Source organism: Dendrobates tinctorius, unplaced genomic scaffold (assembly GCF_039654945.1).
Source record: "Dendrobates tinctorius isolate UK_male_01 unplaced genomic scaffold, ASM3965494v1 ptg000003l, whole genome shotgun sequence".
Classification (NCBI taxonomy): Eukaryota; Metazoa; Chordata; class Amphibia; order Anura; family Dendrobatidae; genus Dendrobates; species Dendrobates tinctorius.
In genome coordinates this window covers 27,423,833-27,494,291 of record NW_027361671.1, presented here as the reverse complement: position 1 = coordinate 27,494,291, position 70,459 = coordinate 27,423,833, and the positions used below count along the sequence as shown (strand labels likewise).

Below are 70,459 nucleotides of genomic sequence, written 5' to 3'. Positions count from 1 at the left end.
TACAGCCTGCAATGACCCCGCTACCTCCTCACCACTACCGGAGATATCATCTCAACCAACACCGGAACTGCTGCAACCCACCAACCTACTGTCTCCTTCCCCACCATCCTGTAGCATGTAAGACCGAAAGGGCAGGGTCCTCTCTCCCCTCTGTATCAGTCTGTCATTGTTAGTTTGTTAATGTAAGTGATATCTGTAATTTGCATGTTACCCCTTCTCATGTACAGCACCATGGATTCAATGGTGCTATATAAATAAATAATAATAATAATATTAGCAAATACCTCCAATTAGAAACATAGTATAGTTCTTCCAATTCTCTATGTTGCTTACCCCATGTGCAGGGCATTGCATTTGCTTAGGTATCCATGGTTACGACCATTCATATATTGACAGTTAGCTGTTAGTGGTCACAACCATAGATACCTACGGTAAACTACTGCAATGCCCTGCACATAGGGTAAGCAACATGGCAAATCAGAAGAACTATACTACATTTCTTGTTAGAGGTTTTTGATAATATTATTTTTACACCTACTACATTTTGGATTTTGGAGATGAGAATACCCCTCTAAGTACTGCGCACATTGGTTCTATGATATTCTATGACATTGTGTTGTGAGTTCATTTTCCCCTTCATTACTGAGGCCCGAGGAACTCCCTCTTCTGGTAAAGAAAGGTAGTGAGCCTGATTATCAAACACCTGAGGCTGATGATGATGACTGGCTGAGTGGAGTTACTGACTGGATATAAGGCTGCCGACGCCCTTCTGCCCTGCGGGTGATTTCTCTGTGGGATCCTTGGAGACCAGTCTGAATTCCTGCTCCTCTAAAGCTAAGTTTGCTGCTCGGCCTTTTGCATTGGTGCTTTGACTTTGTTTTGCTGTGTTTTTCTGGATTTCTGCCATTCCCTGCTGGGGTGTGCTGAATTCCTTTAGCTCTGTCTTCTGAAAATACCTGAGTGCTGATTTAGTTTTTGAAGCCTAGCTGCTTCAGGGCCTTTTTCATATCAGCTTGTTGGCTTATGTCTTTGATAGGGTTTTGGCAGATTGCAGACAGCAGCCTTCCTGTCCTTTCCTATCTAGGTAGTTTTGGGCCCCATCTTTGCTCAGTCTATCTTTCTGTCTGTGTTAGTGTTTTCATCTTGCTTCACCGTCATTATATGTTGGGGGCTGCCTATTGCTTTGGGGTCTGCTCTGGGGCAGTTTAGATTTCCCCTTTCTTTCTTTAGGCCTATTTAATTCTCCGGCTGTGATCGAGGGGTCTAGGGCATCGTAGGAACCCCCCACGGCTACTGCTAGTTGTGTTGATAGGTTCAGGGGTCTGCAATCTGATAGTTGCCAACTTCTCTGGTTTTCTGGACTTAGCTTGTATTTCTGCTTTTGCCTCCTACGGTGACTCATTCATAACACATTTGTTCTATGTTATGTCGCCGCATCAGAGTTGAAAAGTTCAAATATCTTTATGCAAGTATCTGTAACCGCTACCGGACTGCCCATAGAGTTTAACAGTCTGGATGGTCCGACTCCTACTCGGCATTGATGTTCTAGAATGTTACTGTATAGGAGTGCAGAAGCGGATATCTGGTGGTCAGAGATAGCCAAAGTCATCAAAGAGAAGGCACAGATGCTGAAGAATCATTGTGTATGGAGTAATGGGAAGCACAGATGTGCATCCTCCTCCATACACATCGGTCAAGGAGGCTGGATTTCTTCACACATTTAGCTACGACAGTCTACCCAAACTAGTCAAATTTTTCATTTGTATGTGCTACACCAACACAATGCAATCCTGAATGTGATGGATTTTTGAATGTGTACCTAACTGATAAATGATATTTTTCTCTACATGATTTTCAGGGAGAGATTGATTTATGTCTCTGTTTTTTTTTATCACAAATGGCTAAGAGGGGTCATTTTTGGCCTTTGTTTTCATTTAAAGAACATGCAAAGTCTGATAGTGCACTTTTTTATTACAGTAAATGGACTGTTGATTACTACTAGTTATCATCCGTTTCTGCGGTGAGGTCAGTTTCACATTACTAAAGGGCCTGTTACACTAAGCGATATCGCTAGCAATATCACTATAACGTCACTGGTTTTGTGATGCAGCAGCGATATTGCTAGCGATATCGCTATGTCTGATACTTACCTCCGACCGCTCCCTCGCTGATTATTGCTGATCACGCGAGAACGTCCTGGACCATTTCTTGTCGTCAGCTTCCTGCTGTGGAGCCGAGCGACACGTGGACGTGGGCGGGAGGACGTCAGGATCGCCTCGTCTGACAGGTAAATAGCGACCCCCCCGACCCCTGCGATGTCGCTGGTGAGATCTGCCTGTGTGGCAGCTCACTAGCGACCACATAGCGATGCACCAGCGATCCTGACCGCGTCATATCGCTGGTCGGGATCGCTGGTGCATTGCTAAGTGTGACAGTACCTTAAGGCAGTGTTTTGCATTAAAGAGCTTGTAAGGGATTGCTATACACATTTTTCAGGGTAATTGGATGCTCTGCAGTATGGCAATTTATAGCAATTCGAGTTGCTGCAAATCACATTTTTGTGGAAAAATTCGACAACTTGGTGAATTTGAATTTCAAAAGATTTGATCATCTTTAATATACACTATTTGTGCAAAGAGAGTATAAATGACATGTATCAGTCACAACTGTACCTTCTACAGTTTTGTATAAGGGCTCATGCACAAGGCTGTATTTTTGGTCCAAGTGCAATCCGACAAAACATTAGATCGAATTAGAAGCAATGTTCATCTGTAGACCCCTGCACATGTCAGATATTGGACCAAGAAAAAAAATCTCTACATGCCACAGTTTGATTTTTAAACTGCACTCGGACATGCTAGTCAATGAGTATGTGGAAACCATTAGACAGAACTAGGATGACATCTGAGTGCAGTCCGATTATCACCGGCTTACAGACTGGAGAAGATGGAGACATTTTTTCCTCCATCTTCCCTTCATTGGAGAGAATTGAATCACACTAAAATCACACTCTGACCAAGTTCTAGTCAGAGTTTGATCAGCTTAATCAACTCGATTCTTTCAGATGAGAGAATATATGATCATTTTCGCTTGCCCTTTGGATGATTACGTGCATTTACACAGCACGATTATCACAATGTATGTTCCTGGAAACTCATTTTCCAGTTATTGTTCAGTGTAAACAGGCTACAGATCATCTGATGAACAAGCAAAATGCTAGTTCGTCAGGTGAAATGACTTTTAAGCTTAAAGGGGTGGTCCACTACTAGGACAACGCCCTCTTGATGTAAATGTTTGGCCCCGAGAAAATAAAAAGCCTCCCATTCCGCCGCCATTTCAGCGGTGTCGGCACTTGTCCCGGGGCTCCCGTGCGGTTGCTGTGAAACATTTACCTGGCGCCCAGTCAGCTCTCGTGTCACTGTCGAATTGAACATGAAGAGGAATTCCGGGCTGCAGCTGATCACGGACTCCCTCTTCATGTTCAATTCAACAGAAGGCGGAGAGAGTGACACCAGAGCTGATTGGTAGCTGGCCTCACTTGTCACAACAACAGCACCGGAGCCCTGGAGATAACGAGTGCCTTCATCACGGGAACGGCAAAGGCATGGGAGGTGAATATAAGCTTTTTTATTTTATCGGGGCCAAGTGTGGGGCATGACAAAGGGGAAAAAAATCTAGAGTAGCAGGCACCACCAAATATAAATGGGATTACCTAATAAATTGATTTTTATTTAATATGTAACAAGCCAAAACGAAGATTAAAAACAATTAAAAAGCCCATGGCTATAATACCAAACCAAGCAACCCGAAATGGGGTTGTATTTATCCCCTGTTAACCAAAAATATTTTAAAACATAGAGAAAGTATTAAATTACCATTCAAAAAAGTCACACTATTTATACATAGAACTAATATTATCTGTCAAAATATAAGGTTATGTAGAGCCCACCCAACGGCAGAAAGATGTTAAATGCTCCCAGCACAATACATATAAATGATGTGAAAAAAGATGATTCAGAACAATTACCGGTAATTCTATATATCTTCCCTACAAGCAACTATTTGCTATAATCTTGGAAATCACCATTTCTAATCATCATTCATTACCTAAAATATGAGTAATTTAAAACAATTCTGGCATAATGGAAATTACGCTCAATAAGAAATCTTTATTTTTACAGCTATAATCAAAAGACTAAAATTTATTCTCAATTTTCCATTTAATCAGAAACGCACTTTATCAAATTTCCGATCTAGAATAATTTATGACGTTTTGAGAAAAGGAAAAAACTTTTTACCCGTGTTAATGCATTGAGACCAGTTTTTTTTTCTTTTTGACCTTTGTATTTTAACCCCTCCTTCTCGACAGGGCAATTTTCCGTCTTTGCATTTTTACTTTTTCATATTCTTTTTCTTCCAATAACCATAACTTTTTTATTTTTCTAGTAATATAGCCATATGAGGGCTTGATTTTTTTACAGGATGAGTTGTACTTTTGAATGACACCATTCATTTTATTATGTGATGAACTGCAAAGTGAGGAAAAAAATGTGCTGCGAATTTGTGGCAAAGTGCACACGATATTTTTTTTTTAAATTTATCAAGTTCACTATATGGTATAAAAAATACCTTGCATTATGACTATCCTAATGTGAGTATGATTACGGAGATATCAAACATACACTTTTTTTTATGTAAGTGACAAAAAAAATTGGAAATTTGTTAAAAAAAATTTGACTTGTGTCGCCATTTTCTGAGACCCACAATGTTTTCAATTTTTCATCAAAGGGGCTATATGAGGGCTATTGCTTTGCTCCCTGAGCTAATGTTTGCATTGATATCATTTTGGGGTAGGTACAATGTTTTGATCACCTCTTATTGAATTTCATTGCAATATTGCATTATCTGAAAATCTATAATTCTGGCGTTTAGATTTTGTTTCTCATTACACCGTTTACCGATTGAGTTATTAATTTTATATTTTGATGGACTGAACTTTAGCTGATGTCATGATACCACATGTGTATGTTTTTATTTTATTTTCTATTTCTTTATTTTAAAACTTTTATTTTTTTTATATTATTAAAAACATATTTTTAGTTTTCACTGTATTTGTTAGTCTTCTTCTGGGGACCTGAACCTGTGATCATTTTATCGCTTGTACTGTACACTGCGCCGTGTGGACACTCGACCAGAAGCTGGGGTTCATAGGAGAACCATCATGAAAGGGACAGTGAACTTCAGCAGTCTTCCGCCTGTAATGGCGACCCATCAGCGTCCTGTTAATGGAATGGCGTGCTGTAAATGCTACTGTCAGAAATTGAAAACAGCATTTAACAGGTTAACAGTCGTGGCTGTTAGTGTTAGATGATGGCTGAATATCACAGCCATCATCTGCCGTGAAAGATGCAGGCTCACGAAAAGTCAGGGGGCCGGTATGTGATGTATCTATAAGTCATATGTTGGTAAGGGGTTAAGGTCCATTTATACTTGGAGATTATCAGGAACAAGCATTCGTAGGATTGCCCTTTTCAAAATATCGCAGACCTTACAGGCTGCCAATCACCTGATGAATGAGAAAGACACATGTTTCTCGAGTGAAATGATCTTTTCTGCTGCCCAAAAGCAGGGCTAGTTTTAGAAAAAGTGGGGCCCTGGAAAAAAATATCAAAGTGGGGCCCCAAATTCTGCACTCACATTATCATATTAACAGTACGTCCACTAACCCATAGCTTATCTAATAAGACACGTGGATGATACCTGGCGATCATACGTACCACCAGATCTGTCAGGGCAGATGACATGAGCTGATGGCTTCACATCTAAACATAATGATAAGAGAAGAAATTTTGCCACTCATTAAGCTGCATTAAAAACTTCTTTTACAAGTGCATATCATGGGAGAAATTCATGGAGTACAACTGGGTGCTCTTTATTTGATTTTTTTGTGCAGCTTGGTGGGTGTCGTAATTTCTTCTCTCTTATTACTATGTGTAGCTCGTGATGTCATCAGCTCGTGTCACCGCCCGATGCAACAATGTGTAGTGGTGGATAAGCACTTTACGTTTAAGTCAAGTTTTTCACCTAAAGGGGTTATACTGTGAATCCACATGATAGAAGATAACGTATTGATCAGTGGGGGTCCAATCGCTTGGCCCTGCACCTATCCCAGAATAGGACACTTTTATTCTTGTAAATAGAATGAAGCAGCAGTGTGCATATGCAACTTGGGCTCCATTCATCTCCTATGGGACTGCAGACCACTGTGATCGGCTTTTTCTGGCAGCCTCACAGAGATTGAATGGATCGGCAATCAAGCATTCCCCATTCTGACTATTGGTGCGGGTCCCAGACGTCGGACAACCACCGATCAGTAAATTATCACCTGTCTTGAGCAGGTATTCTTGATTTTGTTATTTTGATCACTTTACGTTTGTGCTTTTTCTTTAATTATTTAATTATTTTTATTTTTTACATTTATTGCATTAGGTGTTAAGATTGCTGCCTATAGTGTTTTTTTTGTGTGTGTGACTGGTGTGGGTGTAGTATAAGTGTTAGAGCAGACTTTTCCTGGTTGGCAAAACAGCTGCTGTATTGTGTCCTGATAGGCGGTGCTGTGTAAGGAGTAGAGATGAGCTAACCTTTCAAGGTTCGGTTCGGACTGGCAAACTTCCCGATGTTTGCCAAACAGTATCAAACCCCATTGAATTCAATGGGAGGCAAAACTAAATGCCTAGTCAACACCTTCAGGGAGGCCCAAAAGCTGGCAAAATAGCTTAAATTATAGATGCCAGGAAAAGTGGCATCAATTTGACCCAGAGTTCAAATTGTATAATTGCACAACATGGATGCATGTAACAGGGTTTGGACCAGCATTTCTACCTTACACATTGATTAGTAACAGGTGGATGAGTGCAAGGTGTAGGCCTGGTGCTCTGAGACCCCTGACAAATTCAGGCAACACATATGATGGACCCAACTTGGAGTTCAAATATTTCCAAAAGAGTCAGACACTAGGAAAAGTGGCATCAATTGACCCACAGTAGAAATGTTATAATGACACAGCAGTCAGCCATGGGCCATGCATGAGACAGGGTCTGGGCCAGGATTCACAGCTTTGAATTTACGTTCAAATTAAAAGGTGAGTGAGAGACTTGTGTAGTCCTGCTGAGCTTGGAGCCCTGATACCTCATGCAACAGTTCAAGCTGCTTTTCTACTCAGCCACACTCTGATGGCACACATATCATCTTCGTAGGCTACTATTGTTAAAAACATTTAAGGATAGTAACACCTGTAGTTGACTGAAAGTAAATGCAGGCCTGCTAGTCTGGGGGCCCTACTGCTACAGACAACACACATGAAGGAGAACTAACTTGGAGTCCAAACAAATCTAAAAATAAAATATTCTTCAGATCTTGTATTAGTCTATGCCTGATGAAAAGACCTGAGTAGTCTACAAAGCTTGCTATTTATTACCATCTTTTCAGTTAGCCATTAAAAGGTATCAAACACTGAGGACTGTCAAATCTAAATATTTTTCTATCTACTGGCTAGCACGGTACAAAGATATATATCTTTTCTGTATTACATGTACACTGACACTATATACAGAGCTCCTGTGTATAATGTCACTGGTGATCCCTGTATTACCTGCACACTATATACAGAGCTCCTGCGTATAAAATAACTGGCGATCACTATTATGTGTACACTGACACTATGTACAGAGTTCCTGTGTATAATGTCACTTATGGTAAAATTAGTATTGTGGGATTTTTATTAATGATCAGTATTTTAGTATTGGGTCAATATGTGGTGGTAAAATGGGTTGTCTGGTCCTGGTCTGGAAGTATTTGTCCCTTGTATGTAGTATTATTCGGTCACTATGTGGTGGTACGATGATCTACGATGATCCTAGACACCTCGACACAGCCGGAGAACTAAATAAGCCTAAAGCAAGAAAGGAGAAATCTAAACTGCCCCAGAGCAGACCCCAAAGGAATAGATAGCCCCCAAACATATATTGTCGGTGAGACAAGATGAAAACACAGACGCAGGTAGGAAAATAGACTGAGCAAACGATGGGGCCCTCACCAACTAGACAGGACAGGAAAGGAAAGACTCTGTCTGCAATCACGCAAAAAACCCTGCAAAAAATGCCCAACACGTCTGATAGAAAAATACTGAAGTCACTAGACTTCACCCACTATATCAGCACTCTGGTATATTCTGAAAGCAGAGCAAAAAGAGGCCAATCTAATAAGGGACAAAAACCAACAGGCACAAGCAGTAACATAAGGATAGAAATTCAGCACAGCCCCAGCCGGGGCTGACTGATCACACAAAACTGAAATAGACAAAACCAGATAAAATGTGAACAATAGCGAAAGAACACTTAGCTGAGCATGCAGGGACTGAGCTGGAAACTAAAACCTCAGGAGGCAGGAAAAATCACCAGTCAGAAACTCCAGATCTCCAGTCATCCTCCTCATTATCAGGTGACAGGCCTCTGTTAATTAGATCAGCTCCACTACCTCCAGTAACCACCAGAGGGTGCCCGGAAAGAGAACTCGCGACCCCTCTGTCAATATAACTAGCTCCACTACCTTCACTAGTAACCAGAGGTAGGCCAGAAAGCGAATTCACAACAGTACCCCCCCTTGAGTAGGGGTCACCGAACCCTCATCCACGCCACCAGGCTGATCAGGATGGGCCCGGTGAAAAGCACGAACCAATCTATCAGCATGAATGTCAGAAGCAGAGACCCAAGAATTATCCTCCTGGCCACAACCCTTCCATTTGACCAAGTACTGGAGTCTCCGTCTAGCCAAACGAGAATCCAATATTTTCTCTACCTCATATTCCACATTGCCTTTAACCAATACAGGGTCAGGAGGCGCCGCCATAGAAACTACTGGCTCCACAAACCTCTTCAACAGAGATTTATGAAACACGTTATGGATCTTAAACGTAACTGGAAGAGCCAATCGAAAAGTAACAGGATTAAGAATCTCCAAAATTTTATAAGGTCCAATGAATCTTGGCTTGAACTTTGGAAACGCAACCTTCATAGGAATACTCTTTGACGGCAACCAAACCATATCACCCACTTTAAACCGGGGACCAATGGTCCTATGCTGGTTCATAGAATCATAGAATCGTAGAGTTGGAAGGGACCTCCTGGGCCATCTGGTCCAACCCCCTGCTCAAAGCAGGATTCGCTAAATCATCCCAGTCAGATGTCTGTCCAGCCTCTGTTTGAAGACTTCCATTGAAGGAGAACTCACCACTTCTCGTGGCTTTTTCCTGAGAGAGGGACAACTTATCCACCACTTGGTCCCAAATCTGTTGCATTCTCCCTACCACAGTGTCCACACTTGGGCAGGACGAAGATTCCACTTGCCCTGAAGAAAATCGAGGATGAAAACCAAAGTTACAGAAAAAGGGCGACCTCAAAGTGGCAGAACTAGCTCTATTGTTTAGAGCGAATTCGGCCAAGGGCAAAAATGAGACCCAGTCATCCTGATCAGCAGATATAAAACATCTCAAATAGGACTCCAAATTCTGGTTTGTTCTCTCAGTCTGCCCATTGGTCTCAGGATGGAATGCAGAGGAGAAAGATAACTGAATTCCCAGTTTGGAACAAAAAGCTCTCCAAAATCTGGAAACAAACTGGACTCCTCTGTCTGACACAATGTTCTCAGGAATCCCATGCAACCGAACCACCTGTTGTAAAAACAAGGGCACCAACTCGGAAGAAGATGGCAACTTTGGGAGTGGTACAAGTTGGATCATCTTAGAAAATCTATCACAAATCACCCAGATAACAGTCATTCTCAGAGAGACTGGAAGATCAGATATAAAATTCATTGAGATATGGGTCCTTGGCCTCTTGGGCACCGGCAGGGGCATTAACAACCCACCAGAACGAGAACAGGGTTTAGACCGAGAACAAGACCCACAGGACTGCACAAAATTCCTGACATCACGAGATAAGGCAGGCCACCAAAAAGACCGACTCACCAAATCTCTGGTACCAAAAATACCTGGATGATCAGCCAACGCGGAGCAATGAATTTCAGACATTACTCTCTTCCTCCACTGGTCAGGAACATACAATTTTCCCATAGGGCAACGTTCAGGTTTGTCCTCCTGAAATTCCTCCAGGGCACGTCTCAAATCGGGTGAGATGGCGGAAAGAACTACTACCTCATTTAGAATGGTAGTAGGCTCGGTCACAATAAGAGAATCTGCAAAGAAACTCCTAGAAAGGGCGTCCGCCTTAACATTCTTAGTGTCCGGAAGAAAAGAGACCACAAAATTAAAACGCATAAAAAACAAGGCCCACCTAGCCTGTCTAGGATTCAAGCGTTTGGCTGATTCAAGATAAATCAAATTCTTGTGGTCGGTGAGGACCACAACTTGAGGTCTAGCTCCCTCCAACCAATGTCTCCACTCTTCAAATGCCCATTTCCTGGCCAACAATTCCCGATTCCCCACGTCATAGTTACGTTCAGATGGGGAGAATTTTCGAGAAAAGAAGGCACAGGGATTCATTTTAGAAGTCACCGGATCTTTTTGGGACAAATGGCTCCTGCACCAATCTCATAAGCATCTACCTCCACCTGAAATGGGAGTGAGACATCAGGTTGCCGTAGAACCGGAGCAGAAGTGAATCTCCGCTTAAGCTCCTGAAATGCCGAGACTGCCTCTGGAGACCAATTCACCACATCAGCGCCCTTTTTGGTCAGATCAGTCAGTGGTTTGACAATAACAGAAAAATTACTTATAAATTTACGATAGAAATTAGCAAGACCCAAAAACTTCTGGAGGGCCTTCAAAGAAGTGGGCTGAACCCAATCATAAATGGCCTGTACCTTGGCCGGGTCCATTTCAATAGCCGACGGGGACAAAATAAATCCCAAAAATGAAATCCTCTGTACACCAAAGAGGCACTTCGATCCCTTAACACAGTGGTCCCCTACCTCTTTTGCACCAGGGACCGGCTTCAAGCAAGACCATTCTTCCATGGCTCGGCAGGGCGAGGATGGAGGTGTGACAGGTGCGGGGATTTGGTCATAAGGGGGCGGGGCTATGGACGCGGTTGTAGTTTAGCAGTGCATACTTATCATTTAATTATAACATTTATAATGTGACTCAACTCACCATAGGTTTTGAATGAGTGGGAGCACCTTGCTTGTTTCTCTGTTTCAGTGGGAGCAGTGGGCTACTTCTACTGATGACCGTCACTGCTAATGATGATTGGAACCTACAAGGAAATGGAGCATTGAGCACTTAAGAAAAATTGTACTGGAGTTCTGTACATGCTGATTATTTTCTAATCATCAGAAAATGTATGTGTGGTTCCCCCCGTCCTGTCCAGCTCTGTGTGGCTCCCTCTGTTGTATGCATGGCTCCCCTGTCCCATCCTTGTATACATGGCTCCGCTCCCACCCTCCCATCCTGTATACATGGCTCTAATCCCACTCTCCCATCCTGTATACATGGCTCTGCTTCCTCTCTCCCATCCTGTATGCATGGCTCTGCTCCCACTCTCCCATCCTGTATACATGGCTCTGCTCCCACCCTCCCATCTTTTATGTATGGCTCCCCTGTCCCATCCTGTATGCATGGCTCCGCTCCCACCCTCCCTCCCTTGTATATATGGCTCCGTTCCTACTCTCCCTTGTATTTATGGCTCTCCTCCCACTCTCCCTCCCTTGTATTTATGGCTCCGCTCCCACTCTCCTTCCCTTGTATTTATGGCTCCGCTCCCACTCTCCCTCCCTTGTATTTATGGCTCCGCTCCCACCCTCCCTCCCTTGTATATATGGCTCCGCTCCCACTCTCCCTCCCTTGTATTTATGGCTCTGCTCCCACTCTCCCTCCCTTGTATTTATGGCTCCGTTCCCACTCTCCCTCCCTTGTATTTATGGCTCCGTTCCCACTCTCCCCCCTTATATATATGGCTCCGTTCCCACTCTCCCCCCCTTATATATGGCTCCGCTCCCAATCTACCTCCCATGCATTTATGGCTCCGCTCCCACTCTCCCTCCCTTGTATTTATGGCTCCGCTCCCACTCTCCCTCCCATGTATTTATGGCTCCGATCCCACTCTCCATCCCTTGTATATATGGCTCCGCTCCCACTCTCCCTCCCTTATATATATGGCTCCACTCCCACTCTCCCTCCCTTGTATATATGGCTCCGCTCCCACTCTCCCTCCCTTGTATATATGGCTCTGCTCCCACTCTCCCTCCCTTGTATATATGGCTCCGCTCCCACTCTCCCTCCCTTGTATATATGGCTCCGCTCGGCTCCCCCACCCTCCCCCATCATACTTACCCTCACGTCGCTGAATTTCCCTCCCTGCATCTCGCGGCGCATCAGCTCCTGTGCGGAGCGGTCACGTGCTACCGCTCATTAAGGCCTATGAATATGGACGCCACGCTTATGGGAGATGAGTGGCATCCATATTCATGACCTTTAATGAGCGGTACACTTGACCGCTCAGCGCTTGATGAAGCTGCCGCGCCGACAGGGACCGCTAGGTGAGTATCAGCTGCTGCACCACCGCCGGCTCCCCTTGTGTCCGCGGACCGGCAAGGGCACTGCAACGGCCCGGTGCTGGGCCGTGGACCGGTGGTTGGGGACCCCTGCCTTAACATACAGGGAATTTTCCCTCAAAATCCGGAACACAGTCCGGACATGTTCCACATGAGAATCCCAATCACTGGAAAAGATCAAAATATCATCCAGATAAATGATCAAAAACTTATCCACAAAGTCCTGGAAAATATCGTTCATAAAAGATTGGAAGACAGAAGGGGCATTAGTGAGCCCAAAAGGCATCACCAGGTACTCAAAATGTCCCTCCGGAGTATTAAACGCCGTCTTCCATTCATCCCCGTGCTTGATGCGAATAAGTTTATACGCCCCCCTGAGGTCAAGCTTGGTAAACCAGCAAGCACTTTTAACTCTGGAAAAGAAATCAGAAATCAGGGGTAACGGGTACTGATATTTAACAGTGATTTTGTTAAGGGAGCGATAGTCAATACAAGACCTTAATGAGCCATCTTTCTTGGCCACAAAAAACCCCAGCACCTAAAGGTGAAGAGGATGGTCTAATGTAATATGACCCTTCTCCAATGACTCCTTGATATAAGATCGCATAGCATCATGTTCGGGTACCAATAAGTTGAAACGTCGACCCTTGGGAAATTTACACTCGGGCATTAACTCAATTGCACATTCATAACTCCTATGAGGAGGCAAAGATGCAGACTTACTCTCACTAAATACATCAGAAAAATCAGCCAAATAATCAGGAATATCATGAGACTGGGGAGAGATGGAGAAAACAGGAGTGTGTCACTAAGAACACACTGATAACCCCAACTCACCACAGACACAGATTTCCAATCTAAAATAGAATTATGAGTTTGCAACCAGGGAAAACCCAGAACAATAGTATCATGCAAATTGTACAACACCAAAAATTTACAATTTTCTTGGTAGTCCTGGGTGACCTGCATTATCACCTGGGTCCAAAACTGGGGTTTATACTCCGCCAAAGGAGTAGCATCAATACGCCTCAAAGGGATAGGAGTCCGCAGGGGTATCATGGGAAAACCACAACGTTTAGCAAAGTCTAAATCCATCAGATTCAAAGCTGCTCCTGAATCTACAAAAGCCTTAGCAAAAAATGTAGACAAGGAGCAGATCAGAGTAATAGCCAAAAGGAACTTAGGTTGTACACTGCCCACAGCAAATGTGTGCGCAAAACGTTTTTCTTGTTTAGGGCAGACAGAAATAGTATGAGAGGCATCTCCACAGAAAAAACACAGTTTATTACGCCTTCTAAACTCCTGACGTTGCGCCCTAGACAAAACCCTATCACATTGCATGGGTTCAGACGTTCGATCAAAAGGCGGCAACACCTCTCGTGTAGTCTTACGTTCACGTAAACGCCGATCAACTTCAATGGCTAATGACATAGAATCATCAAGACCAGAGGGAACAGGAAATCCCACCATAATATCTTTTATGGTTTCTGCCAATCCCTTCCAAAAGAGCGCTGCTAGGGCATCGTCATTGCATTTAGTAAGGACCGCCCACGTTTGGAATTTTTGACCCTGGGTTTTCTCAGCTTGATCAATAGCATTAGGTTCATCATACAACAACCCCCAAGGCTTGAAAAAATGCGTCCACATTAGTCAAAATAGGATCTCCGTGTGTCAGAGAAAAAGCCCCATCCTGGGGATCGCCGCACAGCAGGGAGATGACAATTTTAACCTGCTGCACAGAGCTCCTCGATGAGTTAGACTTCAAGGCAAGAAATAGTTTACAATTATTCTTAAAATTCAAAAATTTAGACTGATCCCCAGAAAACACATCAGGAGTAGGGATTTTTGGTTCAAGAGCAGATAATTGAGCGAAATAGATGGAAATTCCCCGCACTTCAGCAGCGAGCTGCTCAACACGATCAGACAATCGCTTAATATATATATATAATATTAATATATTAATATATATATAAAAAAAAAATTCTCTCCTGCTTTTGAGTACCCTAGAATCTGCGGTTTAGGCTGGTGATTCTGTCATGATTGGGTCACCGAGGAGGAAAGCAAAACCAAGCTAAGCCACAGAAAATCAGAGAGGTTGGTAACTAAGCAGATTGCAGACCCCTAATCCTATCCACACAACTAGCAGTAGCCGTGGAGCGTACCTACGATGATTGTAGACGCCTCGACACAGCTGGAGAACTAAATAAGCCTAAAGCAAGAAAGTTGAAATATAAACTGCCCCAGAGCAGACCCCATAGGAATAGATAGCCCCCAAACATATATTGTTGGTGAGACAAGATGAAAACACAAACGCAGGTAGGAAAATAGACTGAGCAAACGATGGTGCCCACAATATCTAGACAGGACAGGAAAGGAAAGACTGTCTGCAATCACGCAAAAAGCCCTGCAAAAAATGCCCAACACGTCTGATAGAAAAATACTGAAGTCACTAGACTTCACCCACTATATCAGCACTCTGGTATATTCTGAAAGCAGAGCAAAAAGAGGCCAATCTAATAAGAGACAAAAACCAACAGGCACAAGCAGTAACATAAGGATAGAAATTCAGCACAGCCCCAGCCGGTGCTGGCTGATCACACAAAACTGAAATACACAAAACCAGATAAAATGTGAACAATAGCAAAAGAACACTTAGCTGAGCATGCAGGGACTGAGCTGGAAACTAAGACCTCAGGAGGCAGGAAAAACCACCAGCAGGGATAGAGGGAGTCGGCTTTCTTAAATCCAGTCAGAAACTCCAGATCTCCAGTCATCCTCCTCATTATCAGGTGGCAGGCCTCTGTTAATTAGATCAGCTCCACTACCTCCAGTAACCACCAGAGGGAGCCTGGAAAGAGAACTAGTGACCCCTCTGTCAATATAACCAGCTCCACTTCCTTCACTAGTAACCCGAGGTAGGCCAGAAAGCGAATTCACAGCAGATCGTGCCTGCATGTAGCGGTGGCCCCAGATCCTGTCCAGCAATGTGTTATGATTTATTCAGACTACGGGGCTGGGAATCTGGTGCCTGCGCAGTAAGTCTCTCTGTGGATGTCCCCATCTCCCTCCTACGGGGCTGAATCTGTTGCCTGTCTAGTGCAGATCTCTGCACCTGTAATATGTCGAAAAGTGGCGGAGAGAGATGGGAACAGGTGCAGAGAGACTCGCTGCGCAGGCGCCAGATTCCCAGACCCGCAGTGTGAATACATCAAAACACACTGTGGGGCGGGATCTCTGGCCTCCGCTACACGCAGGCGCGATCTCCGTACATCAGTGGATGTAAGTTCCAGGGCAGCGCGGAAGGTGCATGCACGAATAATGATTGCGCAGCGCAGGCGCTGGTCACGTGAGTAGACAGAGGAGGCGGCGCCCAGTGGCCAGAGGGGCATGATGGATGGATGCAAGGCGCTTGAGTTGGGGAGAAAACATACCTCCTTGGCTCAATACAGGTATGGCGCAAAATTTATAAAAGTCATTATTTCTGGGGTAATAGGGATAAAAAACATAACAGCCACCTTCACAGAATGCAGCCTTAGTGCTGCTGAAGGTGGCTCTTTTACCTTAATAGGCCCTGGGGGGGTGACAGATTCCCTTTAAATGAGTGACTAATTATCCTGGGGTCTGTGTACACGTTGCAGATTTGGCTTCGGATCCGCAGCGGACTTGGCCCTGTGGATCCGCAGCAGTTTTCCATGCGGTGTACAGTACCATGTAAAGTTGTAAACTTATGGAAAGCAAAATCCGCTGTGCACATGCTGTGGAAAATTCCACGCGGGAACGCAGCGGTTTATTTTCTGATGCATGTCAATTCTTTGTGAGGATTCCGCAGCGTTTTCTACTAGTAAATTGGCTTTATCTGCAATGTGGCTCTCGACCAACTTTCATAGTGGAATGTGGCTCTCAAGGTAAGAAAAGTTGGGGACCCCTGCCTTAAAGAAACGAATATAAATATACCTAAAAAGAGTACAGGATGTTTTAAGAAATGCTTAATAGGTTAGAGTACTGTAGAGAAGGGCCTGGCCAAAAGAGTCTACCTTGTTGTGGTGGCAGCTTAAAAAAAATCTTTTGGCCAAAACAAAAAAAATGCAGCTATGTATGTGATCTGGTGTTAGATGGGAACTGTCAATATGTGATTGGTGAGAACATGGTGCAGATGTGGAGTTTTTCTGTGAGTGGCTGATGGGACTGTGGAATGTTCGAGGGTTGGAGGCAGAGCTGGAGTGGAGCCTAGGCGTAGTCTCAAGCGGACCCGAAAATGTTGCCAGTATGGGGCCCCGAAATTCCTGGTGGTAGCCGTATGTCTATTCATCCACTGCCCTGCAGTAACAGTGCATGCATTCACAGCACAAGTGGGATCCTAGGAGGGGTCCATCTGAAGATAGGGGGCCCTGGGCCAGAGTAAGGAGATGGACATACTGCCCATGTTCCCGCTTGAAGAAACAAGTGTTATTGTAAGGTGTATTGTGAACAGTTATGTGCATTAATGATGTTGATATTGTGAATTGAGTTAATGTTTGGGACTATCCCAGAGTGGAAAGTGCTAACCTCAAGGGAAAATCACAGTTTCAGGTTGGAATTTCAGAAAGGGCCCAGAGTACATAAAGGACCAAGGTCTAATGTGAGCAGTGCCGTATGAGTGGGTGTTCTTAATGAGAGAGGACACAGAGACAGAGATAGCAAGATCCTGAGCAGAGAAGTGAGATGCTTGACAAAGACCTGCAAAGGTAGAAACGTTGCATATTGACAGACTAAAGTTTTTGGACATTTCTTATCACCTGGAAGGGATGCTATTCTTTTTTTCTACTGAAGGAAAAGAGTGAGCGATAAGAGATACAGTAGCTCCTGGGTCAGGTCGCCTAGCAGTACAACCCAGAGTTTACAACTCACAGAAGTAACAGGCCTAGACAAGACAGAGTATGTAAGATGGAGAGAATGCCTGGGGCGGGAGTTTCAGAGCATTGGAGACAGAGAAGATAACTACCGGCCATACTGGCAATATAGTTCCCTTGGGGGGAGAGAAGATGCGGAACCGAAAATAAGACTCTTACAAACTGGACTGTAGTACTGTGCTGGGTTGTAGTCAGTAGCATAGCTAGTGGGGGGGCAGAGGGGGCCATTTCCCTGGGCCCAGTCACATGCAGGGGCCCAACGGGAGACATGGCCCGTATCTGACATGTCAGGGAGAGAGCAGCACAATGCCGCCTCCCCTGTTTGACAGACTTTGCGGCACAGTGGCAGGTTGCAGAGCCTGTCTCTGCAGTGTACGGTGCTACTGTCTCACCTGAGGAGCTCCTTCCTGGCTGGCAGCACCTGCAGTTTCTGCCGTGCAGGCTCTGATTGTCTCAGCCATACTGTGCCCTAGTGCCCTTCTGTGTGCATTAAACTGGACACTTCCTGGTCCTGCCTCAGTCCCTGTCTGCAAAATTCATGGTAAGTGGGGATGGAATTTATTAAATTCATTCAGCTTATGCAAGTCATGTTCACTGTGGGGTGAATGTGAAAGGATGGGGGTATTGTGAGGCAGGGGGGACTGAGCTTGTTAATACTTTAATAATAGATTAATATTTCAGTATTAGTATAACAAGGAATAACAAGGGCACAGACAGACGGCCATATAACTGATGCGAGGATCGCACCGCAATTCTCGGACTGGCCGGTACCGCTCCTGACATGAGTGTGATGGATTACTATGCAGCTGTGATGGGGTGCACCTGCCGTCATGAGACCTCAAGACTACTGGTGTGATAAGGCGGTTATGTGACTATGCTATTTGCACATTTTGACTAGATTAGTTTGACTTCTCTCAATAGAAGATATTCGGGAGTAGCTGAAAGAGTCATCACACCACCGCCTACTCACATCAGCGATGCTGAGGCCATTACTACTGTACATAGGAGGACTCAGTTAAATATTAAGTGGGCACTTAAGAAGCATTATCATTTATAGGGGCACCAGTAGGGTAACTACTGGGTGACAGACGGTGCTTAGGCGGCTTTGAGTCAGTGTCAGGGTGAGGTTACAGCCGCCACTCTCTTTACACAGAGCGGTGACTGAAACCATGCCAGGGCAACTCTTATGACTGAAAGATTAAGGCTGCCAGGAGGAATAAAGTTAATTTCCTCCCAGTAAAGGGGCTCACAGTGCAGACGCCGCACGGTGTCAGAACGCTATTAACTATTATACTGTGTATTTGAGGAGCAGTGGGGACATCATTTTATGTATAGGGTAACTTTGGGGGACATCATACTGTATATAAGGGACCTGTGGGCCTACCATACTGTGTATAGGGGAGCTGTGGGATCATCATACAGTGTATAGTGAAGCTGTGGGCCCAGAATACTGTATATAGAGGAATTATACATGGGGAACTCAGGGGGACATTATTAAATGTTAAGTGGGTACTTAAACATTATTGTTATAGGGGCAGTCAGAATATTGTGACCATCAAAGTTGCACATGGAGTATTATTACTTTCTAGGGACAAAATTTGGAGGGCACATACACAGGAAATTAATATTTTCTAGGGGGCAATTTTACCATCTAGCGAGCACAGAGGAGGCATTATTACGATGTAAGGGGCACAGTGGTGGCATTACTGTGTGGGGCACTAAGGAGCTCTGTTTTTGTACCACACACCAGATGCAGTAATAGGGACACATACGGCAGCAACGGCTCAGTATTGGGGTATCGTCAAAATACATTTGCACATGGAAACACGAGAAGTAATGGGATGAAACTGAAAGGAAGATGATACAGATTAGATATTAGAAAAAACTTTTTGACAGTAAGGGTGAACAATGAGCGGAGCAGGTTGCCATGAGAGGTGGAGAGTTCCCATTCAATGGAACTGGTCACACAGAGGTTGGACTGAGGTGGTTTAGTGAATCCTGCATTGCTGCATTGAGCAGGGGGTTGGACACGATGACCCTGGAGGTCCCTTCCAACTTTCATGATTCTACATGTGAACGGTGCAGGAAATGTGAGAAGTCAGATGTGTCTGTGTTGTAATCTCTGCAGATGAGTCCTGGCTGGAGAAGTAGACATGTCAGTCTGGGCCAGATGGAAAAGACGGGAAGAGTGAATGACTCCTCCAGAAAGAATGTCCTCTGTAAGTCACCATCTATAACTGTGGAGTAATATGTTCTGCAGGACTGGTATCTACCACTATATGTCACCATAAGGCAGTAATATCAGTGCTGGTCTTTGTACAGACTTATTTTCAATAACAGTGTGGTCATCTCCTGAGGTTCCCTTATACCACCATAGCTATAATCATCTGTCATCTGTTATGCAGATGACTCTCAGATCTACCTCTCTGGCCCAGATGTCACCTCTCTGCTGTCCAGAATCCCGGAGTGTCTATCAGCCATATCCTCCTTTTTCACCTCTCGCTTCCTAAAACTCAGCGTAGACAAAACTGAACTCATTATCTTTCCTCCATCTCATGTATCTTCCCTACCCGATCTATCTATTATGGTAAACGGCATCACGTTCTCTCCAGCACTTGAAATCCGCTGCCTCGGAGTAACTCTCGACTCTGCCCTGTCCTTCTAATCACATGTCCAATCTCTTGCCACCTCCTGTCGCCTCCAACTCAAAAATATTTCCAGAATCCATCCCTTCCTCAGTCCTCAATCTAATAAATCTACATGCCCTCATCATCTCCCGCCTTGACTACTGCAACACTCCCCTCTGTGGCCTCCCTGCTAACTATCTTGCACCACTCCAGTCTGTCCTCAATTCTGTTGCTCGACTAATCCACTCTCTCCTCGCTACTCCCCTTTCTACCCCCTCTGCAAGTCCCTCCATTGGCTCCCAATTCCCAAACAAATCCAGTTCAAACTACTAACACTGACCTACAAATCCGTCCACAACCTTTCCCCTCCCTATATCTCTGAACTAATATCCCAATATCTTCATCACGTAATCTTCGATCCTCCCAAGACCTCCTACTCTCCTCCACACTTATTCGTTCCTCACACAACCGCCTCCAAGATTTCTCCCGAATATCCCCTATCCTCTGGAATGCCATGCCTCAACACGTCCGATTATCCACCACCCCGGATCCTTCAAATGGAACCTGAAAACCCATCTTTTCAGGAACAGCCTGTGATCACCATTCTGCCGCCTCACCACCGCCTGAGCTGCCGCCCCATCACCACCAGAGTTGCTGCACCCCCGACCTTCTGTCTCTTCCCCACTATCCCGTAGAATGTAAGTCCGCAAGACAGGGTCCCCTCCCCTCTGTACCAGTCTGTCATTGTAAATGTTACTGTTAACGATATCTATACTTTGTATGTAACCCCCTTTCTCATGTACAGCACCATGGAATTAATGGCGCTATATAAATAAACTAGCTGAAGAGCCCGGTGCTGCCCGGGCATAGTAACTAACTGTGGTTAGTTATAGCAAATTATAATTATCCTCCATCCCATAGTCCTGTGCCCATATACCCTTCATACATATCCACGATCCCATAGGCTCGTGCCCATATACCCATCATACATATCCTCCATCCCATAGTCGAGTGCCCATATACCCATCACACATCCTCTATCCCATAGTCCCATGCCCATATACCCATCACACATCCTCCATCCCGTAGTCCCGTGCCCATATACCCATCATACATATCCACGATCCCATAGGCCCGTGCCCATATACCCATCATACATATCCTCCATCCCATAGTCGAGTGCTCATATACCATCACACATCCTCCATCCCATAGTCCCAAGCCCATATACCCATCACACATCCTCCATCCCGTAGTCCCATGCCCATATACCCATCATACATAATCGCCATCCCATAGTAGAGTGCCCATATACCCATCACACATCCTTCATCTCATAGTCCCATGCCCATATACCCATCATACATATCCTCCATCCCATAGTCCCATGCCCATATACCCATCATACATATCTGCCATCCCATAGTCCCGTGCTTATATACCCATCATACATATCCTCCATCCCATGGTCCCGTGCCCATATACCCATCACACATCCTCCATCCCATAGTCCCGTGCCCATATACCCATCATACATATCCTCCATCCCATAGTCCAGTGCCCATATACCCATGACACATCCTCCATGCCATAGTCAACCATTATGACATCATAGTGAGCGGTGGGGCTTGCAACCTATGATGACATCAGCATCGCCATGGCAACCATTATGACATCATAATGAGGGGCGGTGCTTGATACACACACACTTTTTCCCCATTATGTAGATAGGGGTAAAATTGTTTGGTGAATTGGAACGCGCGGGGTTAAAATGTTGCCTCACAACATAGCTTAGGAAACTCTCGTGGTCCAGACTTGTGACTGTGCCAAATTTTGTGGCTGTAGCTGCGACGGTGCGGATGCCAATCCCGGACATACACACATACATACATACACACATACATATATACACACACTTGAGCTTTATATATTAGATAATAATAACAATAATCATGATTACCTGGTTAGGGGCCACAGGCGGACACAGACAGAAAGGGCCCCTGTGCAAGAACAATATATGATCCCTTTGCAGCCCAAGAGCTCCTAAAAATACAAAATTGTGCCTTTTTTGGAGGTAGAAATGGGCCCCCCTTACCTCTTGTGCCCATGTGCGGCTGCGCAGGTTGCACCAATGATATGTCCGCCTGTTAGGGGCCCACTCAGATGTTTCGCCCCCACCCCTGAGCTGAACCCCAAGCTACGCCTCTGGTTGTAGTTAAGTGAAGAGGTAAGTGAAGAGGAACGGTAAAGATAGAGAGTAAGCGAGTAAATTGAAACTGTGTGAAAAATGCTTCACCTCACGTGCAACAGGTTGGATGGAGCGCAGGACTCATAAAGGTACACAGGAGGGAGCGCACGGTGTGAGCTCTGAGAAATGAGCCCCGTGCTCCCTCATTGAAATTATATGGTGCCCTCTGGCGCCCGCCATCTTGATTACATTCACCGCTCTCATCACCTCTCGGTTGCATGGGGCTGCGGTCTCCATGGCAGTTTGTTGACAGCACACATCATCGGATCGCGCGCTGGAGTCTGTTGTAGGACCTTTATAATACGATCTCACTGCCCTGAAGCTAAGGTCGCATTGGGTATTATACCCTGCTGATAAAATGACATAACAGACTATGCTGATATCTCTGTACTTTCACTTTTCCAATTTCCTGAGGCTGGAAGGGTGGATAACGCAGTGACTTGCTGACAGAGCAGCATATTATCATATTATAACTGGAAAAGAGTTGCACAACTGACCAGATAAGTTTGGTTGTTCTGTCTCACTATAGTAAATTCAGGCAAATTAAGCTCCTGCACTACAAGAGAGCTGCTGTAAATTAGGGGCAGAGGAAAGGGACAATTTACTTCACCAACTTGCTATACCACATAAATCTTAACCATGAGCCCGCGGAAGAGTTCAGGGGTGATTGAAAAGTTAAAAGAATTTGCAAGGCCCGACCCCTCTGATAATTCAAGATCCCGCAGAAATACTCCATCAAATGTTAAAGCTGCGGACCAGTGAAAAAAATCACAATTCTGACGGAGGAGAGGGAGGGGATCAAGAAGACTTGACTCTAAGGCAAGCGTCTGAACAATTAATGCAAGCCATATCTCTAACTAGAACATCCCTGACTGGGAAAATAGAGGAGGTACATTCGGAAGTGGGGCGTATTCGGCAGGATATGCAAGCCATGAGAGGGCGCATTACAGAAGTTGAAATGAGAGTATCCAGCCTGGAGGATACCCTTACGCCCTTGGAAGCTAAACTGACAAAAGTAGCTGGCTCCATGAATGCCTGGATGGAGAAGGCGGATGACCTGGAAAACAGGTCATGCTGGAATAATATCCGAATCATTGGATAACCAGAACGCTCTGAAGGTCAACAGTCAGAGCAATTAGCAATTTTTGGAAAATTGGCTTAAAGACACTCTGGGAGATGAGTTCTCTTCAACCTTTTCTGTAGAAAGGGCCCATAGGGTCCCAACAAAATCTCTCTCCCCTGGCAGTCCACCACGTCCTTTATTGCCACGTCTCCTAAACTGAAGGGACAGAGGCTCTATCCTGCACATGGCAAGGCAAAAAAGCCCCATTAAATTCAATAATGCCACAATATAAATTTTTCCAGATTTTTCCATGGAGCTACAGAAGCAGCGGGCTCAATTTATGGAGATCAAGAAGCAACTCAGAGAAAGAAACATCTTATACTCAATGATTTACCCAGGTCGAGTCTGTATTGTTTACAAGGGCTCTTCCATATTCTGCACAACCCCGGCGGAGGCCGTGGAATGGCTGCGGTCCCACGTGTGAGCAACTGGAACGTCACCCTGATTTGACTGCTGCTCTCCCCTATCTGGGTACATAGGGGGAAAATGGGGCTCTTTCCGCCAACGTCCAATGTAACACTGATACCGGACACTGTGTTCAGTGAGGGTACCCTCCTTTTGGGAATATGACAGGAGCTTGGGACTGTGCTTCTCTTTGAACTTTATTTTGTTTCTTCTTGTTTCAGTATTGATAGTTGATGTTTATACAGATACTGCTGCCAAGATACTAATTATTCTGCCTGTAAGGTTCAGTCTGCGCGACACTGTATACCATATTAGGACAAGGGACCATGGGGTCTGAAGTAATATGCATGACTTGGAATGTGAGAGGTCTTGGGTCTCCCCTAAAGATAATTAAGGTTTTTTCCCAGATTAAACATCGTCCTCACATTGTGGCCCTGGTTGAAACACACTTGACCAGAGATTCGGTTCGTTATGTGCAGAAACCATGGGTACAATGGTCCATACATGCATTCCACACCAGTTACTCTAGAGGGGTTTCTTTGTTAATCCATAAGGACACTAGATGGGAGGTCAAGGAGGCTCGGAAAGACCCTAAGGGATGCTTTGTTTTTGTGTACACGTTGATAGATTTGAAAGACTACATCATAATGTGTGTCTATTACCTACCCCCAGGCCAATATATCAGTCGTTAAAAAGGCGGTAAGCTTTGCCTTAAATGATCCAGAAGCATTAGTTATGTACAAGGGAGATTTTAACCTTGTCATGGATAACGGTCTTGATAGACTTAGACTAGATCACGGAGTATCCGAGACGGCCTGCTCTCCATCTCCGCTATCATTGCTCATGGAGGGCAGTGGTTGGTTGGATTTGTGGAGGATACGTCATCCTGACATGAGAGAATATACCTGTCACTCGTCCATTAGACGCACTCTATCTCGTATAGATTACATATTTGTTTCCAGCAACCAGGCAATGTGGATGGGGGATGTGGAACATGGGAACAGGGGCATCTCAGATCATAGCCCGATAATACTTACACTTAGATTTGGCCAAAGGATTCAAAATCTATTTTGGAAGTTGAATCCTCTTTGACTGAAAGTAATAGGCCCCAATGACAGAACTCTAGACCAATTAGACTGCTTCATTTTGTCCCACCCTGAACCCCAGAATATTAACTTGTTTGGGACGCCCTTAAAGCGTATCTAAGGGGATGTTTGTCTTTCACAATTTCCTATATTAAACGGGTGACATCTAGGGAAGATGATGAGATGGAGAAGCGATTGAGGGATTCGGAAGCAAATTATGTAGCTAATCAGACAAATGAAAATAGAAATGAGTTGCTAAACTCCCATAGATTATATGCTCAATATATGGATACCAAATCTAAACGTAAATTATTTTTTACTCGTCAGTCATATTTTGAACTAGAAAATCAGTCCAGCAAGTTATTGGCATTTATAATGCACCAACACAACACATCTAATACCATACTTCAAATTCAAAACTAGATAACTCAATAGTAACCTCAACGGGTAATATACTCCAGAGTCTCCATGACTATTATAAAATGTTATATAGTTCCAGAGGGGTTATTAGCACTTCGGACTGCCTTGAGTATTTATCAGACGTAAAGTTTCCCACTCAACAAACCTTTCTGGATACAGACTTCACGAGAGGAAATAAATGAAGCCATAGCAGATATGGCCTCTGGTAAGGCGCCTGGGTCGGATGGATTTCTCATAGAAACGTACAGGAAATATTGTGATGTTTTGGCACCACTCCTTCTGATGGTGTTTCAGAGGACCTGTGAGGAAGGTTCTTTACCGGATTCCTTTTATGAGGCAAATATAATAGTGCTTAGGAAGGAGGGGAAGGATCATCTTGAATGTGGATCATATCGCCCCATATCGTTGGTAAATGTGGACTATAAGATGTTCACTAAAATCCTGGCCACTCGATTAAATTCGGTGATACTAGAAATAATACATGCAGACCAGACCGGTTTCATGCCCAGGAAAAATACATCTATTAATATTAGGCGAGTTCAGTCAGTGGTCCAGTACAGTTCCCTAGTGCCAGATAATGAATGGGCCTTGAATTTGCTGGATGCGGCTAAGGCCTTCGATTCTCTTGAGTGGTCATTTTTATCTGCATGTTTACAAAAATATGAATTCGGTTCCAACTTTAGGAAGTGGATATGCGCGATGTACATGAAACCAAAAGCCCGAATAATAATAAATAACTCTGTATCCAAATCATTCTTTTTGGCAAGAGGAACACGCCAGGGGTGCCCCCTTTCCCCGGCCCTTGAAAATCAAGCATTGGCGATCCGTATAAGATCCACTCCAGTCATTAATGGTATAGAAATAGAGGGCCGTTTAGATACCATTGGCTTATATGCTGATGATATGGTGATATTTATGGATGAAGTAGAAGAAACACTACCCCATGTGATTGCAACGATAGACAAATTTAGTAATTATTCGGGATTATACATAAATTGGGATAAATCCGCCTTGATGCCTCTCTCCCTTTGTCCAATGGATCACCTTGAAACGTTATCCCCATTGCCTGTTATAACTAACTTTAAGTACCTGGGAATAAATATTTCAAAATATAGTAGACTCGAGTTAAAAATGAATATTCTCTCGTTGTTAGATCTTGTTAAACTTAAATCTGGTATCTGGAGTAAATTGCCATTACGTATTAACCTGATTAAAATGATCCTACTCCCCAAACTCAGTTACTCCCTCCAACATAGTGCAGTACTGATCCCTAAATCTTTTTTCTCATGCCTAAATTCATTAATCTCATCCTTTATATTGGGGAAGACTAGACCTAAACTCAAATTGTCTACCATACATAGGTCTAAACAGTTGGGTGGAGCGGCATTGCCAGATTTCTTTTTATATTACTTGGCTGGGCAAGTCAGAGCCCTGACTAGATGGATGTCTAATAATTGTTTGTCTGACTCAGAGAGCCATCTGGCTCATGCAGCAGGGACTGATTGCTTAGAGAAAAACAAAAACAAAACACAAAAGCAAATATCCAGGAATAAAAAAGTAAAAAATATATTGCAAAAATTGCATGAAAGTAGTAATAATAGTAATAATAAGGGTATTTAGTTAACATAATTTTGATCAAAATAATGTAGAAGCCATCCCGCCACGTCACGGCAACCCTTGTGGGACAGTCCTAACTCTTGTATTTAAAACCTTTCCACTTGTCAAGTGACGTAGATGTGAACAAGGACAGAGGGACTGAACCACCAGTAATAGTATAGGCCAGACAGGATGGATTTTCCAATTCAGAAAACTCAGGGACTGATTGCTTGTTGGGGTTTTTAGATGTAGACAAACCTAACATCTCTGGATTATTACCTTTACTCCAGTTGGCAAGGTCAGTCTGGAGACAACTTGATGTTATAGCTGAAATGCCATTATGAAATAATTCCTGTTTCCTGATGCTATTAAACCACACGTCCACTCAATTCTGGATCTCATATAAGGTTTCCTCAATTAATTATTTATATGATCACAATGTCCTAATGTCCTTTGAGCAAATGCAAATTAAACATGGTGTCCCAAGGTCCCAATTTTTTCGATACCTACAGCTTAGATCAGTAATTCAATCACATGTAACAGAAATACGACCCAAGCAATATCGTCCTTTCCTTTGATAGGGATTCTCAAATCACAAGGCCCCCAGAGTCTTATTCTACCTTATATACTTATATGTTGTCCGCGGGCTCTAATTCTGCTTTATCATCAGTAACGGAGAGGTGGAGATCTTTAGTTTCCGATATCCAAAATGAAGATTGGGAGGAGATCCTTGGTTCTCCAACTGGGGTGTCTCCATCAGCCAATAATAAAATGACTCAAATGTATATAGTGCACCAGTCATATCTGACCCCACTACAGCTATTTAGGATGGGGTGGTCCCAATCCTCAGAATGTTTAAGATGTCATAAAATGGATGCGGATTTTATACATATGGTGTGGGGATGCCCTACCATTCTATCCCTTTGGAGCGAGGTGACCTCGTTGTTAACCTCCCTCATGGGTACTCCTGTTCCTCTCACTCCATTGGTATGTCTGTTTGGTGTGCTGGAGGAAGAGCTATGGGGACACCACATCAGACTTTTCCTGCGGGAGACACTTATTTTAGCCAGGAAAATATTGGCCTTACGCTGGATGGGTAATCAACATCCTTCTCTTAGAGCTTGGATTGAACTAGTAAATTCAATTAAACCTTACGAGCGGACACTGTACCAGAAAAGGGGTTGCTTGGGGAAGTTTAATACAATTTGGGATGTATGGAATACATCTCACCTTACTATACCAACGCGTAGATAGTGGTCTGTCATTAGCATAATAGCTGTAGTGAAAAATATATTGACTCATACTTTATAGGTTTATAATGTCATCAGTGCTTTGGAGGGTGTTTTGGCAGCAGGGTAGGAGTAATAGTTTTTTTGTATTATGTTAGATATGTTGGTTGTAATGTATCATTCTGGGTTATGCATAGCCAAACATTTGTATAGATGAATAATGGGTTCTTGTAACTACTCCTAGATTATCCATAGGCCTCGCAAGAGAGTGAGGACCGGTGACACTGAGATCTGTACAAATAACTCAATATGTAAACTTGTTGGTTTTCTCCCTTTACAGACATTATGATGATCGTGTATACATTGGCTATTTACAAAATGTGTACATCTGTTTGTTGTTGTTTAATAAACAAATTAAAAAAAAAACTATCACCCACCTAAGTTAACCCTGTATACAACTAACAGAATATGCAGGCAAAATCTGTTACATCATGAAACAGTACTTCCATCTAGTGGCCATATCATAAATAACATAATTTATAATAAAATACAATTAAACAGTTCCAGAGGTGCGTGGGAATCTTCGAACACCCCCTCACACGCCTCACTGATGGATGATCATCTGCCTGTATTTCTTAGCAGTAAGATCACCATTCATCTTAAACAGATACGCAACTCCATTTGCTGAAATGCAACTCCACATTTGCATGGAACCTAACCTCCACATGCTTCACTGTTGCAGATACTCATTATTGCACTATTTTGGGGAGCAAGCTGCCTTTTTTACAGCCAAATATATTATATTTTCACTCATCAGTCCAGAGTGCATGCTGCGATTCTTCTGTTTTTTGTGCACAAGTTGAGTCACTTGGCTTTGGATGTTGAGGGTATGCTTTTTGGCCACAAGTCTTCTAGGAAAATGACTTCTGGCTGGACTTCTTCCAACACTATATTGTTAGAATAATAATAATAATCTTTATTTTTATATAGCGCTAACATATTCCAGTTTCCACACATTATCATCACTGTCCCCGATGGGGCTCACAATCTAAATTCCCTATTAGTATGTCTTTGGAATGTGGGAGGAAACTGGAGTACCCGGAGGAAACCCACGCGAACACGGGGAGAACATACAAACTCCTTGCAGATGTTGTCCTTGGTGGGATTCGAACCCAGGACCCCTGGCTAACCACTGAGCCACCTAATAGCTGGGTTCCACTGGCCGCTGCCAGTTCTGAACTGAAGACACTGCTTAATGTCTTAAAATTTCAAAGGTAAATAAGCATTATGTGTCTTTCAACTGCTGTGCTAAGTTTCCTTTGAAAACCACTGCCTCTATGGACCTCAACATTGACCTTTTCTTGGTGCTCTCAGCGCTGAGAAATACCGCAAGTTACTTATCCATAATGCAAATGCAATGCAGCCAGGGAAGAATCTCACAGGCTCCAAATTTACTCTGCAGCAAAACACTGACCCAAAACATACAGCCAACATCACTGAACTATCTTCAGTGTAAAGAAGTACAAAGAGCTCTGGCAGTGATGATATGGCACCACTTTCTAAAGAAAGTCAGATCAGAGTTTCATGACCACTTTATCTTACACAGTTACTTTTAGCAATAGTGTTACTTTTTATGAAACGATATTAATGTGATGGCATTAATAAAAATAAGAACAGAAGAAAAAAACTGAAAGTTCTGTCTACTTCTAAACAAATTTCTAAAGTCTGTGAAACCCAAACACCACAAGTGAGCAGATACACTGTTACACCAGCCACTTGCATGCCTTCTAAGTGCCGCCCCACTCACCATGTGTTTCGCTCTGCTCCACCTAGTGACTGAGCTCTGAGGTGCCCTGTACTTCACTTCCAGCACTGCTATTTGTGAGTCATAGGGGTGCACGACTGAACTCACTCGGCCTGTGGCGCAGTGGGTCCACACCCATCAGCAATACCCTGCTGACCAGATTTAAATACTCCAAATCTCTACCAGTCATGTATGAGGACGTTCGTGTGTAACGTAAACGTCAAGACCACTCCTCAACTGCAACAGGTCCGCCTTCCTCAGCATCGACATCGTCTGCAGGGGAGATGCCAGGAGTCCAGTGTCTAATGGAACAGCAAAGCTTTAGCTTCATCTTTTCACTTCAGACCAGACCAAGATTGAGACTCGCGAAGTTGGGAGATTCTTGTAGATATTCCAAGCAGTATTCAAAAAGATGGCAGCACCTAGTCTTTCACCTTGTCCCTGCTGACTCTTTCTTAAGACAGGGCACAGATACCATGGCTCAGGATGCCTCATGCTTCCGCACTCTGATGACGGAGCTGGCCTGGAATGAAGAGGCCCTAGTGGCGACCTTCTGGCAGAGTCTGTACGGTCAAATTACGTACTAGTTGGCAGGCAGAGATCTACCATCGTCTATGGATTCTCCTATACATCTCGCTATTAGGATTGATCTCTGTTTCCATGAACAAGCTCTGGAACAGGCTCAAGTATCTTCTATTTTTAGGGAACCTCCCAGGTCAGTTCCAACCTTGCTGTAAGGTCCACCTTCTGGTATAAAGCCGATGCAAGTAGAGAGAGTCAAACACTCTGCTAGAGTGACAGCAAAAGAATCATGACAACATGAGCATGTACTGTGGTGGCAAAGGCCATTATGTTCATCAATACCCAGTATAGCCCAGAGAACTCCTGCTTATAGGGTTTGTCAGAGAGGTGACCCTAGGTAAGAGAGATTACTTTGCAAAACTGGTGACCAAAGTTTCCATGTCCTGGTAAGAGAGGTCTTTCTCTGTGGCTGACCATCTAGATTCCGGCTCTACTGACAACTTCATTCATGTGGATCTCAATACAGCTGGATTATTCCCTGTCTATTGCCTCCATTGAAGGACATCTCCTGGCAGAACCTATTCATTATATCACACTGTCAGTCACCCTGCAGTTCGGAACTCAACATTCCCCAAAAAATGTTTCTTAATGCAACCCAAGTCTGCAAACTCTGTTGTTCTAGGCCTCCCTTGGTTGCATCGCAATTTGACAGTTGCTATCCATCAGCCAGGTGCTTCAATGGGGATCGTATCGTGCACCCTGTGGCTGGGTTTTTCCTCTGTCTTTGCCTAAAGCTCATGTCTTGTCTTTATCCTTCGATATGACAGATTCAGAGGAGGAACCACAATACATCCCTTTCCCAGCTAGAGTTGGGGAAGCGGCTCTGTCCCTCTAAAGGATATTCTTCCTGCTAAAACCTTTGTTTCTTCGGCTAGGAGAAGAAGAAATCTGTCCGCTGGACACAAATCCATGCTGGTTGGTCATGTGGGCATATGCAAGTTCTCCAGAAACAAAGCCTTCTCGGTCCCTTTTGCCTCTGTCGGTTCCTCCTGTCCCTGTGGTTCTTTCGGATGTGTTTGAAGTGAAGGACTTTGGCTCTGAGTTCTGAGGAGTCGTGCCAGGAACATCAGTGCCCATGCAATTCTTGAGAAGAGTCTGCTGGTCTGTCTAGAAAAGGACTGGACATAAGGGGGGACACTGTTACGCCCGCCACTCACACACCTTCTAAGCACCTCCACAATCACTGCGTATTCTGCTCTGCTCCACCCAGTAACTGACCATCTCTGTGAGCTGCCTAGTACTTCACTTCCAGCTCTGTTGCTTGTGAGTCATAGTGGATTGCGGCCGAACTCAGAAGGAATTTGTATGCATTCTGTCCAGCAGAGATCTGCTTCCCAGGCTTATCACCTGCCAGCAGGTGATATATCAGACAAATCCACCCTCCATTCTTGGCCTGAACTTAGGTTCTAGTAGCTCTGTCTCTAGATTCCTGTATTGGCATATTCCTGCTTTGTCTCAGCTGTTATTGACCCGGCATGCCTTCTCATTATCCTGATCTCTCCGCTCAAGACCTCGTATATGAATTCTGTGCTGCCTGCCATGACCTCAGACTGTCTGACAATACTTCTGTCTTGCTAACCTGTACCCTGTACCAATTCTCAGGCCCTCTGGTCAGCTGCTGCAGTTCCAGGGACTGCCCTAGAGTGGTCAGTGGTGTCTATCTGCAGCCCAGCCTATCTTAAGCATCACAGCCTCTAGTAAATACCCGGTAGACACTAAAGGCCCCGTCTCACTAAGCAATCTCGGTAGCGAGATCGCTGCTGAGTCACAACTTTTGTGACATAACAGCGATCTCACCAGCGAGATCGCTATGTGTGACAGCGATCAGCGAGCGGCCCCCCTGCCGGTATCGCTGATCGCTGCAAGAAATCTCTGGACATTTCTTTGGTCGCTGGTCTCCCGCTGGCCAGCACGCATCGCTGTGTGTGACAGGCGGGAGACCAGCGATCAGGTGTAAAAAATAATAAAAAAAATAAAAAATATAGTTATTCTCACCTTCCGACGTCGCGTTCAGCCATCCCGCCTCTCTCCACGCTCCGGTCCCAGTGATCCTTTGCACGAATGACCGCGAGACTTTGTTATCCCGCGAGACTGTGACATCTCGCGGTCATTCGTGCAAAGGATCACTGGGACCGGAGCGTGGAGAGAGGCGGGATGGCTGAACAGGACGTCGGAAGGTGAGAATAACTATATTTTTTATTTTGATTCTATTTTTTTACAGGATGGCCAGCGATGCCGGGCGCTCGGCATCGCTGTGCTGATCGCTGGTGAAGCTGTCTGTGTGACAGCTCACCAGCGATCACATAGCGATTTACCAATGATCCTGACACCTTCATATCGGTGTCGGGATCGCTGGTAAGTCGCTTAGTGTGACGGGGCCTTTAGTCACGTCCCTCCAGGGTAAGCCCAGCCCATGGAGGTCCTAGGGCTACCATGAGGTTGTATGACACGTGGTGCCCAGCGCCCAATCGTCGCTGGTGTCACAGTCCCTGCCTTCGTACAAATTGAACATGAAGAGGAAGTCAGAGATTACCTTAACCTTGTCTTCCTCTTCATGTTCAATTCATTCAAAGGCGCCAATACAAATCTCCCCACACACATTAAATCCCCCATCCCCACTCCAAATCCCCCCACACACCCCACACATTAAGTACCCCCATCCCCACTCCAAATCTCCCCACACATTAAATAACCCCCATCCCCACTCCACATCCTCCCACATTAACTCCCATCCCTACTCCAAATCTCCCCACACATTAAATAGCACCCCATCCTCACTCCAAATCTCCCCACACATTAAGAACCCCCAACTCTACTCCAAATTTCCCTGCACATTAACCCCTTTACTCCCAAGGGTGGTTTGCATGTTAATGCCCGGGCCAATTTTTACAATTCTGACCCCTGTCCCTTTATGAAGTAATAACTCTGGAACGCTTCCATGGATCCTGGTGATTCTGACAATATTTTCTTGTGAAATATTGTACTTCATGTTAGTGGTAAAATTTCATTCATATAACTTGCGTTTATTTGTGAAAAAAACAGAAATTTGGCGAAAATTTTGAAAATTTCGCAATTTTCCAACTTTGAATTTTTATGCTCTTAAATCACAGATATATTGCACTCAAAAAACTTAAGTAGCATTTCCCACATGTTTAATTTACATCAGAACAATTTGGGAACCAAAATTTTTTTTTGTTAGGCAGTTATAAGGGTTAAAATTTGACCAGCGATTTCACATTTTTACAACACCATTTTATTTTTAGGGACCACATCATATTTGAAGTCACTTTGAGGGGTGTATATGATAGAAACTACCCAAAGGTGACACCATTCTAAAAATGGCACCCCTCAAGGTGCTCAAAACCAGATTCAAGAAGTTTATTAACCCTTCAGGTGCTCCACAGGAATTTTTTTAATGTTTAAAAAAATGAACATTTAACTTTTTTTCACAAAAAAAATTACATCAGGTTCAATTTTTTTTATTTTACCAAGGGTAACAGGAGAAATTAGACTGGAAAAGTTATTGTGCAATTTGTCCTGAGTACGCCAATACCTGATATGTGGGGGGGAACCACTGTTTGGGCACATGGCAGAGCTCAGAAGGGAAGGAGCGCCGTCTGACTTTTTCACTGCAAAATTGGCTGGAATTCAGATCGGATGCCATGTCAAGTTTGGAGAGCTCCTGATGTGCCTAAACAGTGGAAACCCCCCCCCACAAGTGACCACATTTTGGAACCTAGACCCCCCCAAGGAACTTATCTAGATATGTGGTGAGCACTTTGAACCCCCAAGGGCTTCACAGAAGTTTATAACGTACAGCCGTACAATTAAAAAAATCATATTTTTTCCACAAAAATTATCTTTTCACCTCCAATTTTTATTTTCCCAAGAGTAACAGGACCCCAAAAGTTATTGTGCAATTTGTCCTGAGTACGCTGATACCCCATAAGTGGGGGTAAACCACTATTTGGGTGCATGGCAGAGTTCGGAAGGGAAGCAGCGCCATTTGCCTTTTTTGGCTGGAATTGAGATCGGACGCCATGTCGCGTTTGGAAAGCCCCTGATGTACCAAAACAGTGGAAACCCCCCAATTCTAACTCCAACCCTAACTCCAACCCTAACCCCAACACACCCCTAACCCTAGCCCTAACCCTAATCCTAACGGGAAAATGGAAATACATTTTTTTTAAATTTTATTATTTTTCCCTAACTAAGGGGGTGATAAAGGGGGGTTTGATTTACTATTTATAGCGGGTTTTTATATTTGGCAGCTGTCGCACGCTAAAAGACGCTTTTTATTGTAAAAATAGCTTATGCATCACCACATTTTGAGAGCTATAACTTTTCCATATTTTGACCCACCGAGTCATATGAGGTCTTATTTTTTGCGAGATGAGTTGACGTTTTTATTGGTACTATTTTCGGGCATGTGATGTTTTTGATCACTTTTTATTCCGATTTTGGGGACGCAGAATGAACAAAAACCAGCGTTTCATGAATTTCTTTTGGGGGGTGCGTTTACACTGTTCCGCGTGCGGTAAAATTGATAAAGCGGTTTTATTCTTCGGGTCAGTACGGGTACAGCGATACCTCATTTATGTCTTTTTTTATAAAAATTATTTTTGCATTGCTTTATTCTGCGAGCTATAACTTTTTTATTTTTTCACTGATGACACTGTGCGGTGACTCGTTTTTTGCGGGATAAGATGACGTTTTCAGCGGTACCATGATTATTTATATCCGTCTTTTTGATCGCGCCATATTGCACTTTTTGTTCGGCAGAATGATGATAAAGCATTATTTTTTGCTTCATTTTTTATTTTTTAAGGGGTTCAATAAAGGGGTTAACTAGTAGGACAGTTTTATAGGGTAGGTCGTTACGGACGCGGCGATACCAAATATGTGTACTTTTATTTTTTTTTTATTTTCAAAAAATGATTTTATTAGGGAATTTTTTTTTGAAATTTATTTAGCGATTTTTTTTATAACTTATTTTTACACTTTTTTTTTAACTTTATTAAATTGTCCCATGGGGGACATCACTGTCATGTGACAGATCGCTGGTCTGTCACATCACAGATCGCTGTGACAGATCAGCAATCTGTCACAAGCAGTGCTGGAGGCTTCCTCATGTCGGCGCTTTGCAGGCATGAGGAAGCCGGCTCCCTGCAGGGCCCCGAAGGTCCCCACCGCCATATTGGATACGGGGACCTGCAGGGAAGGAGGCCTCGGGAGGAGCACAGCACATTGCGCTGCTCCGGGGGTCTCAGGAAAGCACGGAGGGAGCCCCCTCAATGCTCACTTCTCTCCTATGCCGCCGGTACACTGTGATCATGTTTGATCGCAGTGTGCCGGGGGTTAATGTGTCGGGGGTGGTCCGTGACCGCCCCTGACACATAGTGCCGGGTGTCAGCTGTGATAATCAGCTGACACCCAGCCGCGATCAGCGGCGCTCCCCCCCCGTGAGCGCCGCTAATCACGCTAGACGTACTATTCCGTCCTTGGGACTTAGGTCCCAGGTCACATGGACAGAATAGTAGTCTGATGTATGAAGGGTTAAATAACACACCATCCCTACTCCAAACCTCCCCACACACTAAATAACCCTGCATTCCCACTCTAAATCCCCCCGCACATTATGTACCCCCTTCTTAATCTTAGGTGGTTTCTTCATCTCCAGAGTGGAGCACTCTTACAACCGATGCTCTTTGGGTGCCAGCGAATGACATCAGCAGCGTGATCACATGACCTGATCACACTGCTGGTGTCGCTCTGACACGGTGGTCAGAGCTGTAGCAGAGTGTATCTTTTGAGAATTCACCGGTACACAGGAGAACTTCACTGAGTAAGTTATCTTCAGTAAACAGTATTTACTTCTTATGGGTACATTCAAGCAAAAAAAGGAAGCACACTGTAGCGCCAAACCATGCAAACATGAAAAATGAATAATGAATTGCATTACTGCATTAGAAGTATGAAAAATTGAGAAAGTTTAGCGCATAAAATGGCCAAGTTATGTGTACCTGGAAGCCACGTTAAGGCATTTCTCGTTTTCCAGGTCCCTATTCTATGCCAATCCTCACTAAGACTGTAGTCTCCATCTGAATGGGAACCTATGAAAAATCCTCTGTTAGGACTGAAGTCTATATCTCTGTGGAGGGGAAATGGCCCTGGTTTGATTAAAAACGCCTGCAGCTAACAGGTGGAGTGCTCAGTCAGAAGGTAAATGAATCAAAATTTCAAAAACTGACCGTTTAGATATAGATTTCATTTCTGTTTATGTTGCTTCTATTCTTCTTTAGGGAGTTTACATATGTCTTCCCAAGAGGTGGGTTCATAAATTTTACTTGTGCTTGTCTTGTATGAGAGACGTTTTGGGGGTTTACCTGTGTTTTCTCTCATTGAACGTCTTGGTTCTGTGTCTGTTTGTAGTTGTATTTCTTCATTTTCAATATTTTGTTCTTCATCAATTTCAACTACTTTCTCATCAGATACTTATTGTGACGGACTCAGCTCCTGCTGAGCCCATTTTCCTTTTTAGAGTGGACCCTCTGGGCCGTGGCACCAACCCACCTAGGGCGAGCTGACCTAGTGAGAACCCACCCCCTGTACAGGGAGTGTCAGGGGCAAGACCAAGGGGGTGAGCCACCACGGCAGCTGGACCAGACGGCCGCCTCAAGGAGACACTATTGAGTGTCTGACAACAGGACGGACAGGATACCAAAGATAAAGCGAAGTCACACAGTTTCTTCCTCAAATGTGGATTCACACTTTATTCAGGTGCAAGGCATAACAGGGAATCAGGTGCAGGGCACAAATAGTGAAACACGGCAGGATGCGTGCAAGGGCACGCCAAATGTTCCAGGCATAACACGTGCATGAAAACATACCAGGGTCCAGGACAGGATACGTGATAGGGATCACACAAGAGTTTCTAGAAGGGATGCATGCTAGGACACGCCAGGATCCAAGACGGGGTGCGATGGCATCGGACTCCGGACTACTGGCAGCGACCGACAGGGTCCAGGCATCGGGCTGCGGACATCAGCTCCGGACATCAGGCCGCAGTCATCTGGTTCCGGACCTCTGGCAACGGTCGGCAGGTTTCGGGAATCCGGCAGGCAAGCCAAGGTTCAAGGCAGGGTGCGTACTTGGAGACACACCAGGGTTCAAGGCAGGGTGCGTGCTTGGAGACACGCCAGGGTTCAAGGCAGGGTGCGTGCTTGGAGACACGCCAGGGTTCAAGGCAGGGTGCGTGCTTGGAGACACGCCAAGGTTCAAGGCAGGGTGCGTGCTTGGAGACACGCCAAAGCACAAGGTAAGACAGAGTGCGTGTGTAGAGACACGCCAAGACACAAGGTCACAAGGCAGAGTCCTGCGCGTGCAGAGAGGCACGCCAGGGACAGGGTTCCAGGACAGGGTTAGGGCCTGTGCGTGCAAGAGGGCACGACAGGGGACATGGCAAGGCCTGCGCGTACTTTTAAAGAAGCACGGGGAGGTATGCCATGGGCAGGCGAGGGCCTGCACGTGCTTTAGAGAGCACGCAGAGCACAGTGCGGAAACAGCGTGAAGTGCAAGGGAGCACAGAGGGCATGGCTGGGGCACTGGCTAGCTGATTGGGCTGCGGCACTGACAGACGGGCAAGACTCCAGCAAACCCGACTGAGGCATGGCAGGCGACACAGCTGTCACTGACCGACGAGCACGGCTGAGGCACAACCAGACGGGCACGGCTAGGGCGGGCACAGCTGAGGCACAAACAGGAGGCAAGGAAGGCCAGGTGCATGCAAAGAGCATACGAAGAAACAGAGCAAGGGAAGACAAGACAAGAAACCAGGCAGAGCTTAGGCAGAGTACGGAACCAGGAGCGGAAGCATAGACAGAAACATGAAGCAAGAACAGAGCAAGAACAGAGCTAGCAGCGGAGCGTAGGCCGAAGCCCAGAGCCGGGCCAAGGGAGAACCTTGGGATTAGCCTGGAAACGTGCAAGAGAGCACAATAGGAAAGAGTCTAGCAGCGGAGCGTAGGCGAAGCCCAGAGCCGGGCCAAGGCAGAGACTTGGGACTAGACATGGAAAAGAGCACAAAGGCAAGGAAAGGAGGTATGGTGCGTGTGCCAGGGAGCACTACAGAGCACCATAGGAGAGAGCGAGGCAGAGCAAGCAAAGACAGACCATAGGGAGGAACAAGGCAGAGCAAGGCATGGTACGAAACAAGGCATAGCGAAAACAGGCAAGGCAGAGAATAACAGAAGGAGTACAAGTCCAAGCAGGACAAAGACGAACATGGCACAACGGACAAACATAAGACAAGGCACGGGACAAGAGACAGAGTACGAGCACGGAGCATGTGCAGAGACGCACGACAGAGCAGAGTGCAAGGGCACAGAAGTAGAAGAATCACTTGTCTGTTCTTTTCTTCTCTGATATTCATCTATTAGTCTGGTTTTCACAAAATCTAATGTGATGTCTTTTTCTGGTCTTGTCTCTAGGGCATAGAATCATTGAATCATAGAATCGTAGAGTTGGAAGGGACCTCCTGGGCCATCTAGTCCAACCCCCTGCTCAAAGCAGGATTCGATAAATCATCCCAGACAGAGGTGTGTCCAGCCTCTGTTTGAAGACTTCCATTGAAGGAGAATTCAACACTTCTCGTGGCAGCCTGTTCCACTCATTGATCACTCTGTCAAAAAGTTTTTTCTAATATCTAATCTGTGTCTCCTCCCATTCAGTTTCATCCCATTGCTTCTAGTCTTTCCTTGTGCAAATGAGAATAAAGATGTTCCTTCTACAATATGACAGCCCTTGAGATATTTGTAGACAGCTATTAAGTCTCTTCTCAGTCTTCTCTTTTGCAAGCTAAACATTCCCAAATCATGCAACCTTTCCTCATAAGACAGGGTTTGCAGACTGGTCACCATTCTGGTCGCTCTTTTCTGAACTTGCTCGTTTGTTGATGTCTTTTTTAAAATGTGGTGCCCAAAACTGGACACAGTATTCCAGATGAGGTCTGACCAAAGAGGAGTAGAGGGCAAAAATAACTTCACGTGATCTAGACTGTATGCTTCTGTTAATACATCCTAGAATTGCATTTGCCTTTTTTGCTGCTGCATTACACTGTTGACTCATATTCAGTCTGTGATCTATTAGTATACCCAAGTCTTTTTCACATGAGCTGTTCCTTAGCTCTATTCCTCCCATTCTGTATATACTTTTTTCATTTTTATTGCCCAGATGTAGTACTTTGCATTTTTTCCTGTTAAAAACCATTCTGCTAGTTGCTGCCCACTGCTCAAGTTTATTTATATCTTTTTGAATCCTCTCTCTCTCTTCTCTAGTATTAGCTATCCCTCCTAGCTTTGTGTCATCAGCAAATTTAATCAGTTTACCCTCAATTCCTTCATCTAAATCATTGATAAAGATGTTGAACAATACAGGGCACAGGACAGAGCCCTGTGGTACCCCACTTGAGACATTCTTCCAACTGGATGTGCAGCCATTTACGACCACTCTTTGGGTCCCATCACTAAGCCAGTTATGAATCCACCTAACAGTTGCCTTGTCCATTCCATATCTAGTAATTTTTTCAATAAGGATTGTCTGAGATACTTTGTCAAATGCTTTGCTGAAGCCAAGATATACTACATCTACAGCATTTCCCTGATCCAGCCAATCAGTGATTCTGTCATAGAAGGAAATTAAGTTAGTCTGACATGACTTATTAGTTACAAACCTATGCTGACTCTGTTTAATCAGTTCATTCTTATCCAGGTACTGACATACATGTTGTTTAACAATTTGTTCAAAGATCTTTCCTCGTACAGAAGTCAGACTCACCGGCCTATAGTTGCCTGGGTCCACCTTCTTCCCCTTTTTGAAGATAGGAACAACATTTGCTCTTCTCCAGTCTTTTGGGACTTCTCCTGTTATCCAAGAATTTTCAAAGATTATGGAGAGGGGTTCAAAAATTTCTTCTGCTATCTCCTTCAGTACTCTGGGGTGTAATTCATCTGGACCTGGAGACTTGAATTCATTTAGGTTAGCTAAGTGTTTCCTATCTTTCTGCATTTATCAAGGCTGTATATGAATCTGGTAAACTGCACAATAATATTGCTGCTACATGACTTTCTTTAATGTCTTCACCAATAGACCTTAGCTGTGATATTACTTCCATCATTGAGAATATGTGCTTCTGCATATCGTCATTTGCACTCAATCTAATATTGTAAAGCTTTCTTAATAGAAATAACTTTTGATCTAAACTGGGTCTTTCATGTAATTTTCTCAATGCGTCCCACATTCCTTTCGCTATTTCTTCATTTCTTATGTGTATTAATTGAGCATCATCCACTAATAAGCTAATGGTGGCTCTAGCTTTTCTATTCTTTCTATCCCATGTCTGACTATCTTCATCAGGTCTATCTGTAATGATTAATTCCCATAAATCATCTTTAGATAACAACATCTCTACTTTGAATTTCCATAACTGATAATTTTTACTGTTCAGCTTAGCTACTGTGAGTTTCAGCTCAGTGCTGCACATCATTTTTATATAATCTTACTTGTTTTATGAAGATATTCTTCTTTCTTCTTGAGAGTTCCTGTATATCCTGTGTGTGGTGATTCTCTGTAATTATTTCCAGTGTGCAGTCATCCAGTTCCTGGAACATAAATTCCTTTGTCCCTCTGTATCTGGATTTTTTTCAGTCTCTGTTCACTGGATTTTATCTCCTTCTGTTAACAGAGATTATCTGCTTCTCCGTGTCTGAGGTTATCTCCTGGGTGTCTGGGCGCCTGGGTGTCTCTGGTCTGGGCCCATAACCTGTAGCAGAGTGTATCTTTTGAGAATTCACCGGTACACAGGAGAACTTCACTGAGCAAGTTATCTTCAATAAACAGTATTTACTTCTAATGGGTAAACATGAGATAAGAATTCAGTTAGTAGCACACAGCCCTGCTGCTGGTATAATACAGTCAAAAGCGAAAGTAAAACTAACAATAAGAAGAGAGTTCCCTCCCCACAATACAGCAAACATTTAACTTCACACTATCGCCATCTGCTGTCAGGCTAGTGTAAAGTCAATTTCTGCTGGATATGTAAACAAGAGCTTCAATTGTACTCGCGTCTGTAAGATGCGAGTGCAATTGATCCCTGGGAGCCAGCGCCCTGCAGCTTCTGTGTGCTGGTTGTCAGCTTGACAGCCGACACAGAGAACAGCTGACTCCCAGTCCGGGGGGCGGCAGAATGCTGCCGCCGGGAGAGACACTGCGGACTGCCGCATTAGGCGGTTCGACTGCGGCCCCCTGCCGGAAGCGCCCGGGGCACATGCCCCAGATGCCCCCCCGATACGCCTCTGGTTGTGACTTCTGGATCGCCCAGCAAACATTGGAGTTATCCAGCAGATCCCAGCCTGCAGAAGACCAACCAAAAAAAAGATGAACATGGCAGCTTGTAAGTATTACACAGAGTGCAGGAAATTAGATTAATTGCACCACTCCAGCATTAAATAAATAAAATGCTGGAGTGGTGCTTTAAAAGTAAACTGTACTTTAAAAAACATTGTCTTGTGTGTACACAGGAGGAATAACACTGCATCTGACCATACTATGACTGGTAGCCTTCATTTTCAACAGTTTTCATTCTTAAAATTTGCAATTGACTCAGATAGTGGCAGGAGACTTTCTGCTGTCATCTTTCCCATATGAACACAGCAAAGCAAAGTGAAGAATCATGGAGGAAACTATACAGCACCCACGCATTTTTTTTTCTTGGATGAGGTGCAAGACTTGTTAGAAAGCTCAGTACAATAATTTTATGCATCACTCTGTTTTTCATTACTCATCCCTTCTCCCCATATCAGCAAAGCAGCATTTGTACTTTATGTTATGCTTAGTCTGTATATTAACAATAAGTATGCATTTACTGTGCTTTGTGAAAAATTATTTGGCTATGGGAAAAACCTTTTACCCTTTTGTGGCAACACCATATTTAATCTGAATTATCCAGACATATTATTTCAGTAGGCCCAGGGACATGAGCTAGAGTTCATTAGAGAATGATGGTTGACCCTTATTTTCATTGAATTAATGTTCAATAGCTGCCATTTGATCACTGGCTGCTTATTAGCTTTTGTATCTGTCCTAGTATTACAGTCCTAGTATTGTTCTAAAATTGGAGAATATATCAAGTGGGCACCATCATTATATAAATGGAAAGAATAATGTACATGGGATCACTAAATGCATGTGGCCTATATCAGAACAAAAAGAGGAAAGAGCATGCATATATTTTAGGATCACCACACCCAATACCAGGAGATATATCAAAAATAAATTTTATTGTATACAAAACCAAAGAACAGCACACAGTTAAAAATACTTAAAAAATGCATTGAATCAGGACAAACATAGTCCCCAAGAATCGATACAAGACATTAAGCAACCACTGGCCGCTAATATTCGTATAATATGCAAACCATATATCATGTAAAAAATGCTGCTGATACAACCCCACAATATGCCAATACATTTTACACCACATTAAGGAACAAAGGGAAAGATTAAATATTGTTAACCAACAAAGAGTTATTTAAGCTGGGTCCCAAGTTTCTATATCCTTAATAAAGAAAGAACCCTGATGGAAAAAGTCAATGGACTAGATAGGATAAGGTGGACTAATACATCACCGCAGGTCAGTCAGTCAGGGTAAGGGCACAATCACCCCGTCATGTGGGAAGCAGTCAGGTAGCCAAAGTGGCGTAAGGATAACCCACACGTTTCGACACCTAAAGTGTCTTTTTCAAGGTGAGCTAAGACGCTTTGAACACTGCCACATGCGGATTATTTTTTCTGCACTGGTGTGCCCCATGGTCAATCCCTGATTGTAGGCTGGCTGACTAATTTGGTATTATTGCACCTGTGCAGCTGCCATTTTACTTGGGTCCGCTGCACCCTGTATTAGTGCAGCTACATTAAAAGCCTGTCTGGTTCTTTCCTGAATTTTTTGGAGGATTTTTTACTCTTTTTGAGGTTTTCATGTTAGAGTAGGACTGGCAAGTGTAAGGAACTTTGACGCAGTTTTCCAGCTTCCGTATTAAGGCCTTAATATCAACCAATACCTTACATATATTGATATGTTTTTGTGCACTTTTTATATTTCTTTCAGGGTGCAGTTGGGCCCAAATGGTTCTGCAAACTTGTGGCCTCTGTTCACACGGGATGCATTCTAGTTGGCACTGGGCAGCCCCCCTATATGGTGTTACTAAGAGGCTGTGAGCCAGAAGCCCTGCATTCCCTGTGTGAACACTGCCACATGCGGATTATTTCTTCTGCACTGGTGTGCCACACGGCCAATCCCTGATTGTAGGCTGGCTGGTTCATTTGGTATTTATGCACCTGTGCAGCTGCCATGTTACTTGGGTCCGCTGCACCCTGGATTAGTGCAGATGCATTTAGGCCGGTCTGGTTTTCTCCTGAATTTTTTGGAGGATTTTTTCCTCTTTTTGAGGTATTGGGACAATCAAGTCACCTAGCCTCGTACATCAATGGACTGTCAGCTTCCTAAGCTAGTCGTTACCGCCTCACTGTGGGGGCTTGCCAAAAGCGGGGAGCCACTGGTGGGGGTACTCGGCCCTGGAAACAGCTATAATCCCAGCAAGTCAGCGGAAGGGTGAGAGTCTGTATTTTGCACCATCTTTACTGGGACTGTCCTATATGCTATTGGGTGTTGGTGGTTCAATAAATTATTGTCATACTGTTTTACCCTCACCCTGTGTTGTCTGAGTAGTGTTCTGCCCACGGGAAGAGAGAGCAGGTGTTCAGTGGTATGAGCCCTGGTCCATGCAGTCTTTCTAAAGACAGCCGGGACAGCGGACAAGTTCACCCACTAACCCTGTATCTCTACACCTTTTAATGCCTTTAATGCTGGTAGAGAATTTAGATTGAGAGACCCATGGAGAAGATATCTGTAAAGCGCTGTGGAAATTAATAGTGCTGTATAAGTGAATAAAATAAATAAAACACTAATATATGTTAATATATTCTTGCAATAACTCTGATTGACCAGAAGATGGCCCCTATATCCTTACTATTTGATCTCAACCTCACACTGTACCATTTTATACTGTTTTTAATGATGTATCGTAAATAAATATGAATTATATTTTTTATTGATTGTGCATAATTAATAGCTGTCTCTTGTTTGAATATGTGAATCAGTGAAACCCTAGTGTAAGTCCTCCATAGATTGTCAGCTAGAATTGATTCCCACATTATGTAATTTCCTTATCTGTTACTATAGTCTAATACATTTCATGGAAACATAAATGGCTTACAGTAAGCTAAAATACTATAAGTAGCCTATAAACATAATTAACATATAACTCTCCAGCTATCAGACACACACAGATGTATTCCTTCTGTACTAATTATAATTAAGAATTGTGCACCATGAGATGAACAGCAACAGGTTGCTTCAGCGAAAAGGAAATTCCTACTAGATGAAAAGCTCTGCACATCGGATGCTCGCCCCCACCACATTTAATGAGCAGTGTAGAACAGGGGCATGGCTGAAGACCACTCATACATGAGCGTCACATGACAGGCATACATGAAAACTCTAATTGTACACTGTGTTCCATGAGTCTGCTCCTGAAAATTTCAGCACCAGGGTGACTCAGAACAGCTCCTGCAGCCACTTACTACAAGACTATGGATGAATTATTCCTCTATTGGAGCTTTACCCAAGACAAGAACCAGTCTCTGGTTGGCAGTAATGTGCGCTCAACTCATTCACTTCTGAACACCTCTTCGTCGGACCAGAATAAAGTCATGGAAACCCCTCGTTACAACAGGCAGCTGCGGATCGTCACAATGACCATCATCTTTACACTGGCACTGGTGGGGAACTGTGCAGTGCTGTGCAAGATCTGCAATGGCAAAGACAGAAAGAGGAAAATTAACTTTTTAATCACCCACTTGGCATTAGCTGACTTGTATGTGTCAGTTATGACTCTCTTCTCTCAGATCGTGTGGGAGCTCCTGGAGGATGAATGGTTAGCTGGTGATGTCGCTTGTCGGATTTTCAAAGTATTTCAAGTTTCTGGACTCATTGCATCCTCAAATATAATCGCCATACTTGCCCTGGAGAGGCATCATGTCATTATGAACCCTTTAAGCACCCCATTGCCTACCAGGTTCATTGTAGCTTTGGGCTGGTTCTTAGCACTTCTTCTCTCCGTGCCACAAGCATTTGTGTTCAGAGCAGTCTATACAGAAGAGGGTAGCAGGTGTCACAACATTTTTGGGCAGCTACCTAGGTGGCATTTCCAGGTCTATATTATATACAGCTCAGTTACAGTTTTTTTCTTGCCCTTCTGTATCTTGGCTGTAGCATACATTCACATACTCTGGATCCTCTGGAAGGGAAAGTCGTCCAGAATACCTAAAAACTGTAATGGAGGTCTGGAGCTTCAGGTGATGAAGAGACCCTTAAAACTGATTGCTACCAATAGTTGCATTCCAAAAGCTAAGATTAAGACGTTAAAATTGACTCTGATAATTATTATCTTATTCATTGTGTGTGGGCTTCCCTACTTTATTGTAGAGATGAAAGTGGCATTTGGCACCATCACTGGCTTGGATGAAGAAGTGATGGCAGTGCTGGGCATTTTTATTGTGACTAATAGCGCGGTTAACCCCTATGTATATCTCTTCTTTAAAACCAACAATGTTTTTCTCCGGAACCTAGAGCAGAAGATGTGTTTTTCCTGTTGCCTCCAAGAGCACAAAGAGATCACCTTCCAGAGGGAACTCTTCTCATCCTGCAAATCTACACAAAAAAAAGAGGAATCCAGCACCACAACCTCCGAAGTACAGGAATCTTCTGTCCTACGCCGATCTGTCTCTTTCTTGCATTTTTTTTCTCCTTTAAACAAAGAGCTTAGTGCTCCATTTGAGACTTCTTTGTGAAGAGGGTTGATTTTAGGAGTGGACAAAACTATTTACAAATGAGCAAATCCCATACAGACATAAAGAGGTTAAAGTCAGTGCAGGGTCCTATTTTTTTTTAGAATATAGTCTATAGTTTTTGTGTCAACAACTGAACAGTACATAACGCTAAACCTAGCCTCACAAAAATGTTGAATTCTTGTATTATTATCTAATTGTTGGTTCCTCCACCAGATGTTAAGAATTCAAAACATGGAAACCTCTTACATTTAGAAACAAATGTCTTCTGTTTCTGTGCCCATGATTATGACGTACAATAAAAATTATATTCTGGTACCGTTTTACCGATGTAAATACTTTTTTGACCAAAAAAGACAAAAGTATTCTAGGAGTGATACCTTTATTGGCTAATCAGATAAATTATATTTGCAAGCTATCAGGCAGGTTTACATATGAATTACTGAGATAACAGCACAACATTTAGGAGAGATTATAACAGGACAAGATGAGGTGATGCCTCCTAAATATAAGCAAGCTAATAAAATTAAGGTTTTCCTTACAAATGGAGAGGTGGTGGTAGTGAGGGCTTGGTGATCTGGAGTCAGTCTGGTTGGGGAGTGAAAAGTGTCCATGTAGTGAGTTATAAATCTTGGTGTTAGATTGAGTCCTTTTGTCAAAGACCTGGACATCCTTATCAGCTTGAATTCCTAGATTTTTTTTCTCTCTCTCTCTGTCATTCTTAAAATGACTGGTATACAATAAGGAATGAACTGGACATGCCTTTTGTAAAACATTTATGACAGATTTAAAACTTTAATATTGAAAGGTTATTTTATGAATGACAGCGAGAAAAAAATCTGGGAATTCAAGCTTCATTTTATTACTTTGGCTTATCTTTGCGAGGCATCTGAGGCATTGCCCCGTCCACCCCATACACAAATGTCCTGTTGTAACATCCTTTAATTGTGCGCTAGTGTAAGTAATTCACTTGTAAACTTGCTTGATGAAGGACCCTGGTTAGCCAATAAAGGACTCACTATTAGAATACTTTTGGCTTTTTGGGGTATAAAAGTATTCACATCAGTTTGTTTGACCATGAAATTATTAAATTATTAAATGCATTATAATTTTTTTAAAAAAATTATGAAATACATTACTCTTGGCAGTACAGTGAGATATAGAAGCGCAAGGATATTTTCCAATATAGCACACCTATTAATCTTTAACCTCTTTCAGCACTCAATTAATAAGATAAACTGCAATTCATGCCATGGATGCAACCAGAGTCGCAAGTTTATCTTTATTAGCGCCTCTTTCTTGCAGAGAAATGAGCAGCCACACCGTCCTCCTACAAGCTATAATTGCTGAATAATTGCCCAGTTTACTTGATCTTAAGAAAGGGAAATCCAGTTGAGATTTAAGATAGTCCACAATAAATGAGCAATGTAGCTAATAAATGTGGCTAATTAAAGGGAACCTGGCAAGTATCCCCCCAAATCACCTTCAATTATACCTTCCTGCATAAATTTCCTCTCTGCTTCTGGACATGCCCGGAGCGCCTCCGAAGCTGGGAAGCGCACACCCAGCTTCAGAGGCGTAATGACCTAGGTGAAGAAAGCCACATGCATGTGCAAGACAGCTGGCGATGATGCCAACTACTGCAGATCATGTTATCACGCCCACAGGGGAGTGATAACATGCTGAGAGGGACGACTAGTCTAGAGAAACTAACCCCCTATCAACTAGTCAAAATTAATTAATTTGCATATGATAAATAGACTTTAGAAATTAATGTGTGTATTGTACCTGCCACTTGTCTGTTTTTTAATGCAGAAAACAAACGCTACAAAAACCAAGAGTTTGCACATAACCCTAACGGTTTTGCGAGAAATGCTGATTTACAAGAAACTTCTTCTTTTGGACTTGGGCTACAATCATCCATTGTGACTTTTGGTCATATATCTCAAGATGAAAGGTCATTTGTAATCATGTCAGAATTACTGCATTGTCTCACAGATTTTTCCATGCAGAGAAGAAGGTGGCATGACAGACACAGTAATCTATAATTTTACCTGGAGAGACGCCAGTGAGCCATGTATAAAACTAACAACTATGTCATAAAGAGCTTGCATATTCAACAAGGTACTATACGTTTGTAATATATGCATAAAACCTGTTAATGCTTATTGTTTTATCAATGTTTGTTGCATGATAAATAGTGGTACTTGAAAGTTTGTGAACCCTTCAGAATTGTACATACTTCTACATAAATTTGGCCTAAAACTACATCAGATCTTCACGCAAATGCTAAATGTAAATGAAGAGAATCAAATAAAACAAATTAGTCAAAAATATTATACTTTGTTACTATTTTATTTAAGGAAATGATCCAAAATGGCAAAAGTATATGAAGCTTTACTGACAGTATCTGATGTGACATCCCTGTGCAGCAAAAACTATAATGAAATATTTGCAGTAATTGGGGGGCAGAAATGTTCTTTTTGGCGAACAGTGGCTTTCTCCTTGCAATCCTGCCATGCACCATTGTTGTTCAGTATCCCCATGATGGTGGACTCATGAAAATTAACATATGCTAATGTGAGATAGGCCTTTAGTAGCTTAGAGGTTACCTTGTGTCTACACGTATTATTATAAACTTTGCTCTTCGAGTGTTCTTTGTTAGTCGACTACTCCTGGGGAGGGTAACAATGGTCTTGAATATCTTTCTCCATTTATATTCAATCTGACTGGCTATGGATTGGTGGAGTAAAAACTTTTTTTTAGAGATGTTTTTGTAATCTTTTTCAACCTCATGAGCATCAAAAACTCTTCTTCTGAGGTCCTCAGAAATCGCCTTTGTTGTGAACGTCTTGTGAACATACATGACACTTTGATAGATCCCTATTCTTTAAATTAAGCATGTTGCCCACTCACACCTGAATTATTTCGATAATTGGAAACACCAGACTAATTACACCTTCAAATTATCTGATCAATTTCCTCATTAAAAAAAAATAAATAAATTGCAAAGGCTAATATTTTTGACTCATTTGTTTGACTTGGTTTTCTTTATCTCCTTTTAGGACTGATGCCGTTTTAGGCCAAATTTATGCAGAAATATAGAAAATTCTGAATGGGGTCACAGACTTTCAAGCATCACTGTAATTCTGTCCTTTAGAGTTCATTGTAGGCCATAAACAAGTGTTAACGAATTATATTGGAAGGATAGGAAAACTATGGAATTTATTGCAAAACCAACAAAACTAAAAGGCAATACGTCAGTTGTGGGGGGAAAAAAGAATGAGGTTTGAGCTGCTTTTAAATGGATATTTGGCAATGGCAAGTAACGTGTTGTATACTTCTCTATTGTGCACTGCCATCTCTAATCCCATATGCCCAGTACATTGTGAAGCTTGGTATTTTGCTAGAAAGCTGGTAGGTGACTTCGTTTTTGTGTGTGCTATGTACCATATGAATATTGCTGATGCTGGTAAATATATTGGCAAAGAATGAACAAATAAATTATTAAAATGGATTATGAAAAAATCCTATTAGCGCATAGAGTTCTAGCTGTCTGGCATATTAGTATTTTCTATCCATAACATTACTACACCTAGGCAGTTACCATTAGGTCACCATTAAAAGAGTGATTTCCCCCTTTTTCACCTTACTGAAAAGACCCCGGAGAGTTAGACCTGATGCCGTCATCTTTCTTGATGATTGCCATCCACAATTGGAAATATAGTGCACATCTCCCAACTTTGAAAGAATAATAGGGTGCGCATAGCATGCCAGGGCAAATTTTTTTTATGCTAAGCCATACCCCTATCTGTATCCGGTCATTTTTATTCCTCTTAACAGAAATTACAGAAATCGTGTCACTTGAAAAATCCTTTTGCCTTTGACAGCTCATCTCCCCACAGTATGATGCCCACACAGTCCATACTGCACACAGTGAGATGCCCCTACAGTATAATCCCCCTCACAGTATGATGGCTACAGAGTACATTCCCCCACATGGCTTATACCCCTACAGTACACCCCCCTCACAGTATGATACCCCCAGAGTGCGGTTCAAGATACAGTCTGTCGCCTGCACAGTATAATCACCTCACAGTATGATGCCCCTACAATATATCCTCCATACAGTATTATGCCCACACGGTGCTTCTCCTCATAGTATGTTGCCTTCAGAATGCATTCCCCTCACAGTATGAAGCCCACAGACAGTACTCACATAAAACATGATGCCCCGCAGACATCCCCTGTGGCATTACTGCTGACCTGCCTCCCACAATACAAATGCTGCAGTTGAATCCTTTGTGAAAATGCTGTGAAATTCACGCTTTTCGGTTCAAAAGGCGAAATCAAAGTAACCCTTGCAGTATAAAATGACATGCTATAAATTTCAAATAGTCAATTACTCTGTAATGCTGAGGCGAGTGTAGGTTTTCTTGCACTCAGGGCAAAAATTTGGTTTGGTGCCCACTCCTATGCACAGCTTAAAGGGAACCTGTTGTCACAGACGTGGTTTGGGGAACCAATGTGCCACTGGCCGTGGAGAGCCAGGAGGGGCGTGACTAAGTGATCACCTGACTGCTCACTAGAGCTTCTGATGGTGAGGTTAGACTTGGCTCCCGATGAACGCCAGGTGCCACTCCAGGACAGACCAACGGTCGTGCAGCAGCTAGACCCAGAAGGACAGAGTGGATGGAGCAGTAGGCAGAGTTTGCATCAGAGAGCAGCTGACCAAGTTTGTATCCAAGCGCAATAATAAGCATAAATGACAACACACAAGGCTGGAACAAAAAAACATCATGTGTAATTGATTTGTTCATACAACTAGTAATCAGAACAACTATACCAGCCCATAGTAGATCAGTGCAGGACACACTGAAAGTGTATATAAGCTAAAGAGAAAGAACCAGTGCATAAACGTCCAGAGTAGAGTTGAGCGAAACGGGTCGAAAAAATTAAAAAGTCGCCGACTTTCTCCACAGTCGGGATTCATGAAACGAAACACGACCTTAGCGTGAGGTCGGCGACTTTAGCGCCAAAGTCGCGCTTCAGAAGATGCTTTAGCGCCCTTTTTCAGCCAATCAGGAAGAACGGACACTGTGGGCAACGTGATGACATAGGCAGCGGTCACCACCATCTTGGAGAAGGGCATGCAAGAGATTGGCTTGCTTTGTGTGGCGTCACAGGGGGTATAAAAGGGTGGGGATGCCGACCGCCATGTTACTCATGCTGATCTCAGAATAGGGAGAGCTGCTTCAGCTGCTGATTCTGTAGGGAGAGCGTTAGGAAGGCAAAAAGTAAAAAAAACTGCTTCTGCTGCTAGCGCTTTTCACTGTAGTTACTGTGCAGTGAAAGGTGAAGATTTTTGCTTTTGTGCAGCAGCGCTGGTGGTGATTAGCCTGCCTTTTAAGGCTAGCTGCATTGCTGTGTGCACACTGGTGTTCAAACTGCTTTTTTAAAAGCAACCCAAATTGTATTGTTTTGTCCTGGTGAGGTAGTGAGCGTTCATTTTTTCAAACACCGTACAGCGGTGTACGCTCCTCACACAGTACCTTGTAACGGCTGTTATCACGGCCAAATTGAAGCTAAGTGTGTGACTCTGTAAGGAAAAGCCGAGGAGTTTGTCCGTTCTTACTGACCTACACCTTATAGTTTTGTCCGTTTTTCAAACAGTTTAGTATATTTGCTGTTTGATAACATTCAAAACTACAGAGAGACAGCGTGTGTCAGTTCGTATACAAAAACACGGAGCTTGACGATTTTACATACACCGTACAGTGGTGTACGTGCACGCTCCTCTCTCAGTACCGTGTAACGGCTGTTATCACAGCCAAATTGAAGCTATCTACGTGTGACTCTGTAAGGAAAAGTCGAGGAGTTTGTCCGTTCTTACAGACCTACACCTTATAGTTTTGTCCGTTTTTCAAACAGTTTAGTATATTTGCTGTTTGATTACATTCAAAACTAGAGAGACAGCGCATGTCAGTCCGTATACAAAAACACGGAGCTTGACAATTTTACATACACCGTACAGCGGTGTACGTGCACGCTCCTCTCAGTACCGTGTAACGGCTGTTATCACGGCCAAATTGAAGCTATCTACGTGTGTGACTCTGTAAGGAAAAGTCGAGGAGTTTGTCCTTTCTTACAGACCTACACCTTATACTTTTGTCCGTTTTTCAAACAGTTTAGTATATTTGCTGTTTGATTACATTCAAAATTAGAGAGAGACAGCGTGTGTCAGTCCGATTACAAAAACACGGAGCTTGACAATTTTACATACACCGTACAGCGGTGTACGTGCACGCTCCTCTCTCAGTACCGTGTAACGGCTGTCATCACGGCCAAATTGAAGCTATCTACGTGTGTGACTCTGTAAGGAAAAGTCGAGGAGTTTGTCCGTTCTTACAGACCTACACTCTAGGGAGATTCCAATTCTGCCCAATTCTATATACACCTTGTAGTTTGTCATACACTAGGCAATTTCTGCTGGTCACATTGCTGTGTTATAGACACAGGGCCTGACAGAATCCAACTGTGTCCTGAAGTGTAGAGAGATTCCAATTCTCCACAGTCCTCTATCCACCTTTCAAACAACATCCAGAATCTGCCTGTCACATTGCGGTGTAAAATAAACAGGGCCTGACAGAATCCAACTGTGTCCTGAAGTCTAGAGATTCCAATTCTCCACAGTTCTCTATCCACCTTTATTACACCATCCAGAATCTGCCTGTCACATTGCGGTGTAAAATAAACAGGGCCTGACAGAATCCAACTGTGTCCTGAAATCTACAGAGATTCCAATTCTCCCCACTACTATATACACCTTGTACCTTGTTTTACAGTACCATATAGTTGGTGGTTTTTTTGGGTACCTTTTCCCCAAAAATGAGGAAGTGTGGTGAAAGAGTCCGTGGAAGTGGGCGGGGGTTGGCAGCTGGTAATGATGGTGTTGGTGGTGGATCTGCTGGTAGTGGCAAAAGCAAAATAGCACCTAATGCAGGAGGTGTTGAGCCTGCGTCATCGTCTGGCTCCACAAAGCCTCGAAGGCTCCCTTTTCTGGGAGTAGGTAAACCGCTTTTAAAGCCGGAGCTTCAAGAACAAGTTTTGGCTTACATTGCTGACTCAGCCTCCAGCTCTATCGCCTCCTCTTCTGAAGTTTTAAAAAATAAAAGCACTGAGTCATCATTGGAGGCTCATGTTCATGAACCACACCTTTCCTTGTGTCCTTCACCCCAACCAAAATTGAAGGATGTGGCAGGCCACACTACAGATTACTCCATGGAGCTGTTTTCACATACCATGCCTGGGTTATCAAGTCAAATCGTGAATTACCCAGGCAAAGATGAATCTGACATGGAGTGTACTGATGCACAGCCACTGATAGATGATTCTGCTGGTACATTCACTCAGAGCACTACATTGTCCTCGCAGTGTACTGAGCCAGAATCTGACCCAGATGAAACACAGGTGCCCCTTCCCGCATACTATACCACCATACACGGTGACACAGAGGAAGGTGCACATGACATTGAAGAGGAGGTGATGGATGACCCAGTTGTTGACCCAGATTGGCATCCATTGGGGGTAGAGGGTGCCGCTGCCAATAGCTCAGAAGAGGAGGAGGAGTATCCGCAGCGGGCATCGCTATCGCAACAGCTGTTATCTGGCAGGCCCGGAGCGGTCCAAAAACAGGTTACAAAAACCAAAAGAGTTGCAGGACAGCTTGGCCAGACGGTCAAAATAGCACAGCGTGCAAGGCCTCAAAATGTCTTCCATAGTAGGAAGAGTGCAGTGTGGCACTTTTTTGAACAAAATCCTAATGATAAGGCAAATGTTATCTGTAAGAAGAGCGCAAAGACCTTTAGCCGAGGGAAAAATCTGAGAAATTTGAATACCAGTTGCATGCTAAGACATTTAACCACCATGCACTTGCAAGCGTGGACGGACTACCAAAACTCACGTACCACATGTGCTACTGCTCCCAAAGTAGGTAGTCAGCAACGCTACATTGTTTCCCCCACTGTAAGCCCACCGGTTAGCACACCACCAGCAGCAAATGTTGAGTTGTCGTCGCAAGGGCAAATCAGTTAGGGAATCACTATGTTATTGCAACGAAAGACTGAATCTAGGCCATCAGAAAGAACACCAACTCAATCACCATCATCAACCATCTCTCAGCCCGCCATGTCCACCGCTAGTTCCACCATATGCAGCTCTCAAGTCCAGCTCACCCTACCAGAGACTATGAGTAGGACAAGAAAGTACTCATCCTCTCATCCGCGTGCACTGGGTTTGAACGCCCACATTGCCAAACTAATCTCGTTAGAGATGATGCCCTATCGGTTGGTTGAAAGCGCAGCTTTCCGCGAACTCATGGCCTGCGCAGTACCACGCTATGACCTACCCAGTCGCCACTTTTTTTCTCGCAAAGCCATCCCAGCCCTCCACATTCATGTGAAAGACCGCATTGTCCATGCACTCAAGCAATCAGTGAGTGGAAAGGTACACCTCACAACTGATGCATGGTCCAGTAGGCATGGCCAGGGCTATTTCGTGTCCGTCACTGCGCACTGGATTAATGTGGTGGATGCAGGGTCCACAGGGGACAGCGGTGGTGGGACAGTGCTGCCTAGCCTACGGTATAGGAAACAGTTGGCTGTAGGCGTTCGACCCTCCTCCTCCAGAAGCGAAAGCTCATCCACAGAGCGCAGTCGCACGAGCACTGCATCCGCAGCTGCCAGTGTTGCACACAAGGTGTCCCCCTATCGATCAGCTAGTGGAAAGCGTCAGCAGGCTGTGTTGCAGATGATGTGTTTGGGCGACAGAAACACGGCGGAGGTACTGGCCGACTACTTTCAGCGACAAACTGAGTCATGGCTGGGCAGTCTACATCTTGAGGCAGGCAAGGTAGTTAGTGATAACGGCCGGAATTTTGTGGCAGCCATAGCCCTTTCAAAACTCAGACACATACCTTGCTTGGCTCACACCTTGAACCTGGTGGTGCAGTGCTTCATCAATAATTATCCGGAGTTAACAGCCCTGCTCCAGAAGGTGCGAAGACTGTGCTCGCACATCCGCCGGTCGCCGGTACACTCCAGTCGTATGCAGAAGCTGCAGCGATTGCTCCACCTTTCCAAGCACCGCCTAATTATCGACGTTGCAACAAGGTGGAACTCCACCCTGCACATGGTTGAGCGGTTGTACGAACAGAGGCAGGCCGTAATGCATTTGTGGGAGGATACACGGGCAGGCACTCTGAGGGCAGACATGGAGTTGACAGGTGTGCAGTGGTCGAAGCTGAAAGACATCTGTAAAGTCGTTTTGAGGAATGCACACGGCTGGTAAGCGCAGATGATGCCATCATAAGCATCCCACTTATTCGTCTGCTCATGCAAACTTTGACGCACATTAAGGAGCAGGTGTCTGCAGCTGAGGTAGATGATGAGGAAGAGGAGGAGGGAAGCCTTAATGACAGTCAGCCATTGTCTGCTCTGGGACCTCTCCTGGATGAGGTGGAGGAAGAGGAGGATGATGATGGGGATGATTATTTAGGGAAGGAGGATGCTTCTCATGGGGCAAGAGAAAATGTTGGCGTGGCAAGGTCTGGTACAGGGTTTGTGCGTGACTGGAGGGATGTGGATTTGCCAGAAAGTGCTCCTCCACCCAGCACTCGCAGTGCATCATTGACACCGGGAACATTGGCCAACATGTCAGATTATGCCTTGCAGATCCTAAAAAGGGACCCCCGCTTTGCCAAAATGATGAACGATGACGATTACTGGTTGGCCAGCATCCTGGATCCACGCTATAAAGGCAAATTCCAAAACATAATGCCACAAAAGAACCTTGACCTAATATTGGCTAACAAACAAGCAACTCTGGTAAACCGGTTGGTTGAGGCATTCCCAGCACACAGCAGCGGTGATGGTTCTCACACGAGCCGTAGGGGCCGGGGGCAGCTTGGTGGTGCACACATCAGAAGTGGCGTTGGAGACAGGGGTTTCATGACCATGTTGTGGACTGATTTTTCAAGTCCCGCTCACACGACTAGTAATACTGCATCGATTGAAAGTGACAGGAGACAGCAGTTGTCAACTATGGTTACAAACTACTTTTCGTCCCATATCGATGTTCTCCCACACAGGTCATTCCCATTTGACTATTGGGCCGCTAAACTGGACACCTGGCCTGAATTGGCACAATATGCCTTACAGGAGCTCGCTTGCCCAGCTGCAAGTGTGCTATCGGAAAGTCTTCAGTGCAGCTGGATCAATAGTGACAGAAAAAAGGACCCGTCTGTTGACCCAAAATGTGGATGATCTAACCTTCATTAAAATGAACCATGCATGGGTTTCCAAGCATTTTGTCCCACCTTTCCCTGATGACACCTAGGTTGCCAGAAAAATGACTTGCTTTGGTCCTCCTCTTCATCGCACTTGCCCAATTTCGCTTTTTGCAGCAGCTGAATGTCCAACATCAACATATGCCATTTTGTAAACCTCCCTAACTGGGCTGCCTCCCCCCCATGGCCGGTGTCACCACCTAGCGCACCCAACCGTGCGAGTGCCATTGCCCTGGACAGGTGGGTGGGCCGACTCTTGGGCGTGGGCACTGGCACAGGGTCCCTCATAGAGCAGTCAAGTGTCTCTGACGGTGGGGGTGCACACCCGCCGTCAGACACACCGCCGTACTATGAGGGGCCCAGTGCCAGTACCGACACCCACGAATGTTTACCTCTCCCTGCTCCTCCGCTGTGTAGTCTGGGCTGTCAAATCCTTCACTGGGACTGCCACTACAAGTTTGTTGAACTGATAGATGATGGTTAAGACGTAGCTATGCCTTGTCCCGCTGGCCAGGCTCTAGCTTCAGATGATCAATGGCTTCCATTTCTTATGGACCTCGACTCACAATGACATGCAGTGGTGGTTTATCATCAGCATTCACAGTTTTCCTACTCACAGACGCGTGACATTCCGGCCCACATATTTAAATGTGCCCTCTCATGCCAATCCCATAGAATCGCCTACGGCCTGTGGCTTCTGTCTTTTGCACTCAAAAGTTACATGACAGATCATGATAGGCAGTGAGCAACATGTTTACATCTTTCCCTGTGATTAAAATTTGATGGAGATGAGTAACGCTGATGGGATCAACGGTACTGCGATACAGCAACACTTTCTTCACAAAGTTATGTTTTCGCTGTCTCCACACACAAATTAATTGAGGGTCAGCATCGCCTCTGAGAATTGTGACGGCAGTTTGGCAGTTTTTCACGTGATTGTTAATTCCTAGATTTCTGCAATCACTAGACTTTATGTCAGTAATTGTATGCATCTCATTTCCTATGTCGGAGAGGCAGGACTGTCTTACTGAGACAGAAATATAAATGAAGATTTAAAAATACCACCAAAAGTGTATACTGGTGTACGCTTCAAAAACATTTCCTTTTTTCTACTTTTTAGATTGTTGTCTAATCCATACTGAGAACACAGAGATTTTAAATGTTTAAATTATGCTATATATACCTGCTATCTAGTGATAATGTACCCTTTCTCACCTTTGTCCAATCACGTCTAATCCATACTGGGCCTGAGACCGTCTGAGCCTGCCTCCTGATCTATAGACATAGGTTTTTAATGTGTAAACTATGCTACATATATAAGTCTTATCCGGTGAAACTGTACCCTTTATCAACTTTCTACAATGTTGTCGAATCCATACTGGGCCTGAGAATGGCTGCCGAGCTGTTAAGCAAGCTACAGCACCTGTGGTTTGGACACGTAATTTTTTCATTTTGTCAGGAATGCCGGTTAGGCCTAATTTCGTAATTGCGGTTGACCTGCACCTACTGGGAAATCATTGTTCGCGGGGAATAATTGGAATCCCAGATCCCCATCACTAACGGTGTTCAGCGGGTTATCAGCACCCGTAAGCGACAAAAGCTGGTCCTTTCAGTGTAGCGCGCATGCAGCCCCGGACATGTAAGGGCATGATAGACCTGTTATTGCTCAATCTCGCGTGCCAGAGCCTCGCGTATCCCTCTAGTAAGCTTGACGCGTACCGCGGGGGCATGCCGGAGTCTCGGTCGTTAACGGAATAAAGCTGAGAAATCGCTAGCACAACTATAAACGGACATACCACACCACACACAGAAATGACAAAGCTTGCAATCTGTTCATCTTTTCTGTAGCTTGTATGGTTGTGGTTTCCCGGGTGGAGTCCAATAAAGCCACAGGCTCCACTCCTGGTGGTGCCCTTTTGGACATTCCTTTAAGGTTCAGCTTTGCAATCATACAGTCCCCGGAAACCAAACACTTTGCCTTCATGGACGCAGTTTGGAGGTTCGTGGGGATAACGCCGCTCCATCGGCAGTTGCCATAATTTATTGGTGGGCAGTTCGACGGTATATGATTGTGTTTGATTTCAGAATTTTTTTTTTTTTTGGTTTGTATTTTACATTTTTATTCCAGCCTTTCTTGACTTCATAAGGGCATGACAAGCCTATATCTGTGTCTCCTCCACCTCGTCCTTTTACTCCTCCACCTCTTTTCTAAATGTAGTTGCCCTTTTCCATATGTTATTTTTGTCTTCTGAGCATTTTGTCTGCTTTGGGACACCTTTAAAGGTGTTTTGTAATTGTTTTCTATGTGTTTGTGTTTGCCTGCCATTGTTTTGAATGGGGTTCGACGGTGTTCTTCGAACGTTCGACGAACATTCGACGAACTTGCCTCCTGTGCGACGAACCAAAACACTAGCGGGGTGGCTCAACACTACTCCTGATATATCGAAGTACATTGTTAATGTTTAAACTATGCTATATATACCTGGTATCTGGTGATACTGTACCCTTTCTGCCAGGAAGTCCTCCTCCAACCAACACTCTAAGTGTATCATTGACACCTGGAACATTGTCCCACATGTGTGATTATTTCTTGCGGATCTTCTTGTTATATTGTGGTGTGATCCATCCTGAGCATGTGAGTGTCTATGGGTTACGCCTGCAATTTAGATGTACATTTAAAAATTACCCCAACACTGTATACAGCTCTACGCTTGGGATACATTACCCATTTACTGCTTGTTATATTCTGGTCTAATCCAAACTGACCAAGTGAGAGTTATTTTCTGACTGTGGAAATAAATACTGAAATTGACAACAATGACACCTACACTGTGTACAGCTGTACTCTTGAGATCCATTACCATTTTATGGCTTTTTAGATTGTGTTGTAATCCAATACTGAGCCTGAGAGTGTCTGTGTGTGCCTCCTCAAATATCTAAGGAGATTTAGAATGTTTAAACTGTACTACATATACCTGCTATCTGATGATACTGTAAACTTTGTCTAATTTTTATACTCTTGTCTAATCCATACTGAGCCTGTGAGCGTCTCTGTGTGACTGATGGAATATATAGGGAGATTGACAATTATCCTTTGACTGAATAGAGCTGTACGCTTCTGATACAGTGCCATATATCTGATGTTATTTTGCGTCTATTTTCTGCAAAATTTTGAAGTTTGGTGGAAGAGGCCACGGACGTGGGCGTGGGGGGGCCAGCTGGTGCTGATGGTGGTAGTGCATCTGCTGGTAGTGGCAAAAGCACAATAGCAGCTAAGGCAGGAGGTGTTGAGCCTGCGTCATGGTCTGGTTCTGGAACGCCTGGAATGATACCTTTTCTGGGAGTAGGTTAACCGCTTTTAAAGGCGGAGCATGAGGAACTGGTTTTGGCTTACATTGCCGAAACAGACTCCATCAAATATGCCCGTCTCTTCTGAAGTTTCAAAAAATGCAAACACTGAGTGGTCAAGTGCTGGCTCCTGGTCAGGAAGAACCCCTTTCCTTGTGTCCTGCACCCCCACCCAAACTGAATGAGGCAGAAGGCCACACTTCACATTAGTCCATGCAGTTCTTTCTATCATACCATGCCTGGGTTATCAAGTCAAATCGTTAATTCCCAAGTCCAAGATGAATCGGACATGGAGTGTGGGTGGCCAGCCAGGGCAGTGGGGTTAACCGGTACCGGGCTGGTGTCTCACAGGGATGTGTCACGGTGGTGGTGACCCGTTCCGTGGCCTTGGGCGTCCATGCAAACGGGTGAATTATGTTTATAGGTGAATGATACGTGACGCCACCTCTGGTTTCTGATTAGATTGACCAGCGCTGCAGTGTCGCTTCTGTGGGACAGATGTTGTGGTGCAGCTAAGATGTAGAAGACCTGCACAGGAGGGCCGCAGTCGCAAGGCAGATGAAAGAGTTGGGAGATGATGTGCAGTGCAGGTTGTAGCTGAGCCATGCGCCAGGAGCAGGAGAAAGATGACAGACAGTCGTGCAGTTCCTTTACCTGTACTTGGTAGGTGCTGTCCAGGACCCAGAGTACAGATGGAGGAGTTGGTCAGCCTGGAAGCCAATTTGGATTTCTCTCTCTGCAGATAGGTAGTGTGGCCTCCGTTCTAGCGCTTATCTGAGGTACTCGCAGTGCTGAGTTCAATGAAGTTCCCCCTGTTGACTCTCTTTTGGAACTTTCTCGTATGGCTGGCAGCCGTAGCCTTTTCCTTCTTGCTCCCACACGTCGATGCTGGGGCCTCCGAGCCTCAGTTGGGTACAGAGCATTTACAGCTGCTACTTCCTCCGGATTCTGCTACAGGAACGTCAGTGTCCCTACAAACTCGGAGACTGGAATCCGGACCATGCGCTCCAGCTAGGAGTGAGCCTTAACTCTGCTCATCCTCCAGCTCCCCTTCTCAAGTCCACACACTTCCCCTTCCCTGCACAGAATGGCCTAACTTACCTCCTCCCGACCACAGAGAGCAGCTCCTCAGCAGTCATGTTCAGAGGTCTCCCTGCTGGCGTGGAGTGGGAAATGTGTTGTGTGTTGGTTGAACTGCTAGAGAGATCCTTCGTTGCTCCCAAGCATGACATCACACTCCCTAGGAGGAAGGTAATGCCACTGTGGCGACCGTAGTCCTGGGGACGCCACAAGTGCACTGATGCCCAGCCACTGCTAGATGATTCTGCTGGTACATTGACCCAGACCACTACATTCCCCTCACACTCTACACAGCCAGAATCTGACCCAGAGGAAACTCAGGTTCCCCTTCCCGCATACTATACCACCTTACACGGTGACAAAGAGGAAGGTGCAGATGAAAGTGCAGGTTCCTTGAGCAGGTGGGGGGCATACTCATGGGCGAAGGCACTGGCACAGGGCCCCTCATAGTACGCGAACGTGTCTCTGCCGGTGGGAGGGGCCACCCCCTCCCCCACCTGCCGTCAGACACACCGCCACACACCGCTGTACTATCAGAGGGCCCCTGTGCCACTGCCGTCGCCAACGAGTGGGCCCCCCCTGCTTGCTCAGAATCACAGCACTTGCAAAGTTGAAATACTTACCTCTCCCTGCTCCACCGCTATGACGGCTTCCGCGTTTCCTGACAGTGATAGTCTGATCAGAGAGCGCAATGACATCACGTCTGTACGCCCTCTGCCTAAACAGCCAAGTGCAGTGAGATGGACGTGGACGATGGGGACGACGAGGAATCCAGACTAGTACAGGGATTCCATAGCGAGGAGACTTATTTAATTGTTTTCAATGTTGGGACAGCAATTTTTGGGGAGCACTATACTCTGGAGAATGATATATGGGGCCCACCATACACTGGAGCATTCCAAAGGTGGACATCAGACACTGGAGCAGCATTTACAGGGCACATTATACACTAGAGCATTAGAAATGGGGCCCATTATGTATGGAGCATTATTTGGGCCCATTAAACAGTGGAGCTTCATCCATGGGGACCAACATATACTGTAGCATTATGTGGAGCTCATCATATACTGTTTCAAACATTATATGGGACCAATGATTCTGTATGGAGAAATATATGGGCTTCATTACTCTGTATAGCGCACTATGCGGTGGCCATAATACTGTATGGAGTAATATACTGTCCATTTTTGGAGCTATTAAAAATGGATATCAGTCATGAAATGTAAAAAGTGAAGTATTTTTCATTGTACTATGCCGCTATTTCTCTGCCGTATCGGAGCATCATGAGTTGTGGTATGTGTTAAAGGGGCGCTCTTTGGCCCAGGGCACATGAAAACCTGGAGCCAGCCCTAACCCCCCCACAAATTTAGCCAAATAACCCCCATTTTTCAGTGCGTAACTAGTATTATGAAGTTAATTAAGGTTGAAAAGCTTCAGTAATCAGAATTGATGTTTTTGGCATTCAAAAGGGCACTGTAGGTGTGTTTCCTGTCCTCCACGCCCTGCCGACTTTGCTTCCCCATTGACTTGCATTGGGTTTCGTGTTTCAGTCAGCCTTCGACTTTTCACGATAATCGGCCGATTTCGTTCGACCCGACATTTGCGAAAGTCGGGTTTCATGAAACCCGACTCGACCTGAAAAAAGGCAAAGTCACTCATCTCTAGTCCAGAGTATAATAAAAAATAAAAAATCTTTTATTAGAAGTCACAGGTTAAAATGGCACGGTGGCATAAAGAGTGACACATTGAGAAGCAGAGCGAAAGGGTGACCAGTGTATATGAAAAACTCTTATCCAGAATCTTGTAGCATGGCACCTGGTAGTGAAAGTGGTTATGTCTATTTAATAAATATATATGTGGTCATAAAAGACAAATAACCCAGGGAACATAATAAATAGCAGGCCAGTTACTACTAAATTAGGGGTACAATCCCCAACTGATCAGCTAAACAGGACAGGATCAGAATTGATCCGATCAAAAGTATTCACACACATACCCGGGGAGAAGGCACTAGACACCGCGCTCTGCAAAGCCCCAACGTACGTTTCAGAAATAGCTTCCTTCCTCAGGGGGTGTGAGGAAGGAAGCTATTTCCGAAACGTACATTGGGGCATTGCAGAGCGCGGTGTCCAGTGCCTTCTCCCCTGGTATGTGTGTGAATACTTTTGATCGGATCAATTCTGATCCTGTCCAGAGGGAGGCCAGAAAGTGAATTCACAACAGTATCCCCCTCCTTGAGGAGGGGTCACCGAACTCTCATCCACGCCACCAGGCCGATCAGGATGGGCCCGGTGAAAAGCAAGAACCAATCTTTCGGCATGAATGTCAGAAGCAGAGACCCAAGAATTATCCTCCTGGCCATAACCCTTCCATTTGACCAAGTACTGGAGTCTCCGTCTAGCCAAACGAGAATCCAATATTTTCTCTACCTCAGATTCCAAATTGCCTTTAACCAATACAGGGTCAGGAGGTGCCGCCATAGGAATTACTGGCTCCACAAACCTCTTCAACAAAGATTTATGAAACACGTTATGGATCTTAAACGTAACTGGAAGAGCCAATTGGAAAGAAACGGGATTAAGAATCTCCAAAATCTTATAAGGTCCAATGAATCTTGGAGACACAACCTTCATAGGAATATTCTTTGATGACAACCAAACCATATCACCCACTTTAAACCGGGGACCAATGGTCCTATGCCGGTTGGAAAATCGCTGGGCTTCTTCCTGAGAGTGGGACAACTTATCCACCACTTGGTCCCAAATCTGCTGCATTCTCCCTACCACAGTGTCCACACTTGGGCAGGTCGAAGATTCCACCTGCCCTGAAGAAAATCGAGGATGAAACCTAAAATTACAGAAAAAGGGCGACATCAAAGTGGCAGAACTAGCTCTATTGTTTAGCGCGAATTCGGCCAAGGGCAAAAATGAGACCCAGTCATCCTGATCAGCAGATATAAAACATCTCAAATAGGACTCCAAAGTCTGGTTTGTTCTCTCAGTCTGCCCATTGGTCTGAGGATGAAATGCAGAGGAGAAAGATAACTGACTTCCCAGTTTGGAACAAAAAGCTCTCCAAAATCTGGAAACAAACTGGACTCCTCTGTCCGACACAATGTTCTCAAGAATCCCGTGCAACCGAACCACCCGTTGTAAAAACAAGGGCACCAACTCAGAAGAAGATGGCAACTTTGGGAGTGGTACAAGATGGATCATCTTAGAAAATCTATCACAAATCACCCAGATAACAGTCATTTTCTGAGAGACAGGAAGATTGGAAATAAAATCCATTGAGATATGGGTCCATGGCCTCCTGGGCACCGGCAAGGGCATCAACAACCCACTAGAACGAGAACAGGGTGAGATGGCGGAAAGAACTACACCCTCATTTAGAATGGTAGTAGCCTCGGTCACATTAAGAGAATCCGCAAAGAAACTCCTAGAAAGGGCGTCCGCCTTAACATTCTTAATGCCCGAAAGAAAAGAGACCACAAAATTAAAATGCATGAAAAACAAGGCCCACCTAGCCTGTCTAGGATTCAAGCGTTTGGCTGATTCAAGATAAATCAAATTCTTGTGGTCGGTGAGGACCACAACTTGATGTCTAGCTCCCTCCAACCAATGTTTCCACTCTTCAAATGCCCATTTCATGGCCAACAACTCCAGATTCCCCACGTCATAGTTACGTTTAGATGGGGAGAATTTTGGAGGAAAGAAGGCACAGGGAATGATCTTATAAGTCAAAGGATCTTTTTGGGACAAAACAGCTCCTGCAGAAGCATCTACCTCCAACTGAAATGGGAGTGAGACATCAGGTTGCCGTAGAACCGGAGCAGAAGTGAATCTCTGCTTAAGCTCCTGAAATGCCGAGACTGCCTCTGGAGACCAATTCACCACATCAGCGCCCTTTTTGGTCAGATCAGTCAGTGGTTTAACAATACCAGAAAAATTACTCATAAATTTACGGTAGAAATTAGCAAAACCCAAAAACTTCTGGAGAGCCTTCAAAGAAGTGGGCTGAACCCAATCATATATGGCCTGTATCTTGACCGGGTCCATTTCAATAGCAGACGGTGACAAAATGAATCCCAAAAATGAAATCCTCTGTACACCAAAGAGGCACTTCGATCCCTTAACATACAGAGAATTTTCCCTCAAAATCTGGAACGCAGTCCGGACATGTTCCACATGAGAATCCCAATCACTGGAAAAAATCAAAATATCATCCAGATAAATGATCAAAAACTTATCCACAAAGTCCCGGAAAATATCGTTCATAAAAGATTGGAAGACAGAAGGGGCATTAGTGAGCCCAAAAAGCATCACCAGGTACTCAAAATGTCCCTCCGGAGTATTAACCACCATCTTCCATTCATCCCCGTGCTTGATGCGAATAAGATTATACGCTCCCCTGAGGTCAAACTTGGTAAACCAACAGGTACTTTTAACTCTGGAAAATAAATCAGAAATCAGGGGTAACGGATACTGATATTTAACAGTGATTTTGTTAAGGGAACGATAGTCAATACATGGCCTTAATGAACCATCTTTCTTGGCCACAAAAAAAAACCCAGCACCTAAAGGTGAAGAGAATGATCTAATATGACCCTTCTCCAACGACTACTTGATATAAGATCGCATAGCATCATGTTTGGGTACCGATAAGTTGAAAAGCCAACCCTTGGGAAATTTACACTCGGGCATTAACTCAATTGCACAGTCATAACTCCTATGAGGAGGCAAAGACGCAGACTTACTCTCACTAAATACATCAGAAAAATCAGCCAAATAGTGAGGAATATCATGAGACTGAGAAGAAGTGTAGAAAACAGGAGTGTCACTAAGAACATATTGACAACCCCAACTCACCACAGACATCTAAAACAGGATTATGAGTCTGCAACCAAGGAAAACCCAGAACAATAGCATCATGCAAATTGTGCAACACCAAAGCTTTACAATTTTCTTAGTGGTCTGGGGCGACCCGCATTATCACCTGGGTCCAAAACTGGGGTTTATTCTCTGCCAAAGGAGTAGCATCAATACCCCTCAAAGGGATAGGAGTCTGCAGGGGTATCATAGGAAAACCACAACATTTAGCAAAGTCTGAATCCATCAGATTCAAAGCTGCTCCTGAATCTACAAAAGCCTTAGCGGAAAATGTAGACAAGGAGCAGATCAGGGTAATTGCCCAAAGGAACTTAGGCTGTACACTGCCCACAGCAAATGTGTGAGCAAAACGCTTTTCTCGTTTAGGGCAGACAGAAATAGTATGAGAGGCATCCCCACAGAAAAAAAAACAGCTTATTACGCCTTCTAAACTCCTGACCTTGCACCCTAGACAAAACCCTATCACATTGCATGGGTTCAGACGTTCATTCGAAAGGTGGCAACACCTCTCGTGTAGTTTTACGTTCACAAACGCCGATCAACTTGAATGGCCAATGACATAGAGTCATCTAGACCAGAGGGAACAGGAAATCCCACCATAACATCTTTTACGGTTTCTGCCAAACCCTTCCGAAAGAGAGCTGCTAGGGCATCGTCATTCCATTTAGTAAGGACCGCCCATTTTCGGAATTTTTGACAATATAACTCTGCAGAATCCTGACCCTGGTTCAATGCCAATAAGGTTTTCTCAGCTTGATCAATAGCATTAGGTTCATCATACAACAACCTCAAGGCTTGAAAAACTGCGTCCACATTAGCCAGAATAGGATCTCCGGGTGTTAAAGAAAAGGCCCAATCCTGGGGATCACCGTGCAGCAGGGAGATGACAATTTTAACCTGCTGCACAGAGCTCTCCGATGAGTTAGATTTCAAAGCAAAAAAATAGTTTACAATTATTCTTAAAATTCAAAAATTTAGACCGATCCCCAGAAAACACATCAGGAGTAGGGATTTTTGTTTCGACAGCAGATGATTGAGCAAGATCGGCAGAAATTCCCCGCACTTCAGCAGCGAGCTGCTCAACACAATCAGACAATTGCTTAGTCTCCATTTAGAAAAAGAAAAAAAAAAATCTCCTCCTGCAGCCACAGAAAAAAAAAAGAGGAAAAATATACAAGAAAAAAAAATTCTGACACCCTTTTTTTTTTTTTTTTTTTTAAATTCTTTCCTACTTTAGAGTACCCTACAGTTAGGCTGGTGATTCTGTTATGAATGGGTCATCGAGGAGGAGAGCAAGCCCAAGCTAAGCCACAGAAAACCAGAGAGGTTGGTAACTAAGCGGATTGCAGACCCCTGATACTATCCACACAACTAGCAGTAGCCATGGAGCATACCTACGATTATCCTAGATGCCTCGGCACAGCCGGAGAGCTACCTAAGCCTAAAGCAAGAAAGGGGAAATCTAAACTGCCCCAGAGCAGACCCCAAAGGAATAGATAGCCCCCAAACATATATTGTCGGTGAGACAAGGTGAAAACACAAATGCAGGCAGGAAAATAGACTGAGCAAATGATGGGGCCCACACTGACTAGACAGGACAGGAGAGGAAAGACGCTGTCTGCAATCACGCAAAAAACCCTGCAAAAAGTCCAACACGTCTGATGCAAAAAACACTGAAGTCGCACGACTTCGCCCACTATATCAGCACTCTGGTATATTCTGAAAGCAGAGCAAAAAGAGGCCAATCTAATAAGGGACAAAAACAAACTGGCACAAGCAGTAACATATGTATGGTGATTCAGCACAGCCCCAGCCGGAGCTGGCTGACCCACACAAAACTGTCATAGACAAAACCAGATCAATGCAAACAGAATAGCAAATGAACACTTAGCTGAACATGCAGGAACTGAGCTGGAAACATCAGACCTCAGGAGGCAGAAGAAAATCACCAGTAGGGATAGAGGTAGTCGGCTGTTTTAAATCCCAATCTGAAACCCCAGATCTCCAATCGTCATCCTCATTATCAGGTGGCAAGCCTCTGTTAATCAGATCAGCTCCGTTACCTTCAGTAACCACCAGACGGAGCCCAGAAAGAGAACTCGCAATCCCTCTGTCAATCTGACCAGCTCCACTACCTTCAGTAATAACCAGAGGGAGGCCAGAAAGCGAATTCACAACAAATTACATTTGTATAAATCCAGCAATTTTAACCCACCTTGGACGTATCATCCGGTGGAGACATATATAGCCCTTGTACAAAGGGACATAAAGGACAAACTACAAGGCATACATCAAGGCTGTCTATGTATTCATAGTAATATTTCTAAAATCGAACAGAGAGCAGTTAATGATCTTCGGAAGAACACTCATATTATTATTAAGCCTGCAGAAAGAGGGGGATCCATTGTTGTCATGGACAAAATGTACTATTGTTTCTGAAATCCATTCTCAATTGGACAATAGGGCTGTTTATCTCCAGATTTCTAAAGATCCCACCTTTGCAGTTGCTAGAGACATACCTGAGTTTGTGGACCACTTTAGGTCCCTTGGAACAATAGACATCAAGCCAAGTGAATTTCTCATTAATCTTCACCCAGTGATACCTGTTTTTTATACTTTACCAAAGATTCACAAAAATCTTTCTCATCCACCAGGTAGACTTATACTGGCTCCAACTCTGTATTGTCTCCTTTGGCTATAGTTCTTGAAAAAATTCTCTCTCCATTGTTACTTTGTATACCGTCTTACTTCTGTAATACTTCTGATTTTCTGTCTCACATACATAATCTGCATTGTGTTCCTCTTAAGAGCCTTTTAGTGACTTTAGATGTCAACAGTTTATATACTAGCATTGAACACTCTAGAGGCATTCTGATGGTCTCAACGACAATACTGCTTTTTCTTCTGATCAAAAATCATTTTGCAATTCTTTGTTAACACTGATTCTAACCAAGATTTTTTTTATGTTTGAAGACCAATTTTTCTTACTGAAAACTGGGACAGCAATATCTTTAAGGCGCATTTTGAGTCTGAATACGGCTACACCAATGTACCCTTCCAGAAGCACATTTTGCACTGGAAGAGATACATTGACAACATCTTTCTTATCTGGAGGGTAATGTAGCCTCATTGGCAGATTTTTACATCATTATTAATTATCAGGTTCCTAATTTTAAGTTTAACACACAATACGATTATGAAAAAATTAAATTTTTTGGATACTAATGTCATGGTTTCTGATAATGTTGTATTTAGTACAGACTTATGTGTGAAACTGATGGACAGAAATAGCCTTCTTCATTATAGCAGTTGTCACCCTAGGTGTGTGAAAAAGTCTGTAGCCCCGGTTCAAATTCTGCAGGGTCAACTGGATAGTATCAGATGGCCTCAGTCGTATTTCCCGATTGGGAGGCATTAAACAAAAATGTATTGTCCGTGGTTATCCAGAATCCCTATTATCGTTTTCCACCCCTTCCTTGTCACCTTCACGTATTGATAAGCCTAGGATTGCGTTTGTCAACACATCCTTTTACGACATGTTTCCAACAGATTATTCATAAACACTTGCCTCTGTTAGGGAAGTCTTATCCCAATATTCCCAAATTCACAATTAAAACCCATTACAACGGTCACACCTATTAAAAACCAATGACACCTATCAACAACCAGGTCATTGATAAGAGTGAAATCGGCAAAATAATAAGCATGCTGCACATTTCAAAATCCGCATCATGCTCATATTTGTGCACAGATTTTTCTCACTGTGGGTAGGAAAGAAGTTTTAAGGAAGGAGTTCTGTGCAGCTAATCCAGAAATATGTAGCATTATGTTCCTGGCTGTCTTCTTAAAAGAATTGGAAAGGAGAAAAAAAAAGTCCATATTAATAACGCGCGTGCTATAAATGCCATGACACTGCCATGTAATCTAGCATTACACAAATCATTTTTATCTATAGCCCTTAAGCACATTATGGACAGTCTGCAGAATCAAAACAACCTAAAGCAATCTATTAAAATAGGGATTATCAGGACAAAAATGTAATTAGATTATAAAAAAAAAACTAAATATACCAAGAAAATTGGAACTGCCGACATTCAAGGAAGGAAAAATTAACCCTTTAATAGAAACTATAGCAAACATCACCGAGCACCACACAAGAATGATCAGGCATAATAGGCAATATGATATCTCCCTATAGATATTATTACGTACTAAATGGAGGCCCGAAGCTATCGCATCGGGAGGGCAGTAATGTCACA

General features: G+C 44.0%; 1 protein-coding gene across 1 annotated transcript; it reads left to right on the top strand.

Annotated features, from left to right (window-relative positions):
• Positions 1-45,224: 45,224 nt before the first annotated feature.
• Positions 45,225-50,055, top strand: GPR150 (G protein-coupled receptor 150). Its single transcript, XM_073541280.1, has one exon. The coding sequence runs from the start codon at positions 45,282-45,284 to the stop codon at positions 46,539-46,541; it is 1,260 nt and encodes a 419-aa protein (XP_073397381.1). The 5' UTR covers positions 45,225-45,281; the 3' UTR covers positions 46,542-50,055.
• The last annotated feature ends 20,404 nt before the right edge of the window (positions 50,056-70,459 follow it).

What these genes read in the sequence shown, in the direction of transcription:
- GPR150 (XM_073541280.1), top strand. Translation starts at nt 45,282, where the DNA reads ATGGATGAATTATTCCTCTATTGGAGCTTTACCCAAGACAAGAACCAG.